This window comes from Ricinus communis, chromosome 5 (assembly GCF_019578655.1).
Source record: "Ricinus communis isolate WT05 ecotype wild-type chromosome 5, ASM1957865v1, whole genome shotgun sequence".
Classification (NCBI taxonomy): Eukaryota; Viridiplantae; Streptophyta; class Magnoliopsida; order Malpighiales; family Euphorbiaceae; genus Ricinus; species Ricinus communis.
Window position 1 is genome coordinate 9,469,728 of NC_063260.1, and position 60,948 is coordinate 9,530,675.

The 60,948-nt window shown below is 29.2% G+C and overlaps 5 protein-coding genes and 1 long non-coding RNA gene across 9 annotated transcripts; 3 read left to right on the forward strand and 3 right to left on the reverse strand.

Moving 5' to 3' along the window:
• Window positions 1-19,366: 19,366 nt before the first annotated feature.
• On the reverse strand, window positions 19,367-19,774 carry LOC125370180. The gene is made up of 2 exons (XR_007216094.1): window positions 19,633-19,774; window positions 19,367-19,419 (listed from the first exon to the last, which is right to left on the reverse strand). It is a non-coding gene; the product is annotated as an uncharacterized LOC125370180 (long non-coding RNA).
• LOC8273727 (putative methylesterase 11, chloroplastic) lies at window positions 19,414-25,130 on the forward strand. Its single transcript, XM_002533497.4, has 5 exons — window positions 19,414-19,904; window positions 21,811-22,047; window positions 22,709-22,852; window positions 23,568-23,699; window positions 24,555-25,130. The coding sequence occupies exons 1-5, from the start codon at window positions 19,533-19,535 to the stop codon at window positions 24,834-24,836; spliced, it is 1,167 nt and encodes a 388-aa protein (XP_002533543.1). The 5' UTR covers window positions 19,414-19,532; the 3' UTR covers window positions 24,837-25,130.
• A 13,043-nt stretch (window positions 25,131-38,173) lies between these two features.
• LOC8273724 (protein SPIRAL1-like 1) lies at window positions 38,174-40,463 on the forward strand. 3 transcript variants are annotated; one of them, XM_002533494.3, is made up of 3 exons: window positions 38,174-38,326; window positions 39,500-39,771; window positions 40,161-40,463. In XM_002533494.3, exons 2-3 carry the CDS (start codon window positions 39,529-39,531, stop codon window positions 40,239-40,241), a joined length of 324 nt encoding a protein of 107 aa, XP_002533540.1. In that variant the 5' UTR covers window positions 38,174-38,326; window positions 39,500-39,528; the 3' UTR covers window positions 40,242-40,463. The 3 variants fall into 3 exon arrangements, with proteins under 3 accessions (XP_002533540.1, XP_015583469.1, XP_048231051.1); XM_015727983.3 differs by having other exon boundaries at window positions 38,265-38,326; window positions 39,485-39,771; XM_048375094.1 differs by lacking the exon at window positions 38,174-38,326 and adding an exon at window positions 38,453-38,688.
• A 536-nt stretch (window positions 40,464-40,999) lies between these two features.
• LOC107262409 (60S ribosomal protein L39) lies at window positions 41,000-41,614 on the reverse strand. The gene is made up of 2 exons (XM_015727984.3): window positions 41,454-41,614; window positions 41,000-41,338 (listed from the first exon to the last, which is right to left on the reverse strand). The coding sequence occupies exons 1-2, from the start codon at window positions 41,454-41,456 to the stop codon at window positions 41,186-41,188; spliced, it is 156 nt and encodes a 51-aa protein (XP_015583470.1). The 5' UTR covers window positions 41,457-41,614; the 3' UTR covers window positions 41,000-41,185.
• Window positions 41,615-46,794: 5,180 nt separating this feature from the next.
• LOC8273723 (eukaryotic translation initiation factor 3 subunit M) lies at window positions 46,795-50,908 on the forward strand. Its single transcript, XM_002533493.4, has 10 exons — window positions 46,795-47,031; window positions 47,265-47,400; window positions 48,446-48,584; window positions 48,658-48,870; window positions 48,998-49,136; window positions 49,655-49,805; window positions 49,903-50,012; window positions 50,111-50,208; window positions 50,309-50,378; window positions 50,591-50,908. The coding sequence occupies exons 1-10, from the start codon at window positions 46,939-46,941 to the stop codon at window positions 50,678-50,680; spliced, it is 1,239 nt and encodes a 412-aa protein (XP_002533539.1). The 5' UTR covers window positions 46,795-46,938; the 3' UTR covers window positions 50,681-50,908.
• Window positions 50,909-51,936: 1,028 nt separating this feature from the next.
• Window positions 51,937-60,060, reverse strand: LOC8273728 (ABC transporter B family member 27). Of its 2 annotated transcripts, XM_002533492.4 has the most exons (17): window positions 59,731-60,059; window positions 59,066-59,140; window positions 58,934-58,969; window positions 58,765-58,839; window positions 58,193-58,317; window positions 57,606-57,705; window positions 57,152-57,323; window positions 56,943-57,061; window positions 56,092-56,202; window positions 55,855-55,999; window positions 55,477-55,609; window positions 54,914-54,989; window positions 54,033-54,098; window positions 53,758-53,865; window positions 52,945-53,052; window positions 52,640-52,837; window positions 51,937-52,383 (listed from the first exon to the last, which is right to left on the reverse strand). In XM_002533492.4, the coding sequence occupies exons 1-17, from the start codon at window positions 59,812-59,814 to the stop codon at window positions 52,180-52,182; spliced, it is 1,935 nt and encodes a 644-aa protein (XP_002533538.1). In that variant the 5' UTR covers window positions 59,815-60,059; the 3' UTR covers window positions 51,937-52,179. The 2 variants fall into 2 exon arrangements, with proteins under 2 accessions (XP_002533538.1, XP_048229822.1); XM_048373865.1 differs by lacking the exon at window positions 54,033-54,098 and having other exon boundaries at window positions 59,731-60,060.
• Between the last annotated feature and the right edge of the window lie 888 nt (window positions 60,061-60,948).

Consider the following 60,948-nt stretch of genomic DNA (forward strand, 5'->3'; position numbering starts at 1 on the left):
CTCTTTCCCATACAGCAGGTCTCTCCTCTGAACTTACTTTCAAAGCATGTTCTCCCCCATCTTTCTTTCGAAACTTCTGTTCATGCACAATCAACGAGCTTTGCAACTCATCAATAGTGAGAGAATCGATATCCTTTGACTCTTCAATAGAACAAACAATATAGTTAAATTGTTCTATTAAAGAGCGTAAAATTTTTCCACTACTTTAACATCAGGCATGTCTTCTCCATAATTTCATATATTATTAGCAACTGTCATTACTTGTGAAAAATACTTAGAAACAGACTCTCCAACCTTCATTTCTAAAACTTCAAACTCTCGACGAAGTGCCTGAAGTTGAGCACGTTTAACTCTTGCATTCCCCTGAAACTTTATCTTCATTGATTCCTATATTTGTTTAGATGTGTCCTTTCAAAGCATGGTCTTCAAAGTTAATTTGTCAATGGATTGAAAGAGATAATTTTTTACCTTCAAATCCTTCAGCTTCAGCTCTTCTAATGTCTTTTTCTGTGCAGGAGTTGTCACCTCTCCATCATCAGGCTCACAGTACCCAGTTTCAATGAGATTCCAGTACTCCTTTGACCTCAGAAAGTTTTCCATCAGCATGCTCCAGTGATCATAATCTCCATCAAACTTAGGAAAGTTTGCCTAAATAAAGCTAGCGTTTGCTTCTGCTGCCATCTCTTAATTTCTCTGTGTTTCACTCAGGTGTTTCACTCTCTTGCTTATGCTAGGATACTGCAGTTCCTAACCTCACACTCAAGTTTTCACTCTCAAAGGCTCTGATACCAATTTGTTGAGATAATAATGAATAACTTGCATCTAATCTTATTGATAATCAGATAAGGTTATATAACCGTACAAAAACAGAAAAGAGAAAAGATAGCCAACAAAATACTATACGTATTTTGTGGTAACAGCTACTGAACTAGTCAAAACAAAAACAGTCCTAAATATTAGGATTTTATTCTAAAAACTCCTAAAGCAAAGCAAAGTACTTTCAACACATCCTTCATTGTCCAAGACCGCTACTACCAGAGTTGCTTTGACTTAATTATTTTTGTTCATCATTGTTGCAATTCTTATCCAATCTCTCTCTTTTAGTTCTTCTATTTGTATCTTTCTATGGTTATACCATGATAAAAGTAGGTTGTTAAAATCTATTACTATAGATAAGATATGGGTTTTTGAAATTGATTCTTATTCTTATTGGAGATGGTGTTTTACAGGTTGTTGGATTTTTTATAACGTTCTTTGATGGAGACAAATTGCTTCTATGAGGAAATAAATTTTTCTTTTCTTATACAAATGGGTTTCTATATGTTATTGGTTCTCTGTGTGCTTGCCTGACTATACCAGTATGTGGCTCAGTTTGTGGTAGTGAGATTGGGTGATCAGTAATTATGGTGAAAGATTAATGGGTATTAAGAGTTTTAATTTTTATGGATTTTAGATTAATTTCTTTCTTTATAATGTTTTTAGATTAAGTTCTTAAGAAAGAGATATAAAGATAGAAAAGAGAAAAATATGAGAAAGAGAAGAGAGTTGGAAGAGAAAGGATAAGTGGAATGCATATCCTTCTTAAATCATATGAATTCTTTTAATAAAACCAAAATTGAGTCATGAGTTGTTAGTTACATCGAATTTCTGCTAGTGTGTGTAACAGATGCTCCAGTAAGGAGTTTTTAAATTGAATTTTAGTGAGTTTAATATTTTTCAATTAAAATTTAGAGATTTTGGTGATAATAATCTCTAAGTCCAAGGGCTACGACGATATTTTAACTCAAATCTTTTCTCCCCACCTATCATAGATTTTCATTTTTATCTAAGTATAGAAAACAATTATTTTCTTGTGTGTGTAATCACAACGATTTAGGTTTACTATAAATTAAAAAAAGAAAGTACTAGTTCTTTATCGATAAATTGAACATGTTATATCCTGTATATAGACGATTGACATCTAACTTAATATTTTATATTTGATAATTCTATGCGGACGTAAAGATCGCAACGGAGAGTCAGAATAATGAAAAAGAAAAAATACAATTTTATTTCTAAACAATAAAAAAAGAAAATATGAAGTTATATTATAATAAGAATTATGATGCAGATATTTATGGAAAAATGGTTTTTTTTTATACAATATAAAGGGTTAATTGGGTTTCTCAGCATGTGCAAGGACTCAAATAAATCAGAGTTCAACTTTCTAGTAAATAAGTCTAAAATTTTATATTTTCAAGCCAAATTGATCCAATTTTAAAAGTCTATAGTGCATGTAGTACAAACTCCCTTTTAAATTAATTCAATGACTTAAAATTCAAATATGTTAGTTTTATCTCTTAATCTTATTTGTACTACTATTGCCACCACATTTCACTCCATTCTTTTCTCACCATCGCCATCATATTTGAGGTATCTATCAGATTATATCGAAAATTAAAATGTTAAAATGATCAAATAGTCCAAAGTTAAATGTCTAAATATGCATTTAGCCATTAATAAATTCATTCCGGATGAAAAATAAAAGTTGCTATAACATTTTTGAGATAGATATTAAAATTAAGTAAAATTATTTTAAAATATCTAATGAGATTCATTCATCATAAACCACTATCTGATAAAGAGTAATAAAAACAAAAATTCAAGTTTCATTATTTATGAGCTTGCATATCAGTATGTTTCTTTAATTTAGGTTGGATGTGGATACAGGTGATTAAATTCCAAGCTCACCTAGTCTAATTTTATTTTTATATTTCTTGAATATAAAATATATTTTTATATAAAAAAAACATTTCTTAAGAATATAATACATATTTTATTCATAAAAAATTTTGTATGTAAAAAGCAATGAATTTTTAAATAGTTAAGTTATTATATGATCCTATTAAGGATGACCTCAAAGGCTCAACTATGACCAAATTGACATTTAGATCTATCTAACCCATTTTCTTGGTAAAAATCCACATGTGCAAGACTTCCCATATACATGATTAATGAGGTGATTGGAATCGTTCTCATTATTATTGCTTAATTCCTATCAAATATATATATATATATATACATTGAGCACACTAGTGCTAGTCCACTTCTTGAAAACCATAATAATTATCATGACTGCTTGATGTCCTTGTGGTCCAACATTTTCATGGACCACTCACACAAATGCTGTAAGAATGTAAGATGAGTTGGTGAGTCACATTGTCTTAAGGACAAATGGTATACTGCAAAAAAAGCAACATCCAGTACTGATGCAGATGAAAGATACCAATTAAGCCAGTCATCATCATCCAAAATTAGTTCAAAGTGACGATACGTACCATTTGCTTAGCTTCCCTTTTTCCCTCTCTATATCTTCATAAATCAAATGAGAATCAAGCACACTCGAATTCCGTCTCTCGTTCGGTTGATTCATCTATAAAATTGTATCTATTTTCAAATAAAGTTTTTAAAGATACATATAATCTTAATGACGGAATGTATTTTAGTTTTATTTTTGGAGTGCTAATCACATCTTTATAAGTATTATTTAACTATGATTGAAGAAAATAGAGCTATCATTTTCCCTTAGGGAGTCGATTAGGTGAGCCTTTTGATGCTGCATGTGGAGGCTATCTTCAAAGTAGGGCATGCCATGCCAAAGTTACATTGCATGGTGGTGACTTTAGAAAGGGGTCACTAGGATATCATGTGTATATGATGATGATGTATGGGTATGATTACGAATTCAGCTGCTCTGTGTTCTTTTATAGATAACAGTAGTAATATGATATGATTTTGCAATCTAAACATGCTTCTATAGAGTGGTGATGCAAAGAGGAGGAGAACACATGATTTCTTATGATGCCCTAGTGCCAATCTGACCTCTGCAGGTTCAATGTATGACGCAGGAAGACAGTGGTCCTGAGATTAAATCTATGAACCATTTATGATGATCGACAGACGAAAAGATACATGAATAATACATACTTGGAAAAAGAATTTATTCTTATTAAATTAAATTAATTAATTAATTAGTATCTTCAGGTATTCATCTATATCTTCCCCATGTTAACCTAGAAATTTTTGCTCCAGAATTTTTAAAAAGATAATTAAAAAATAAATAAATAAGTAAATAATAAAACCAAACTGGGAATGAATGAATGTTCCAGGTGAAGATTGATTTTACATGCAAAGATTAACGCCCAATAAATGTCCAAAGTGACACATTTGGTGGATATAGTTTAGTATCATTTTTTATTCAAATGCAAAACCCAAAACCCAATTTAGGCCATTAGCTATATTGGATTAAAAAGATGGTAAACAGCGGTAGTAGTAACATCCCCTCCCATATTAATTATAAATTTAATGCAATTATAAGAGTCCAATTAAATTATTACTAATAGATAGATCTAATTTCAACTTTAGTTATTGGCTCTATGATTCATAGAGCTTCAAGTTTTATAAATAGTATCTGTCGATTTGGATATATCAAGAAAAATCAGTGAGAGTCACCTCTAAAATATGTACAAGCCACTGTTAAAATTTATGATTCGTTTGGGCATTATAATCTTGAGCTATTGGGGTATGTTCCAATTTTAATGAGGACGTTAAAATTTTGAGTGGGGCAAATTGTAGCACCTTGTCCCACTTTCGAAAGTGATTATAAGTTTGATATAGTTATAAGAGTTTAAAAAAATTATTATTAACACTTAAGAGTTAACTTCTGAACCACGTGGACAAATTGAATCTTGTTATGTTTGGTAGGGTTTTTACATTCTTTTTAGTAGAAGTTTATGTATATTAGATTGCGTAGTTGTGATAATATAATTGTTTTTTATGATTTATTTTGTGTTGTCTAATTACAGAAGCAAATAAATATTAATTTGGTGGCTTAAGCAATTAAAAGAGTTAAGAATGCATGTTGGAATTTCAACTTTGGCCATAATCGGTGGTTGAACCGGTGATACACCTTTGGAAGACAACTGGTATGAAATGCCGGTTAAGAGTATGAAAATACAAAAAGAACAATACCTAACCGGTGGTTTGGGCAAGAATAGAGACAACTGGTTAGACCTCGGATAACCATTTAATAAGATGTTTTAAGGCTATTAAAAGACCAAAAAGAGCTAGGGTTTGGACCATATATAAGAAAAAGAATTCTATCAAGGGAGAACTCCTTTTGCTGGAAAAATAAACTCAAGAAGATTAGAGGTAAGGATTGAAGAGATTTTCAAGGATCAAGATTGAAGAGATCTCATCAAGATTCAAAAGTTCTGTTTTTTCTTCTTGTTTTCTATTTCTTATTTAAGATTCAGTGAATTCTTTTTATTTTGTTAATTACTATTACATCATGAGTAGCTAAGTTATTTTCTAAAATTGGATAGAAATCCATTAACTTACTCTGTGTTTTGATGTAATAATATTCCTAATATTTAGTTAAGTTGATTTGACTTATTATTTTTATGTTTATTATATAGTAAATATTGAAGTCTAATGTTTATAATAAATCTAGGTGTTAAGTGAAATAATGAAAATTGGAGCTTAACATTACTTTAAGGAATAATAAATCAGGGTAATTAATACTTAGAAATAAAGCTTAGATCCTTGAGACTTGTTTTAGTTTACCATAGAATTTGATGAACTCAGATTAGTAGAATTGACTATTAAAGTAAGCAAGGAACTAACTTAAGTATGGTGGATATAATCTGGAAGAATATATTTACTTATAAATGGGTAAATCATCTTCAGAATCAATTAGACTATATTAAAAAGAATAGTTTATCAATTTATAAAAAAGTTAGTGTGGTGGAAGTTAGTTCTAAGTTTTCTTTATTAACCTATCTTAATTACATTTTGTCTTTGTTTTAAATTGTTTCACTTTCAATCTAAACTATTTTAATTTAGTTAGGAAAAAGCTATAATATATTTTGGTGTTGAGTACTACAAATCCTTGTAGAACAATATCAGAATTCATTTCTATATTACTATTGTGGCAACTGTATACTTGCGGAAATTAAAACAACAATATTCGATCAGTAATTCATAGGCTCTATTACGGTAGTAATATAAAAGTTGAATTGGGTAATGTTCTCTCACATAGATATTCCTTAAACCCTCAAAAGTAAAGGAAAAAAAAAATGCTTTCATAGCTTTTGAACGAGAGGCCATCCAAAAGTTACTTCCAAATTTTAGATTGTGTATATTTTGAATATGATCGCTAAAATTTGAAGTTCTTAGTACCCATATTTTAAGGCAGATGCCTATTTTTATTGAATTATATTGGTTTATTAACTTGTGCTAATTATACTAATTACTTCCATTCAATTAATAAATTTTGATCCAATGATAATAAAGTCACCTTTAGAGGAAAAAAGAAAACTTAGATTTTGAATGTCAAGTCAAGTTCAATTCATATATTCATAATCTATAATCATAAATATATAAAAGTGTAAAATAAGGAAGGACATACAGATTTATTAAAAAGGCTTTATTGATTGTTTAATTAATTAGATTATTTATTAATTAACTAGTTTTTATGCTCGCCCATAGGACGGATTATTATATAACAACTTATATAAGAATTAATTATTATGTTTTGCACTTAATTAAATTTGTTATTATAATTAGAGATGATTGTCAATTAAGGGAATAAAAAAATATAAAAATATAGTAGAATAGAGGATTGAGAAATGGTAGGATTGCAAAACATACAAAATGACAGCCATTTTTATCTTACTTTGGTGCATATGAACTATTACTAATTTTAATCGTAAACATTACATATATAAAGCATTAAATTTAAAATAACATAAAAAAATCAATCTTAAAATAACATTAAAAAAAAATCGATCTTAAAATAACATTAAAAAATAAGAAATCAATCTTAAAATAACTAAATATTTTACAATGAGATTGGTTAACCATATAACTAATGAATTTCTATGATACACAAAAAAATACTCATATTGATATATGAATTTATAGACTAAACTACTAAATTAAACTTTTAATATAATCAAGCAAAAAATAAAAAATACTAACCTGAAATAGTACGTAATCATGAAACTTCTTAATGAATTAAAATAATTTCCTTAAGTATCATACCTTTTAAGAGTTTTTGAAATAAGGTTACAAATTATTATAATGTTATTCCAAAAGTTATATTTTTTGTATTCCCGTTAATCTTATTTGAAGATGGAGAGATAAAATTGGAAATAAAGATGGATATGGAATATATAGAATATATAAATAAAAAAATGGTGATGTATATTAGAATTGTTGTAGTAATAAATAATGACTTTTCAATTATCAAAAGGGAGATCATGAGACACAAAATTAGCATGATATGACAATTAATGGTTGTTAGTAACATATATAATTAATAGAGGAGATGAATATAGTTATATTAATGTTAACTGACAATTAATTTGGTTTTAAAGATGAAAGAAAAAAATAAAAGTAGTTCTTTCATATAAGTTAAAATTAAAAAACTCACTTCAATCTAAAGAAATGTCTTAAAAATCATAAAAGATCTCAAGTGAGGAGAGAGAAAGCCTTGCTTTCATATATATAGATATAGAATTCTTGCATTTTTCTCTATCACTTGCTCTTTAATTTTATTTGAAGATGGAGATAAAACTAAAATTGGAAATGAAGATGGAGAAGGAGATGAAAAATATAAAATTTATATTAGAATGGTTGTGGTGATAAATGATGACTTTTCAATTATCAAAACGGAGATCATTAGACACAAAATTAGCCCAAGGAAGATCATGAGACACAAAATTAGCACAATATGAAAATTAAGGATTGTTAATGACATATATAATTAATAGAGGAGATGAATATAGTTATATTAATATTAATTAACAATTAGAATTTTTCTTTCATAAAAGTTAAAACTAAGAATTTACTACAATCCAAAACAATGTCTTAAAATTCATAAAAGATTTAAGCAAGGAGACAGAAAGTAAAAGATAAAATATTACTTTCACATATACATAGATATAAAAGAAGAATAAGAAATGATTGAGAATGAAATAAAAAGATTGTCTCTTCTACAAAAGAAAAAAGCTCAGGGCCCGTATGTTATCTTCACGTTGCATTACTCCGTTTAGAAAATAAAATGTTGCATTATTATCATATATCAGTATTTGAAAATAGAAGATTGAAACTAAGTATAAAAAAGATAAATTTTTAAACTAACCTTCACGTATGTTTATTACACTAGTAATTGAATTAGTTTAAGTTGTTATCCAATGATTTCATTTCTAAAGTGAGAATAGATAGTCTTTTACTAATAACTTAGAAAAAAGAAGAAAGAAAATAATCAAGACGAAATGAGAACAAGTTGTATATAATGTATAAAAATTTAAGAGGAGAGAGCAATCATATGAAAATTTTTTGAAAGGAAAAAAAACTTCCACTCATATAAAAGTTTTATTTATTTAAAAAGCAGCACTTGAGATGAGTTGTTCTTTTTTTTGCCAAAACTATTGCACATTATGATATGAATAAAAATTCGTTAAAATTATAATTGATTGTTTGTATACTGAAAGATATTGTAACTGACTTCTAAGGAAGAGCTAAGGGCTATATTATATCAATATTTTATCAAGCAATATATATGTGTCAAATGAGACATCTACAACAATGAACATATAATATAATACTTTCTTAAAGATAGATAGATATACTATTTAAGAATTAAGAATATATATTTAAAAATTATATAACTTGCTCTATGGATTATAAAAAGTAATGTTAGAGAATATCGCTTATGAGAATTAATGGTAAACATTACCATAATTTAGATAAAATCTCTTATAATAAATAAGAGGTTATACTTTAAATATAATTTAATAATTTAACAAACTTATTAATGCATGCAATTTCCTTTTATATTCTAAAACAACTAAAATTCTTACAATTTAGAGCATTAGTGTTAAGATTCACATAAATTACCAAATAAGAAAGAAAAAATTTGTGTATATATATATATATATAGAGAGAGAGAGAGAGAGATTTTGTTAATAAAATTATTAACAATTTATTAAATATAAGTCTAATTCTAGAAATCTAACTTTATTAAAATAAATAAATTAAAAAACTAAATGTATTTTCTACTAATAATATATTGTATATGTACTTAAATATTAAAGTATTTGTTAATTAGTTATAATTTAATTTATTAAAATATGTTAATTTTAGATAAAAAATAGTTTTAGACAAGATTAAAAAGAAAATTAACAATAGTGAGATAAAACACAATAAAGAAATTTCATTCTTAACAAAATATTTTGTAAATAATAAAACTCAACTATTTTTATACGAAATCAATATTAAGTTAGATAATTCTATAATTATAATCCCATATAAATTAACAATTCCTTAAAGATAAATATTAAACAGTACACGTATTAAGCACTAAACATCATTTAAACTTTAAAAAATATGATAAATTTTTTTATTATTAGCTTTAAAAAGAGAAAATATATTTTATTAATAATAAATAGGTTTTTATATTTAAAAAAGACAATATAAAATTTAAATAAATGAGTATAAATTGAAAAAAATTTCACTTATTGAAAGTGCTTATGATTATAAATTTTATAAGTTTTCATCTTATTCAAATTAATAACTTAGTTAACGAATTATAATAAATCAATCTCTTTAAAAAGAAAAAGTGGAATTTAGATCAACATTATAGTCTAAAAACTATGCTAATTTTTTTTATGATTTTAAATTTTAACAAAAATAATATTTTATATTATTAGCTATAACGAATTTGAGTTGCTAAATATATATATATAATAATTATTATTATTTATTATTATTATTACTATTATTATTATTATATGGACAAATAAATATACTAAAGAATTCTTGCATATTATTTTATTATGACTGATTAAATTATAATTTATTATTTATGTTAATTAATAATTAAAATTGATCATTATTTATTATTTATTAATCTATATTAATTAAACTATTTATAGGATAATGAGCTTTTACATTAAAATTTTAACTCATTGGGAATTTTAATAAATTAATTAATAAAATAAAGAATAATAAGCAATTAAAATTTTGTAAAACATATGCATTTTTTCTCTAAAAAATTATATAAAAAATCCTATTAAATATTTTTATAAGATTAATAATTTATATTTAAATATAATGTATAATTAACAAATAGTTAGAGGTATTATAAATATCTAGTATACGAATTTTTATTTCTTAGTTATTTTATTTTTTATTAAATAAATAATATTGAGTTCAAATATTAATTTACGTGCAACACACGTGGAGAAAATATTAGTATATATATAAAAGAAAAATTTAAACTGGCTAAAATAACTTTACGAATCTTGTCATAATTCTACACATAATTAATTTAATTTTTTAATTCTAATAGAACTAATTAGTGACTAATCTTTTTTTAATTTTAAAATAATTAATTAGTAATTAATCTAATCATGTCATAATTTTATATATATTATAATCCTATAAGAAATTAATGAATTACTCCCACTCTATATATATATACCTAATGATGGAGTTCAAATAAAAGTCAAAAAATAAAAAAGTATGATACGTTTAATTTTATTTTATTGATATATCATTTTATGTGTTTATTGTTATTATAATATTTTATTAGTTTATTTGAAGTCTAAATATCTATTAAGATTTTAATATATATAATAACACATGAATTTCAATTATATAACAAAAAAGAAATACTCAATCCAAAATGTATAGATGAGACGGTAAGAATTTCTTCTAACTTATTAAATTTGAATATACAAATGTGATTAAACTTATGAGAAAATATTTTGGCATTCGTAAGAGATGATTAATAAAATATAATATATTATTAATTTTATAATTTAAGTGGTGATATTGGGTCATACCGCAGTCTGGCGTTTATTGGATCAACCCAATTAATTGAAGAATACACAAAATGCATAGTTAGGGGAAGTCAATAACTCAGAATTGAAGGCAGGGCTGGCTGGCCGGCCTTTTAAAGTAGAAACTTCTGTAGACCACTACTTTCCACCGCCCTCATACATTTGCTTAAATACACCAAAAGTCGTCCGCCCATTAAAAGATAACTTCCAAATTTCAATCCCAGTAGCCAGCTTTTAGAGCAACTCCCACAGCACCACCACTTAGCTAAGGACCATACGGCATATACATTTTGGAAAACGACCTGGGATGGGTGGTGTCGTGTCCCTGTTTCTTATCCGCTCCTCCTATTTCTTTTTTTAAAATTTTTGTGAACATTGCAATTACTCCTTCATCCAACTAAAAGGAAAATAAATAAATGGAAGGTTGAAAAAGCCAAAGAGCTAAGCTTTTCCTTTTCCCACTTTCATCTTCTTTTTCACTCAAAAGGAAATCTGGGTATGGGTACAAAAGGAAAGAAATTTGAAGTTTGATTCGTGAATCATGTGCGAACAACATGTACCTGGGATTTCCTTTATCGTACGGAAACATGTCAAATCTATGACATCTTTTATCAATGGGTTTTACTTTTAGAACAGCTCAACTAATTCTTATTCATCATTTCCTCTTTTCCATATTGGCTGATAAATAGACAAAAGGAATATGCTTTTTATGTTAGTTCGTTAAAAGATGAAAATTAAACTCTATTATCGATGAACTGTTCCTATTTGTCAATTTTATGTTGTAATTTATCATTTTAAAGTTTAATTTACATACTACCAAATGAATCATGGTTGTAATGTATTATTATTAGTTTATTATAAATTTAATAATTTAAAAATTGAGAATTGTGTTATAAAATTTAATTATTAACAAAATAAATATAAAAAATTTAAAATGAATATATTAAAAAAATTATAACTAGAACCTATAGAGAACTCCTTTTGGTTCTTTCTTTCGCCGGCTTTTCTTTACTATTACCATTTTACAACTCTATCTTTTCTCTTTTTGTATTCTTTTGATTACAATAAATAATCAAATTGTATTTCTATCTTATTTATAAAAACTTATATATTTTGATAATAAAATCCGTTAATAGTAAATTTATAAAACATATGATAAATCAAAAATGAAAAAATATCTTATAACTGCTACAATTTTAATATCAAAAAATAAATTGTAACTTCCAATATTAGAAGTAAATTTTTTTAGTTAAATTTTCTTTTTAGGATCTTATATTAGACTTTTTTCTTAGTTATGTATTAATTTTATTAATGAATAGTGTTGATCTTTTATCTTATCATTTAATAAGAATTTGTTTCTTTTTTAAGAAAACTATGATTGTTTAGGAGTTAAAAAAGTTTAAGTTTGATATTCAAAAAGTTAGATTTATTTAAATACCAATTATGTACATTTGTGCCAATAAATGGATTTTTTTTGTTGCTGATGTACTAAATGTAGCAAAAGTGCTATATATAATTTGCTCTAGTTAACACAATTAGTGAAGTTCAAAGAAAAAACTCTCTTTTTGACAAGGTTTCTATATATTTCTTAAATGCAATTAAATTACTTATACATTACAAATCATATTTATTAGTTATTGATGAAAGTAAATAAATAAATTAAAAAAATTATGTCTAAATTTATTAATTATATATAATTAATATGCTACATTTAATATTTTAAATTATTGTATAATTATAAACTAACTTATTAACTAGTATAATTTAAGGTTTTAATTAAAATACTATTTTCTAAGATTAAAATTATTATTTAATTATAAAAATAATTTATTAATTAATAAACTGAATTTAACTTGAATGTTATGTGTAAAAAAATAATTCTAATTATTAGCTCACTTATATTTTGAAGTAATATAAAATAACCAAACTTCAAAAATTAATTGATTTAGCATGAGTTAAATATGGTGCACATGTAATATGAAGAATAAAGAGAGAAATGAAGATTGAAGAATTTATTTATTTATTTTAAAAAAAAGAGAGTTATTAGGTTTGAACCTGACGTCCATTAATATAGCAATATTTGTTAAAGAAATTGCATAATAATAATAATAATAATAATAGTAGCGACCTTCAAAATATAATTAAATTTTACCAATTCAAAGGTTAAAGGTCATTCTAAATCAATTTTTGAGTTGATGCATAACAGTTATAATCAATTGCTTTTGAGAACAATGATGCTTTTTCATGCCTATATAGGAAACAATCCGCAATAAATATCTTTTAGAAAGAAAAGCTCTTTCATACGTAATAATTGTTTTTATTTATTTGGCGATCGTAAATCAATATTAATTATTTGATTTGCTATTATTTAAGAAATAAAATAATAAATATTTTTAAATTTATTATTATAATTAGATATATTATTTCTATTTATTATTACTATTATTTTGGTTTGTTATTTTATTCTTACTTATATATTGAATATTAAATTAAAATATAATTAATATATTATTTTTAAAATTATATATTATTATATAATTAGAAAGTTAATTTATTAATTACAATATTAGATATATAATCAAAATGCTAAATTTAGAATTATAATCACTGTTAATTTTAAAATTGAATAGAGTTAAATTTTTAGAATTAAATAAATAGAAGACCAAATTAAACTAATTAAATAATGAATTAAAAAGACTATTGTTAAATTTATGGTAATGATGTATTAAAGATAATTATAAAATCTGATCATATGAATTTATTTTTTGATATAAAGGATCATGTGATTTTTTTATTATATTTTTATTTTAAAATTAAGATGTTAATAATTTTACATCCAAATTCATTAATATTGTTATAGCTCATTCATCCAGCATAAATGAATTATGATTTTATCACAATTTCACTAATTACCAACTTAGCTTAGCTTTTATCTATTGCTAGCTATATTAATTTTTATAAAATTAAAAAAAATATATATAAAAAATTTAGACTCAAAATTCAATTTTTTTAATTTAAAAATTTATCTACGGTACTAGAGAGTTTTACATAAAATTCTATCATATATAAAACCAGTTTATGTACAACACTTAGGTGAAGGAACAACTTAAAGGCACTGTACCAATTCTAACTTTGATTAAAATCTTCTCCTAAAAAGTTCTGAAAAGAAGATTTGACAAGACGATGGGTACCATATGCACATAAATTTAAAATAGCATTCAAAAAGCTTATTACCCACTTCAAACAATACACAGATGCCTGATCTCTTATACTCTTTTATTTTTATATTTATTTTCCTTTATTCTGTAAGGATTAGAAGAAATATGGTCCACTAGACCAAAAAATAAATATAATTTATCTGTTAGACCAGTGGACCACAAATTTGTTAACCACAAAAGTAAAGTAAAAAATGTTGATGTTCACTGCAATTGCTGAGAAGTTTCTCTTTTTTCTTTTTTTCTTTTTTTTTTTTTAAAAAAAAAAATTCTATATACATACCCAATGTTTTATTAGACATGAAAAACTTTGTACTAAAATGTTTTGATATAGATGAAGAAATTTAGAGGGGAAATTCTGAGGAAGGATCTTGATGAATTAATTAAGTACATTGTGCCATAGGCTGCATGGTTTTGATTGTTGACAAATTACTTGCATTAATTAGTTATAATGACATTTGCTTTTAGTCCTTTTAGAGATTTGGACCACAGTGGTACTTAAGAATTTACTCCAACAACATAATAAGTTAATAACCACTCAAAAGTTTAGCCACTATTTCATTCCATTTTTTTTTTTCTTTAAATGAGTGGCATTTAGATGATAGAGTAATGATGTTTATTTTTAATTTTATAGATATTATCATCTTAAAGTACATTTCAAGTGTTTTTATTCATATGTACATGAATTAGTAAAAATTCATTAAATTACTAGTTGAAAAAGATCCATTTTTAAGATTTTATATATGATTTCTTGAGCATTATTATTGAAGTGTTGACAAGAATTCAAAAAGTTTCTTGAAAAAGATACAAATGTTAATTTAATGATACAGCTTGTCACGCATGCAATTTCTAAGTACCAATTAATTATGTTCATAACTATTAATATACAAACTTTAATTAATATGCATCTCAACAAGTGACATCCCCTCAATAATTAAACATTTATTATTAATACGGACCATATTCTTAGTAATTATGTAACCATTTGTTTTAAAAAAGGCAAGAAAATAAATATGCAGGAATTTATTTTTCTTTTATTTATGTTGCCTCGCTAAGGTATGATTATGGGGGACTCTTTTTGTTAGGTTGGTAAAAAGGTTAACAAAAAGTTAGTGGTGGATTATGAAGGTCATCTTTTAATTTTATAGTAAACTAGTTATAATATCTGTGTTGACGACTAATTTTTTTATAAATAATATAAATTTATTGGTTAAATTAATTAAAATAATAATAATAATAATAATAATATAGTTTTATAAATTTTGATATAGTTCTTATTTAAATAAGTATTTCAATTAAAAATTTGTTGATAATAATCCCGCATATATGCCATACGGTTATATATTACTACTATCAATTTTATTATAATTATCCATTTTTTAAGGTAATTAACTTTTCTCTATATTTTAATATTTTATAAAAATTTAAAAGTTATATATATATACCAACACTGAGAATATATATATATATATATATATATATATATATATATATATATATATATATATATATGTATATAAGCTTTTAACAAAATCTTTTTATTAAGGAAAGAAGATTTTAAATATTAATATATAGAAATATTACAGCTTTTTTAGGGTTTAAGATTAAATTATATTACTAGTATTATTACTTATTATAAGCTTAAAAATTAAATTAAATTATTAAATTTTATAATTATTCATATTGTTACAGTAGATAACCTTTATTAATATCATAAAATCGTAAAGTTTATAAATCTAAGCTTAAAATTAATTTAAATTGTCATTCTTTTTATAATTATTTATATTGTTAAGGTAAATAATTTTTTGATATTATAAAAATCTAAAGTTTATAAATCTAAAATTCCTAGAAGAGTATCTTTTTGGTGACAAATTATTGATTTTTTTTTTCTGTTTCTACTTTATTATATATAGATTCGAAAATATAATTTTATTCTATTCAATAGGGGATGATGGATTTAATCTCAATAGATAGACTTAAAAAAAAGGAAGAAATTGAGTATTAATATCACGACTAATCTATGGGTCTATCATCGACGTTAGAGAATAGATAGACCTAAGGCTACCGAAACTCGTAACAAGTTTAACTAGCCAAAAATTCAAATAAACACATACATAATTATATACTATTAAAACAACTCAATATTTCACTCATAAATCTATGCATAATTAAATTAATTTTCCGACTAGATTACTAACAAATATCTCATAATTTTTTTTACAGACCAAATTCAAATATAAGATACCAGGTAAATTACTGCGGAGAGTTTAGAATTTAAAATAATTTAAAATATAAAAATAAGATTTAATTACAATAAGCTCGAAGACAGAAGAGAAGTCAGGCTGCAAAAGATGTCGACGGAGAACCTAGCTATCATCTGAAAAATTTAGAATTGAGAATATCAGTCTTGGGAGTGAGTTAAAATTATATACTAAAAGTAAAACAGCCATAAATATCTATGTGTCATGGTTGATGAATTAATGCGGTGCATTACAAACTAATAAGTAAGTGTCATAATATAATTAAAAATAATTGATTTTTAACTCTTAAGGAACGAGCACTTCAGCAGAATCCTAACCCCAATACTAGCAGCCTTTCGGCTCTCTTATTCAAGTAGGATTGGCGCCTAGAGAGCGAGACTCAACCAAGGTCTTTAAATTCAGCTTAGTCACTTGATTCTCAATAAAACCGGCGCCTAGAGAGCAACGCTCAACCATGAGCCTTTTCTCCGGTAATCAAATTCCCACAGCCCAGAGAGTTGTACTCGATGAAGGTAAATCCTAAAAAAAAAAATATTCCTTTACTACCTATCTCTAATCAATATTGGTGCGCACTCAGTTCTAATGCAACCCATCAGGTGGCATGTTCAACTGCCGCCTCATTCCGAAGTTACAATTATAGCATCAATAATAATTATAAATAGCATAAATCACAAGTAAATATAATTATTCAATAATATCTTAAGAATTAAAGTTGAATAGCCTTAAGTATAGCAAACATGAAAATTATGTGTAACTATAATAATAATAATAATAATAATAATAATAATAAAATAACAATAAATATAATAATAATAATAATAATAATAATAATAATAATAATAATAATAATATCGATAATAACGAAAATAAAATTAATAATAATGATGCTAATGATATTTATAATAATTATTAATCAAATAAAATTACTAATAATAATCATAATAATTATTAATCAATTAACATTGCATTTAATTTAGACATTACATAAGAGCAGTTGGTTATATAACATTAACTCATAGTCCTGCTGTGCTTCGCAATCTGCTCCTACACCTTGGATGGAGCTAGCTGGACGGACAAATTATCTATTCACGAAAATAAGTCAATTAATAAGATATTCTTAATTTTTCCTAGACCTATACTCCTAGATTAAACTACTTAAAAAAATTTTGATTTAAAAATTCTACCGAAAATTTGGTTGAACCTCTCCTAAAATATAGATGTTTAACCCCGTATAACGGGTCCAAAACCTGTTAGAAACACTTCAAATATTTCACATTTATTTAAAGGGAGTTAGGTCATCAAAATTGTATTATTTTCCCGACTCCACAATACAACTCAATTCATATAATACAAAAATTAACAGTCCGACAAAATAATATTATTCATGATATAACACATAAATATTTTTCCTCGTATTTAATTCAATTAATCGCAGCTTCAATTTATATGACAGAATATTAACTCCTTCTATAATTAATCTGCAGTAATTCTAAAATCAGACGACTAATTAATTAATTGTAACTAACAATTTATACACCAATTATTTCTTAATAATTTTAAATAATTTGTAAAGTCTGGATAAAATTATACCGAGCCGAAATTCGAACTTCTACGCATCCGGAAAATACCAGGGTTCGAAAGTCAGATCGCCAACCAATTTGGTCGAAAGTTTCGGGGTTCGAAAGTCATGTGATCAATTTGGTCGAAGCGCGCTATCTGTGGAGTCATGAGTCCGAATATAGAGATGTTTCTGCTGGAAACTCGCCGAAAGGCATCAGATCGAGGCCAAAAAGTTTCGATTTCGGCGAGGTTATACAGAGGCTACTGGTGGAGGAAAACGGCGGGGGAGGTTGGCTTGGGGGCTTTCGATGGTGGGGAGCTCATTTCCAGCGTCGGATTCACGAGGTAAGGGCAACAAAAGGCTACACTTGGAGTGGCAGCAAGGAGGAGGGTTTCCTTGCTCTAAAACGACGTCAATAGTAAAAAGGAAGAAGAAGGAGGCGACACCAGTAAAGGAAGGAAAAGAAGGAGTTTGCGGCAGAGGTAGGGAGAGGTGGCAGGCAGCGAAAATGGGAAGGAGAAGAAAGAAGAAGGTGACGGGGAGGGAGGAGAAAAAGAAAGAGAAAAAAAATTATTATGCGTTATTTATTTATTTATAAATATAAAATACTGACTCATTAATATTTAATATAATATAAATTTAGAAAATTTATTAAATTTATCTCTAATGAAAATTAGAATAATTAAAATTTAAATCCACAAATATTACAATTAAAAGATAAAATTTTGACTCAAATTAGACAAGCCACAGTTCTTAAAGTATTGGAAAATATAAATGGTTTGATGCTTGATATGTTTTGCTATCATAAATTTTGGACCCATAAAGAAAGTAATATGACCTCAAACTTGATGAAATTAATTTTCTTATAATTATAAGCTGAAGAAGTGTATGAGAAGAACATGTTTGACTAAACAAGATTTCAAATGTGGACAAAACAAAACTACAAGTTTTGATTCTACATTATAAATTATCAATTTCCTAACATCTTCAATAAACATTAAGAAAAATAATTTAAAAATAAAAAACACAAAACTACAACTCCATACAAAAAAAAAAAAACAAGAAGTTATTTTTGGTACCCAACTCTCCCCAAATCCCAATACCTAATAGAATCATCCAAGTTCCTTCAAATAATTTTGTTTGACCCCATAAACAAAAGAAATTCAACTCATAATTAATTAATTAATTTTTTATTAAAAGAATAAAAGAAAAACCTAAAAGCTTTAATTAAATAATAAAAAATGTCTACTAATTAAGAAAATATAACACGAATAAAGCACACACCATGCTCAACAACTACAAAAGTCCCTTCTTTGTCATCAAAACAAACATGACAGTTCCTATAAAACCCCTTAAAACTCTCATCACTAACAAACCAGCCGCCGCGGCCTCCGCCTCCGCCTCCGCCTCCACCATCACTGGCGCCGCCACCTGAATTAGTCTTTTACCCTTTTCTTATCTCCCTCCATTTCACTTCTTTCAGAACCAAAATCCTTGTTAACAAGAGAAATATAAATAAGAATCACATGTATATATATACACATATAAAAATAGTTTCTTTGTAAGTTTTTCTCTTTTGTAACTGCTACATGAACAAAAACAAACAATGGGCAATCTTTGCACTTGTTTCGCCCCCAAAACAGTAAAAAAGAAGAAACCCACAAAACGTTTACCGGGAAATAATAATCATAACTCACAATCCTTACCCAATTCAAGTAATCGGTGGACCCGGATCCGATCACAGCGTAAAGATAGTACTGATTCTTTGATTCAAGAACAGGCTTTAGCTGCTGCTATTCTTTTCAGGCAACACCAGAGTCAAAACGGGTCCGGTTCATTGCCTTTTGATCGTTCAGCTTCTCTTCGGTACCCAAATAATAGTTCCGGGTCGAAGAAAGCCCAGTTGCCTCGGAGCTCCAGTTCTAGAGCGCGGTCTCTTACTGATCCTCTGTTACAGCCTCATCAGCTTGTTAACCAGGTTCAGTTTGGTTTTGGGCTTATAGAGTTTTCTTTATTATTATTATATATAATCATGCATGTCTTCGATAGCTTCTATAAAAGGATTAAATTTCTATTTTATTTTTAAAAATTAATGTTTTTGGAAATGACGGTTCTTAAGGCTTTATGGTCTTAAATTCTGAAATGGTAGAATTGTGTGCATTGATGGATTATGGGTATAATTATTTCTTTCACAAGGTTTACTTTTTTTCGAGCTTATGCATGTTTTATGTAATCAAGCATGCATTTGTGTTTTCCGTTTAATCATTGAAATGATGGCTTACGAAAAAGAAAAAGATAAAATTTGCAATGACAGGTTTTATTTTATTGGTTTTTGATGTTAATTGATGAAACGGTACATCTGTATGTGGGGTTAATGGATTTTGTGATATGTTTTGTTATGGGAATTGGAAGATTGTGTATTTTGGTGTTCTATTGGTTTGTAGTGGTAATTTTGACTTTTTTTTTATGAATAGGTGTTTTGACTTAATTTGCTAAATTTTCTATTTTGTTAGAGATAGAGGGAAAGATAATAATTTTTTCTTTTTGGAGGCGTAAATTGGTTTATGAGTTTGATCTATACGTCCGTTAATCGTCTGGGTCCGCTTGGACTGATAGCGATGGTCTGATACGTCATGATATTATTTTCTTTACTTTTGAGTAGCTATCAGCACCAACTGTATGGAGGGCTAAATTGGTTTATGAGTTGGATTAATAATGTGTTTACTTGCCTTAAATTTGGCTTCTAAATTTTGGATTATAAGTTCTGATCTTTAGTGGTGATCTATTCTTTTTTCTTAGTTATCTAATGATTTTAATAATACTCTTTTTTCTTTCAATTAAAGAAAGAAGTTCCTGTATTTGATTTTCCTCTGATTTCCTTTTTAATTTTTTTTTAATAGCTATCATAATGATTTAGGAAAATTAAATTCGAGTATATGTTAATCATGCTTTACCTAATTGTAAGCTTCCCATGTACATGGACTAGCTCATTTCAGTAATGTGTTTCTTTCTTTTCTTTTTTGCTTTTAAATGCTGGAGCAATGGATCCTAGTGTAAGCAATTGAAGTAGATTTATTCATAAATAGATCCACAAGTTTATGTTTCCCTTATTTTTAGGCACTTTACAATGTCTTAGTTCCTTCAATTAATTAATTATTGGGGTTTATGCACACTTTTAGATGCATATGTTGTTTCTTTCATGCTCATGTGACCTAGTCATTCAAAAGCGATGCTATTCTAACTTCTAATAGAGTAACGATTGAAACTGTATAAGTAATTCATCATATTTCTTATTGTGGGATGGATAAGAAAAAGTAAGATATGATAAAACAATGGGTAAACAAACAGGAATCAACTTCCTTTTTTTTTTTTTTTTTTTTTTTTAATTCTAATGTTTTAGGAAAATCGAAGAAGATGATTATTTAGTTTTATAATGAACATTGTACTCATTATGAAACTTAAACTGGACTTCATGTGATGTCAAGGATGATTGTTTAAGGTATTCTCGACTCTTGTTAGTCATCCTTGACAGTAGTACATTGGCAGCTGATACTATTTTATTTTTCTTGTCTTGTATCATTTATAATCTATTTATTGTATTTGCAGTTTGTATTAGTGTGTATGCATATCTATTCATATAAAATTCTACTATAAGATGTGACTTAGTTTTCTTCTCCGCCATTACCTGCTACTGTCTGTATCTTTGGCATATTGTTAAGTTTCTTGCATAAATTTTCAATAAAAAGGTCTTGCCTTGTAATTTGATTGCATAAACAGTTGGGAAGTGTATGAGGAATTAAAAAGTTGGCTTTTCTCCTTCAAGTTTTGTTGCTCTTGCTGACAAATTTAATTTCTTTGATTCTTACTACTTTACTTTTCATCAGGATATCAAGCTCGATGATCTTGAGACTAACCATTTCGTCCTTGTCCATGGGGGAGGCTTTGGTGCCTGGTGTTGGTACAAAACAATAGCACTTCTAGAAGAGGCTGGTTTCAGAGTTACTGCCATAGACTTAACTGGCTCGGGGATTCATTCTTTTGATACAAATGGAATTATCAGTCTTTCTCAATATGTGAAACCCCTTTCTGATTTTCTTGAGAAACTTGCGGATGGAGAGAAGGTTCTTCTCGATTCCTTTATTGATCCTTTTATTTTTTTTGAAAAAAAAAAAAAGTGTGCTACTTGTATGCTTGCGCTGGATTCAAAAAATTTACCATCAAAATTATTACAAATATCATCACCATATATGTGATTTATTTATTTATTCTTTTTGGAGTCTTCATTTAATTGAGCAGTCTGAAGTAGGGCATTCTTCACTTGCCTGAAATTTGACAATTTGTTGATATAAAAAAAATTGATGCTTGTGCACCCATACTAAGGTTATGCATTGTTTTTCTTCACTCAAACACTTTAAGTTTGCGAACAGAAACTTTTTTCGGCGCTCTGTTGTGTGTCGATACTTAAATTGAACTAATAAGAAACTGTTCAAGATGCCGATTATAGATCTCATCTCATTAATTGGTTTAAAAAATTAGAAACACATAACTTGCTTTTACTAATTTGAAATGGAAGACCTACATCACAATAGCACACTGTTTTCTTTTTTTCTTGAAAATCAAAGGAAAGATTGCTTTTGCTTCTCCTTAGCCTTTGGATCTAAAGTCTATTGCATTTTCGGCAAGATATTTTCAGAGTTTAGTTTTGAGTTGTGTTTCTGTGTGCTTTTGAAAACAAATAAGCTAGCAATACAATTTTCTTGAGTCATTGTGTTCATTATGCAGGTGATTTTGGTGGGGCATGATTTTGGTGGTGCTTGTATATCGTATGCAATGGAGATGTTTCCTTATAAAACTTCAAAGGCTATTTATATTGCTGCAGCAATGCTGACTAACGGACAGAGCACACTGGATATGTTTTCACAGCAGGTTTAGCCTTTCGTTTATGATGAACTCATTGCAATCATTCATTTGAAAACATTATTATGTTATTCTGAGAATTTCATAAATTGTATTAACTTATAGCAAAATAAGATTGACATAATTTGAAATGCTTACTTTAATTTATATTCTGAACTTAACTACCTGCTGATTTATGTTATCATGTGATCTCATTGCAATCCCTAGAAAGCTGCTGATTTAAAACTTGGCTCAGTTTAATTTTCCTATAAATCTAAAATAGTAGCAATCAGCTATAGTAGTCTCTTAACCCCATTGGCATACTTGCACAAGCACATATGGACATACAGACCTCTGGGGCGGGGGAGGGGTTGTTTTCAAAGTTTTTCACTTAGAAGAATCGGTCCATCATACTCAATATTAATGTTCTGTATTTTTCAGAGGGTGGCATGCATATTTTGAAATAAGATCCTTTTTTTTGTTTTAATTGTAAAAGTTATTTGTCCATGTTAGGATGATGCTATGCAACCCTGTTAGGTATGCCCTGGTCTCAGGATTATTTTGTGCCTGGGTATCTCAAGGTGCAAATAATAGGTCTTTAGTTCACTAGTCACATTCAGATGTACCTCTACTCATCTCAGCTTTCCAGAATATATTTGTTCATTTTATTGCTGGGCAAGTTCCGGTCTGCAAGATTTTTCTGTTTGTAACCCTTTTCCCCTTATTGTTTTAATTTTGATTGCAGGGGAATTCAAATGATTTGATGAAACAGGCACAGATATTTGTGTATGCAAATGGAAATGGTCATCCTCCAACTGCTATTGAGCTGGATAAGTCATTATTAAGAGAATTGCTGTTTAACCAGAGTCCTACCAAGGTACGCTTGAATTCACATGTATTATTATTAGAACCTCGTTCTTTTTATTATGTGTGGTCAACCAGCCTTTTAAAATCTTTTTAAATTAACCTGGTTGCGGCCTAGTTTTCATGATCTGCAACACCTTAGTGCTTGAGACTGCTGAAGTCCCTGGATTGGATTTCCAGTCTATTAACCAATTTAGTGTTCTCTGTTATGGTACTGGGAGTATCAATGAAAGATCTGGTAATGGGTTCCATGACGGTCTGGATGTAAATTAATGAGATGTTTAATAGTCATTTTAATTGCACTGAGATACATCAACTACCATCTTGAAGTGCCTCGACTTGTGACTGCATTTATGTGTGTGAACTACATCTTTGACAGACTGTACTCAGGTATCTTGTGCAGCTAAGCTTATTGATTGTTAGGATTTCCAAATCTTTTGTAGTGGAGAAAGAGAACCCATATAGCTGACCCCAATTAATTTGAAATTAAGGCTCAGCGAGTTCAGTTGAGTTTTTGAAGCGATTCTACTTTTAAAAGCTGGTATAGCCTCTTTGGTTATTTGGTTTGGCATCAACGTGGAAAGAACCCAACTAATGAGAGAAACTTCACCGCTGTTTTAGGTGCATTATGGGCTGAATTCTTCTTGTAGCCTTTTCTGCTCTGGAGAGATGTTAGAATGTCAGACAAAAGCAATAGTAGTGTGCTTGCGTTAATATGTTTCTCAAGCACCTAGAAAATTGTCAAAAAATTAATCAGAATATTCCTTCATTTTTCTTCATAATTTTGATAAACATCTGTGAGTGCATACTTTTTTTTGTGATTATTTTTCTCACTTTTGCTGATTCTTTTCTGCATCTTTCCATTCAGGATGTTGCATTAGCTTCTGTTTCAATGAGGCCGATTCCCTTTGCACCAGTTCTGGAAAAGCTTTGTCTTTCAGACACGAAATATGGAACAGTTAGAAGATTTTACATAGAAACTCCAGAAGATAATGCAATTCCAATATTAGCACAGGAAAGCATGATCAACTCAAGTCCACCGGAAAAGGTTTTCCGTTTAAAAGGTGCCGATCATTCACCATTTTTCTCAAAGCCTCAAGCACTTCACAAGATGTTGGTAGAAATTTCAAAGTTGCCTCCAACTTGCTAGTTTGCAAATTACACAATTTCTTGCTGCACCCACTGAGAGCTCCACTGACATGGTATAGAAATGTTGCTTCCACCGGTCCTCTTCTCTCTTAACTGATTAGAAGAGAGCATTTTGGATGGTTGTGTAAATGCAAATACTATTGAAAAAGAGCTGTCTTCTTGTTAGAGCACAAAAGAAGATGTTTATATCCTTCCTTTTTTCTTACTTTTCTTTTTTCCTGGTTTTCTTGTCATTTTTCACTCGATAAGAGAATATTGAATTTTTTTTTTCTTTATAGCATCAGAGTTTCAGTCTCATAATTTACTACAAGGACAGGGAAGCAAAAAAAAAAAAAAAAAAAAATATAGAAAAAACAAAGAAACTAGAGGTCAAGTGTAACTGCGGCCATATTGATATATTATTGTCGGCAGCAGGCCATTTTTGAATGTCGGTTGTGATGTGAATACAGCAGCAGGAGGCTATGTGGTTGCAGCTTGTTCTATGCTTTTATATTATTACAGAGAATCATTATGCAGGACCCATCATTGATACATATATATCAGTACCATCTAATAATACTTCTACTAGTATCATATAATTATCATTTTTTACCAAAGGCAAAATCTCATTTTCAGTATCATTTTGTGTGGCTAAGATTCATTTTTCCTTTTAGTTAGAGTTTTGTTTTCATTTTCGTTACCAAACAGATACAGTTAGGTATTCCATTAGGACCAGGGTGCATGATACCATCTGCTTTCTTCATACCAAACCTTTTTTCCTTTTTTATTTTTTTATTTTACAATGTGTTGAGAGAGAGTGCAGGTTGTTTCTCTGAGTTGTGACTTTTTAACAATTGAATATGCAACTCTCTTATTCTCAGCTCTCCATCCATACATTTGCTTAAAAATTAACATATTATTTGGCTACCATTCTCAATATCTTTGACTCGAAGTATTTCTGATTTCTTAATATAGCATGCAAGTATATCTCTTTTATGTTATCATGTCAATATTAAACTGTCTCTTAGGGTATTTCTAATGGTACAGTGCTTTTTATTTTAAAGAGTCATTTTTTTATTATAATAAAAATATTTTAAGAAATATTAAAAAAATTTATTCGAGTCCAATAGACATTTTATTTTTTGCATTTTAGTCTTACTTCTATTTTTATAAGTATTAAAAATTTCAATTTTCTATTTCCTTTTCTTTATTACTTTTATTGATAAAAATGAAAAAATAAAAATAGATAAAGTACAAGTAAATTTATAATCCGTCGTTAAACTCAAAATATAGTGAAATTTGACTTTCTAAAAGTAAAAAGTCAAACTAACTCTTTGTTTTATATTTAAATAATAATGAGTTCCTTAAAGTTTTATTTTTTAAGATGATTCTTCAAAAAAAAATGATAATATATGAAGAATGTATTGAAAATACTCGTGGTGAACACAATCTCTCACTTATTTTATTACATTTAAATCTTTTTTTTTGATTTATTTATGTTAAAAAAATTCACGTGCAATTTGATCTCTTTAAATTATTTAAAGAAATAATTAATAACTTATGATATTTAATAAAATTTTATGAAAGTATAATTTAATATTTCTAATACTATTTAAAGAAAAGTTAATTTTAAAAAAGTTATATTCCTTATAAAACAATCTATTTAGAATAGTTTGATCTTTTTCAATTATTCTAACTCCGAATATTTTATAAGTTGCAACATGGAGAAAATTTGAAAATATTAAGAAAAGAAAAGGCAAAAACATAATTGGACTTCTGAATTTGCATTTTTTCTTGATTAAGTCCCTCAAGTTCAAATCGATGTAAATAGGCCGTTTTAGTATTACACTTGGCCATTCAGTTAACATTCAGCCTAAAGTGATATATTTTATAATAAAAAATGATTTGCATAAATGATTTAGTATTACACAAAATATATTTTATAAAATAATAATTTCATTTTTGAGTTAGAATTATATCAATACAAGAAGCATTTTTTCGTATATCTCCTATTACTCAAACGCAAGCACTTTACTTAAGCAATTATATTATGTCAAAAACCAAGCAGGTTGAGACCAAGTGTATGCAGCTATTCTGTATCAAGACTTCATCGATGCAAAATATACAGTGAACCCAAAAAAATTTATGTTCAGTGATATTTTTCGTATCAAAGAAGTAATATGTGTCTCATTTCTTTAACATTTTTTAGGTACATTCAATGTTTTTTTCTTTTTTCAATTTTTAGATTATAAGTGTTAATAGAAATATAAATAACTAATAAAATAAGTATTTTTAATTAATTTAGCATCTAATTAGATATTTTGAGATTATAAAATATTATTAAAACATATATTTTTAATTTTAATAAATTTTAAGAAATATTTTTTTAAATAAAGTTTTATATATTTATAAATTCTTTGATGCATCGTTACATGCTGCTTTGCTTTTAAAATCATAACTTAGTACTAGTTCATATTAAATACATACAAAATTATGTAAAATAATAATAAAAATATAAATATGTACCTAAAAAATGCTAAGAAAATAAAACGTGCAGTACTCTTTTGATACAAAAACTTACTCTTTTGATACAAAAATTATCTTCGTCCCTCAAGTGAAAAAGCGTCAAGTCACATGGTAATATTTTTAGACTTTACCCTAAACATTAATACCGGCTGCTTTAGTCATTAATATAAAAAGAAGATTACAGTAGCATTATAGTTAGAGCCTTACATAATCCCTAGTAGGGAACTATAGTACATGTATAGTAAAAACTTGGCATATGTAGCAATTATTAAACCAATAAAGAATAAAACCCTATACAAATTCCTACTTCTCTTTACGGCTTGCATATTTTTCAATAAGGCTAGCCCTGAATAGCATAATCTCCTACTTGACAACCTCAATTGCATTTGAAGTGACCATTTTTATTTTTTTCTTAGCAGCTTCAGTTTTTCTCCTTAACTTAGAATGGAACCCCCCCTAAACGAAGCATTAAATCATCCTTCACAACTTGCATTTCATTCTTCACATTTTCAGGATTAAGCATTTGAGACCATTCCAACCTTGCAACCAATTCATTTCCCTTACTTCTTCTAACAGCATCACGTTGCACTCACTAATCTAGTCATTATACCATTGAAAATGACCATAATGGGATTGCATAACAAAAATAAGAAAAATGTCACCTTTCACCTTAGACTAAAAATTGCAAAATAAAGCTTAACTAACTTACATTTTCATAAGGATATTTCCAAAATTTTCTCAACCTATTATTTTATGTCCTTATTATAATCAACTTTAATCTCTAGCCACACAAACATTTCAAGCTTAAAAGATCCCTAGGACTATTGTCGATGATGTATGTGCTTTGACTTTGGTTTTGAAATATTGTTGTGCTTTCTAGTTGAGAAGTCCTTACTCAAATTCTTTATAGAAAGAGTTTCAATTTCAAAGTAAAATTATTTTTCTTCAAATTCGAGCGAGTTGATAACTCTAAAAAAATGCTTTAAAAAGCTCTTAAGGTCTTAAGTACGCAAAGTAGAAATTGAAGCTGCTCAACTTGCATCATGACACCCTCTAGCACAAAAGCACAAAATACAACTTTGTTATAAAATGGCCAAAATACAAAAACTAAAATTATAAGAAAGCTTAAACTTAGGAAACATTAAGGTCTTCTCTTTACTATATTTGCCTCTCACTAATCTTTATGCTTTTGCTACTCTTTGTGTTTGCATTAGGTGGTTGAGGACATTGTTGTAACTTGTTTTTGCCTTTGCCACCATAAACCTAGATGATAAGGTCCTCACTGTTAAAAACAAGATAAACATCATTTTTTTGGAAAGCACATATTTGCAAAGACAACAGGTACAATAAATAAATAATAATGAAAAGCACTTACATTCAAGATGCCTACACCTGTTTCTATGTTAACATAGCAACCAACTCCTGACATTTTAGGTTTTTTCTTGTTAACCTTGAAGCATACACTTTGACTTTAATATTTTCATATTTAAAAGAGTTAGTTTATCTGATACAACATTGATTTTATTTTTTTCAATTCAAGCTTTATTATAGTATGGAATTTAGTTCTAACATTTCAACAACTTGTCTTCTTAGGTTCTTTACTAATGGTTGAGTTGCCTTTGTTTTATGATTGCTTTCTTTGCTTTTAGTTGAACCCTAAGTAATAAATGTGAAAGATTTAAAAATAGACAATATAACAATTAAAATACTAATGTTTAGAAAATTACACGGTTGTTTTTAGGCTTTGTAGGACACCCTCTATTATTATGCCCTTTACTACCACAGTGTTTGCATGTCATCATCCTCCATTTCTGGTCAGTTTTTCTATCTTCTTAGTTTCATCTTTATCCTTTCTTCTTGATTTCTTAAGCCTCCCAAGCAATTTTCTCACTTCAAGTGGCTTAAGTGAAGACAAAGTTGTCTCTTTCCATAATATCATTTCCTTAACAGGTTGCATTGTGTGCTTTTATGCCTTAAGGTACGTATATTTTATATACCAATGTATTATGTAATTTTCAAGTTCTCCATGTTGATTGTAGATAACACATATACAATGTTGGTAGGGAATACCAATTAAATCTCATTTCCTGCAGGTGCAAGTTGCTTTCTCTAAATGCACCTTATACTTGTTAGCTGCATTTGCTATATGAGTCACCCCAAAGTCCTCATTCCCATTGAATTCTATAAACCAATTAAAATTGAGGTCCTTATTTTTTTCTAGCTTCTTTATTGCCCTTGGAGGTATGTCATTATTCTAGGTTTTAACAAGCCTTCTCTTCTCTATTATCCTTTTTATTATTGAAACTTTTATTTCATCCAATATTAAAATGATTGGTTTACACCTTGCTTCATGTATCCAACCATTAAGTTTTTCCGACAAGTTATTGTCAACAATATCATATTTAATGGCGGTATTGAAGAAGGCCTTACACCATGCCTCCATTGGTGTCAGTCCCTAACTCTTTAAGTTTTGCAATATTAGTCTTTAGTTTCTATTCAAAAGTAGCTTTTTTCATATGCCAAAAAGTAATTTTTCTCTCCTCCCCTCTGTATTTCTTTTACCCATTGAGCATCGATGTGTCTGGTACACATCTTATGCTCAATCTTTGGCAATTCAACCTGAATGGCTGCATCAAGTCCCTACATAATAAAAGACAATTAACTTTCAAATTAATATACAAAATATAAATCAGCATACAACAAAAAACAGTTAACTTTCATGTACCTTTTGTATATCACTTATAATATAATATACATCTCCATCAGTTAATTAAAGGTTAAGCTTTAAATACCTGAGAAACCATGCCCAATTGTTCCTGTTCTCGAACTCCATAACACCCCATATGCAACAAGAAAAATCTAATATTTTTCATCCCTGCCCACTATACACAAAAGCTGTTCTTTGATAATCCCTTTAAAAAAATAACTATCCATTCCAAGTATTGATCTATACCCATATAACCAACATCTCTTTGTTATATAAGAAAAACATAGAATTTTCTAAATTTCTTACTGTCACACTCATCAAAGCTATCAGGTTTCACAATACAAGAAGTCCCTAAGTTGCTGGTTTTAATTTCCTGCACATACTTATACAACTTTGCATATTCTACCTTGTAATAACCAACCAATACATCCAACACTTTCTTCTTTATTCCTTAGCAACTGTAAAACTAATAACCAAATCCAATTCTATTCTACACTTTAATCTTTCAATTTATTCTAGGTTGTAACATTAGCCTTGTTTTGAGGTGCCTAGCTATAATCGAACTTGTTTCCATTTTATTTATTGAGACCCTATAACACTTATGAGAAGGATGATAGGTCTTGAGAGTTAGGTTGTTATCTTTTTTTCTTAAACACAAATAATATACAGGGACAGTTAGGTGTCTCTTCACATTTTGCCCTAAGTCTATCTGGCTCATTCTTTTTTATAATCACCCTGAAACCCTTTAAATTGCATACCTAGCAATTGCATCTTTCACGCGCTGAGTATTTAGAAAACTATTCCTAAGCAAAATACAAAATTTGTGCTATTATAATCAAATACAATCAAAGTACCTTTCCTTCTTAAAGCAATATATCCACATTACTCTTATAGTAATATTCCCCTTAATCACTAATATTAAAGTATTGGAAACAATTCCTATCACTTTCATCAAATGGACCCCCAACTTCATCATCCTCAGCTTGCTTAGGTTCTTCTACTTCATTAATTGGAAAATCAACACCCATCATCTCCTCCACTTTCTTATCTTTTGTTCCTATTTTTTTTCTTCCTATGAAACTCTGCCTTAGTAGCTTGCAAATCCTCATCTTCATCATCAGTTAACTTATTACCTAGAATAACAAACCATTAATCATGTCTTATGAGGTTTGCAATCTAAGTCAATTTCTTCTTCTTTATCATAAAAAAATAAACCGTTGACTTTATCAATAGTGTCATTAAGTAATACTTCACTCTAGGTCCTTCATCGCCACCACAATTAGTTACATTCTCTGTCCTATTACTACTTCCTATAACTTAAAGAAATGGTTGAACAATATGGTCATCATTTATATTGCAATTAGATACTGAATGATCTATATATACATCAAGGTCAAACCTGTTATGCATATGTTTAGTCAATTCTATAAGGCACTTATTACAATGTATGGTAACTAACTCTCTAATCAATCACATTTATAATAAATTCTATGTAGGGTAAGATATATCATCTAAGGCTAAGTTTTTCATCTACATAACTTACTACCTCACCGTATACTCACTCTTCCTACTGTTCCTACTTATACGACCCTTATGGTGGATCTCTAGAACAATGAACACCTCTTTAGTTATGCCTTTTAATAAATAATATAACAAATTACAATAAATACACAACATTCTAGAAATTTTAGACATTAAAAACTTATACAGTACTAAACAAGTTTTGAATAGACTATACACAAACCCTAACAAATATAGTAAAAGATACAAAGTTAGGACAACATGCATAAAAAATCCCAACATTTACAGTAGAAAAAAGAGCAAGTTGTGACCATTGCAACACAAAAGAAAAATACATATTGAAGAAGACAAAATCAATTCATACCTTTTGTCGCTCCCCAAACAATAATGAATTGATTTACTTAAGTGTTTAAGGATAACAAACCAAATTCGGGATTGAAAATGAGATTAGGAGTTTTAAGGTTTATTTCCTATTTCAATCAGTTAATATATTTCAATTAGGGATTTAGCTGGTCTTAAAGTTTCTTTACAATATAAAATATAAGCATTGCATTTTGCTTCAAATAAAATATTGTGTTTTATGGAAAGAGAAACAATTAGGGATTTAGTTAAATATTAAATCTAAAAATAATATTATATACTTTAATAATTTCATTCATACTCTAATATGTAGAGATTATTGTTTACGTGTTAATAACAATTTAACTAAGAGTCTCGTGACAACGTAGTAATTAGTTAAAGAGCTTACTTACACCATTGAAACTTGAAATATTTAATTACCGAAAAATGTACAAATTTAGGAGTTCAGTTTTGGTTTTTGCCAAAAGAAAACCATAAGCCAAAGGCATTTAAATTACCATTTTTTATTTATTTTTTATTTAAAAAAATATTAATATCATTAATATCTTATATAGACTAAATTTATTAATAACTTATATATAAAAACTAAATTTACATGATAGATTCTTTCTAACTGCCTAATGGAATTAACATATATTTTAAATAAATATTTTACAAATTAATAATTTTTGTTAATTAATAAATTATTATGTAATGGATCGTATTATTTTAAAGAGATCCACTAAACTTCATCTATTCATCAAACGGTGAATAGCTATGTTTGAATCCAATTCACTTTGAAAGGGAGAAAGTATATGTGAAAACGAGTCGAGTCGAGCCGAGCTTTTCAATATTCAGGCTTGGCTCGTAAAAGTTTGACTAAGCTTAAGCTCGATACTGTTTTATATTTTAGAGCTCGAGCTCGGCTTGTTATAATTTCTATATGTTCGAGCTTGGTTCTAGCTCGATACTACATATAAATGAGCTGAACTCGAGCTCGGCTCGTTATTAGCTCGATACTTATATAGACTAGCTAAGCTCGAGTTTGACTCGATTTTAAGCTCGATTTTAAGCTCGTGAAGCAAGCTCGATTATACCAAAAATATAGGTGTAAATTTTATAATTATAAATTAATTATACACAAAAGCAAAATATAAGTATAAATTCAAAAACAAAATAAATAACTAATAACATTAAAATCACATTTATGATTTTCTTAAATAATTTAGTAACTTAAAAATCAAAAGAATTATCACTATTTTATCCTTTTTATTTATTTTTTATATTTTTATTTTAATTAAATGCATAACTTCTTTATTGTAATTAATTACATAATCAAATACTAAAATTTTAATTCTAATATTTTTTCTTATTGTAATTAAATTTGTTATTTACTAATTTTAATTGAAATGAATATTCATGTATCGGTTTTTCAAAATTTAAAAGTCATGATAAGATTATAAAAAAAGTAAAATTTGTGATTATTTTTACAATTAAGCAAGTGTGAAATTCTTGCTTGGCATTTATGTAGAGTAATTCAGCTAATTTCGACGATACGTTAATAAAATTATGCTAGACTTTTCAACCGATACTTTGAATTGTAAAAAAAGTTATAGAGTTTGTGTTGGAATTGTCAAAATTAAAAAGTTATATTAAATTTGTAAAAAGCTTTAAAGATAATGATAATTTGTGCAATTAGCCCTATATTATTTTTGCAAAAAGCGCTAAAGATAATGGAATTTGCAAAAGACGCTAAAGATAATGATAATTTATAATAGATTTTACTCTATCTATAAGCTTCACATTAAGCATATTGTAAAAATATTTACTCATGCTTCGTTAATTTATAAATGTATGGACTATAATTTTTTAAATGTCTTTAAGCATTTAAATAATTTATGTTTGTTCATTCAATATTAAAACTACGTAGTTTTATAGTAAGACAACATAGTCTAAATTGATTTAAGTTAACTATATCAGACACCAAAATTATATTATTTTTATACATAGTTTTTATTTTATTATTTTACTTCAATGGACAAAAAATAAATTGGTAAGATATTAATAATAATTAAATATCCATAATTAAATGCCAACTTAAATAATAATGTTATTAAATTAACACCTGATTAAGTAACACTAGAATTATTAATTAGAGAATTTACAATTAAAACCTAATTTGTTAGTATATATTATTACTTTAATGTAATGAAAGTTGAATTTTTATGGTTTATTTAATTATTTTATTTCTTTCTTTCAATTAGAATATATTACCTTTTTAATCAATTATTTATTTATTGAGCTCCTTAACGAGCTAGCTCGCGAGCTTTCACGATCTCAGACGAGCTGAACATTACTTAACTTGAGCTTGGCTCGCTTAATAAACGAGCTTGAAAATGAAGCTCGAGCTCTACTCAATTATTCTAACGAACGAACTTGAACGAGTTTTTATTGGACCGAACTTCGAGTGACTCATGAGCGATCTCGGTTTATTTGTAGCACTAGGAGGAAGGAACCATCTTCAATCACTAACATGAATCACTAAACTCATACCGTAAACTAGAAGTGTTCAACCAAATTAATAACTTGACTAATATGAAAAAATCGATAAAAATTAAAACTAATTTGTTGAGTTTGAACTGTTTTAGATTGAAAATGGTTTATAAATATATAAAATTAAGTAAAAATAGATTGAGTTCAAATTTAAATTTAAAAATTATAATAAAATTCTACCCAACTTGATATAAAGCTAAAAGTTAAAATCCATATATAATACATGATTTTTGTAGCCGAGCTAGTCCTTTTGAATTATAGAAAAACAGATCGTGCAAACTAAAGACTCATAGCCAAAGGATCAAGAGGAAGAGATAGAGAGTTAGAAAGCCATAAAAGAAAACCTTTTATTTTTTTGATTAATGAAAGAAGGCAACTTGCCCATACATTACTGAGGACTTCTCTTTTTGTAAAGGAGCCTTACATAAAGATAGTGAGAATCTTATCCTTTTACATATTAGATACATGTTTTACATAAAGACAGTAAAGATAAAATAAGGAATTTTATCTTCTTACACATGCATAAGGGTTACACACATAGGACAGAAAAGATAATATTACACACTTTACATAAAGATATTAAAGATAAGATAAAAAAATCTTATCTTCTTACACTCTTTCAATTATTTCAAGAATTATGGAGGAGAGAGATTGGGTGTTGTGTTGTCTTTATTGCTTGGATTGTCATTGAAAAAGGTTGGATATCATGGACCACTGTCATTGTCTAGTGGCTGGGAATCTTGCATAATGGCATCTTGTTGTTCTGTGGTCAGACTTGGATCATCTAGAGGTGATGGCAGCAAAGGTAAAATGGACTATTCAGTGGTGGAGTGTTCAATCCATTGATTATCAGGTCCATTGTAAGTGCAGACAAGTGGTGTAGAGACATTGGTCCTTCCTAGATCATTTCTTAATTGCAGAGTAAGCTTTAATTCCTTTGTTATTGATGGAGGAGCAAGATGTAAGGGCATTTCAATTGTCCTCCAGTATTGACAGATGTTTTGGGTGGCATATGTATCTTCTAAGAGCTTAAAGTAAGGCCTGTGAAGAATATAGATTGCATGATATCCTGGAGCCTTGAAGTCATTGTCTGGGAACAGTTTATTTTCATGAATGATTTTGAGGAGATCCTTTTTCCATTGATATGGGGTTTTGAACCAAGTGAGATATTTCCATTGATATATCCCTGCATTTGTATCAATATTGAAGAAGTATAGAAGGTCTATGACTGAAACTTCTATACTATGATAACAAACTGTGGAAAGACACTATAGAAACCATAATTCACTTTCAATTTGTGGATGGATAGGAGAAAGGTGGTAGATTAAGCAAACAAGGGTAATATGGATAAAAGAAATTGGGTTGGATAGGTAGTGAGAAAGTCTGCTGGATGATTGCCAGATAATGGAACGTCATATTTTTGGCAAAACTGTTGACCTGTTTTGTTGTAAGATCTGTAGGAAGGTCTGGTAAAGAGGGAGGTTGTAGAGGTTTTTTTGAGGATGTAGAGGCCATGAAGATTATCAGAAGTTTAGTTATTGAGGTGAGGAGGACAATAGGTTGGGGTTTTGGTTGTGGCTTTGATAGTCTAGATAAGAAATCTGGGATGAGATTTTTTGTTCCTTTTATATGTTGGACTTCAAAATCATACCTGCTGAAGCATGACTTTAACCTTAATAATTGTGGTTCTGGTAAAGTTTTCTGGTTGGATTCAAGAATTTTTGAAAATGAAGAGTTATCCATTCGTACTAAGAAGTGTTGACTGATAAGAAAGAACTCAAACTTTTTTATTCCATATTTGACTGCCCAAATTTCTTTATATGTTGAATGGAAATGCTTTTCTGCTGGATAAAATTGTCCTGATGCATGCCCATATAGTTTTTCCTTGTCATTAAGATTTTCAAGAAGAATTTCTCCCCATGCGTGATCTGATGCATCTGTCTGTAGGATAAGATGTCCTATAGACGGGATGGTAAGTGGTGGAGGATGTGGTATGGCTTCCTTGACATAGTTGAGTATTCTAAGAAATTGCTGGATTTGTTTTACAGAGAGATTCTCATCTGAAAAACTATCAAGCTCTTTTGTCAAGTGTGGATCATATGTATATTTGCCGTTCTTAAAATGCATTCCAAGGAATTCTGTTTCTTGCTGGCCAATAATACTCTTCTTTTCTGAAAGTATTATTCTGTACTTCTGGATGATAGCAAGGAATTATTTCAGAAGCTGACGATGATCTTCAGCCGTTTTTGAGAATAAGAGAATATTATCAATGTAGATTATGGAGGATTAGAGGATGGCTTCAAAGTTTATTATCATTGTCTTTTAGAACTGGGAAGGGGTTGTTTTGAGTCCAAAATGCATGACTGTCCATTGGTATTAGGCGTTTGGTATACAAAAGGTTGTTTTGTACCTTTCTGAAGGATGGATACCCAATTGCAAAAATCCAGCTTTAAGATCAATTTTTTTGAATAGTATTGGACCTTCTGGATGTGGACTTTTAGGTTCGAGATGCGAGGAAGAGGGAACTTGTTGTCTTGCAGGAGGTGATTCAGAGGCTTGTAATCAATAACAAATCTATTTTTTCCTCTTAGTTTTTCAGATCTTTTTTCTACATAAAAGGCTTGACAGGCCCATTGTGAGGTTATGGGCTCGATGAGACCTTATTGTAGAAGAATCATGCACTCGGATCTGGCAAGAGCCAGGTCTGTAGGAGACATTCCTAGATGAGTGGCCTTAGTAGGATTGACATCCTTGTTAAGCTTGAAAGGGAGCTTGATATAAAACTGAGGATTTTTCCACAAAGGTAGTGGATGTTGGACATGTGAATGGGATTCCAGATAAAAATGGAGGAATTTCTTCTTGTATTGCAGAAATGGTGGTTTTGTGCCTGCTATGGCGAACAGATTAGAAGTATCTATGTATGGACGAAATTATCTCTTGAACTTTATTCCTGTAGAAAGAATTTGAAGCCTTTGAGCTTGGTGATAAACATCAGAACCTATCAAGAGGTTTTTATTTGAGAGGTCTGAGCTAATGATGTGTATTCATACCACACAGTTAGGAAAGAACTGTATCTCTATTTTTTGTTTCGTGACCAAGATAGTCTTGAAAGTCTGACCATTTGCTGCTCTGAAAAATTGAATGTGAGATTTCTAGTGCTCAGATGGGAGAACATCAAGATTCATCATGCTTTTTTGAGCTCCGGTGTTAAAGAAGTCTATGACTGATTTTGAATACTTTGAAGATAATACTTGTATAGAAACATAAGGTACTGGAGGTACCTTAGTAGCAAGTTGAGACAATTGGGGAATTAGTGATGGAGAGAAAATATATTGCATCACATTTGTTAGGATGTTCTTTTCACCTTTTGTAGGGTGACCAATCATTAAGATTGGAATCATATCAGCATCATAGTTTGAAGATGATTCTTCCGAGGAATCAGTAAAATTTTGAATGCTTTCTTCTATTCCAAATAGGCTTTTTGGAGTGAATTTCATTTATTATTATTTTTAAAAGAAAAAGAAAGGCACACGTGAGCAACTTTTTCCTAACAAGCAATTGCCGACCGCTCAGATGTTTTGAAGAAACCAAACAAAAGCCAGCTCACTTCCATTTCATTTTCTTTTTCTGTTTCTTTTTTAACATGACATAATCTTGCAGATTTAGATTTACTGCTCTAATCTCTATTTTTATTAGTTATTATTATCTTCTTTTTCTCTTTTTGTTTTTTTTTTTTCCAAAAAATGTTTTAATATATATTCATTTTCTTTTTCCATATAAATACTCTTCTTACCTTTATTAGCTTCTCATTCTCTTTCTTTTGCATTTGCTTCAAGTTTTTATCTTTCAAGAGAGAGAATAACAAGGTAATCAAATCCCAACCTGATAATATTTGATATTGATCCAACTCTGCGCTAATATTTGATTTTGATCCATAGATTTGCTTGTTCTTGTTTGCTTTATATTAAAATATAAATCTTTGAGGCGTTTCTTTTTACAAAGTTCATGTTTTATGTTTCTTGCTTCAATTCTGTGTTGCAATCTGCATTTTGTGTTGTTTGAGCATGTTAGCATTTTGTATCTGCGTTGTGGGCAGGAATCTACAGGTAGAAAGGAATGCCATTTTAATGAACTCCTTTGTTCCTTAAATTTCTTGTTGTCGGCTACATGGGATCTTGTTCTTTCTCTCATGGAGAATCTGAGCTAGTTTTTGGACAATTTGTTGTATGTAAGTAATGAGTTTATGGATACTTTAGAAGGTCGTCCAGAATCTGAAGTGGGATTGATGGATTCTCCTGGATTGTATTTGGCTTATTCGAAAACAACAAAACGACATATTTGATTTCTTTAGTTTTTGGTTGAATGATAAATGAACAAATGTATTACTGGTATCTTGCTTGCTGATGCATTTCCAAATGCAAATAGCTAATTGAATATAGTGAATGTAGCCAGAAAGCATTATGTTCCTGTCATCTCTTGGTATAAGATTATGGATTTGATGTAGATATTCAAAGAGAAACTAATAAGAAAACAAACAACACCCTTTAGGTATATGCAATTCAAGTGCTGCTATAGGCTCTGCTGCTAAGGGACCATCACAAAGTTAAGCTACTTAGGTGAATAAACCTCTAGTGCATGTTTTCTTTTTGATGTTCCTGATATAAAGAGGTGTGCAAGCAATTAGGTAAAAGTTTATCAGATATGCAATGAATTTAGATTTATACCATTGGCGTCCAGCTCAAAGGACATCCTAGTATGCAAGGCTTCTTGCTTTGTATCCTTGTTGCAAATGCAAAATGTTTGTCGATTTTCAATTTGTAAAATATTTCTTTTAAGACTAGACAAGGATAACCTTTTCTGTTTTTCCCAGAATTAACCTGGTTCATAGGAGTGATCACAGATGCCTTCTCTTTCTTGTGTTTGCATTTCCCCTTGTTCATTTCTAGAATCAAGAGTCAAGAATCTGGCTGTGTGTGAAATTACACATTTCTTTTTTCTTTTTTCTCCTTCAATTTCTCCACCAGATTAGTTATGTACAGGTACCTGTATTGAAAAACAACAATACAATATGGGCCGTGGAGTTAGTGCTGGTGGGGGACAAAGTTCTTTGGGATACCTATTTGGTAATGGTGAGACTGCTAACAATTCTCCAGCTGCTAAAAGTGTGGGACAAGCTGCAAACAATAGCCCTTCTCCAAAACCTGTTGTTGCTTCACCACCAATAAATAAGGAAATTCCTGCTGGCATCCATGGAAATCTTACAAACAATTACTATAGGGCAGATGGGCAGAACTGTGGGAATTTTATCACGGTATGACCTAAAATTCAATTATTACATAAACGTGATTTCAAGTTTCAAAATAGAATCATATTTGACCAGACCTGTTTTTTACTATTCTAAGCTTCTTTATTCCCGCCAGGAGACAGGAAAAGGAATTGGCATTACTGCATGCTAATCTCAAAGTTATATACAATTGCAATATTCTATCCACACTCTTGCACATGATGATTTTAAGTCTAGTTAGAATTTAAGCAGGCTAGTGGTATCTGCTATACAAAAACTGTTCAGGAGAGAGAGATGGCAAAGTTATCTGTCCTTGATTTATTCAACCTGATAGCTGGTTATCATTCTCACAGAGTGGTGTTCAGTCATTGATTGACTGTGATATTGATTAAATTGTGTTGTTTACAATGGTGCAGGATCGGCCATCCACCAAAGTTCATGCTGCACCTGGTGGTGGATCTTCCCTTGGTTACCTTTTTGGAGGGACTGGGAACTAATTTGTGTATTCCCTGAGAATGTCTTATTTGTTTAGTGCTAGCACATATAATTCTAGGAGAAGTATATATATATGTATGTATCTTGGAAATTCTGGACAAATCCTTGTGCAATGTGAAGTATTGATGTGAAATGTTGTCCTGAGGAACAGCTATGTCACCGAGACTTCTGGCGAGTGGATGTTATTGACAAAGAAAGTGCATAATGCACAATCCATTCTACAATCTGTTTTCTTTCTTGCAAAAACAATTCAGGTTAACTACTAATTACTGTTGGTGCTGAGCCATCCTGACAAATGAATCAAATTAAGAAGAAATTAATGAAGAATAAATAACTTTCCTTGCAAAGAAACATGATTATTCATGTTGGAAAACAGCAAAGGTTTGGAAGTTCTATAGCTAAAAAAGAGGAGAAACAAGTCGAATGTATTGCTCAGATCCTGAGCAATCTACTTGGTAATCGTATATCTGATAAAAGCTGCTGGGTTAAAATAACTCTAACAAGCTCTTACTTCATGCCATTTTTTGAAATTCATGTTGATTAATATTTTTAAAAAATTAAAACTCAAATAAGTTCTTAAATCATACTGCTGCTATATTAAAAACTCCAAAATCATGCTGATTAGTATATCCAAAAATTAGAACTCGAATAGACAATCTAATTCATCATTCTATTAGATCCGATTTTATTATCAACAGTGGTTGGATCTGGATCCAAATTCTCATTGCTCTGCCTTTCACAAAATTTAATAAAAGCTAGATTAAAAATATAAAATTTGTTTCTATATTAATATAATTAATTTCCATTAAGTTAAAACAAAATAGCAAAAAGAAAACAATTACTGAGCTGCATTTCAGAATCTTAGCAAACGAAATTCAAAAATCCAAAAATCCAAAACAAACTAAAACCCTAATAAAAAGGGAAAACTGAAGAAGCAGAGAAATCCTCAAAACCCAAGCTTGGTACGGCGCCAGTGCCTGCGTTTAGCGTTGTAGCGAATGGTATTATCAGTACGCATACGAATCCAATGAGGAATCGGCCTATTCTGTCTCATCTTCTTCGCTAGCTTCTTCTTTATTATAAATGTCTTGTGCGACGGCTGCATTTCACCATTTTTTTCACCATTACAAACATCAAAAACAAGCATTTAACGGAAACAATTAAAAAAAAAAACAACCTTAAAATCGAAATATAGAGAGAGACAAAGAATGTACCATTTTCTTCAAATGTTGCAGGCTTGCAGCTGATAGTTTGTCTGCGAAAACGGAAGCTGAACGGTGTCTATCAGAATAAAACCCTAGTAGTTGAACTGGGTATGTGATGTTTTTAGGAATAATATTCAATCTGCCCCTTGAAGTTCTCAGAAAAGATCAATTTACCTTTTTGTTTTTTTTTTTCAAATCAACTCAGAATTTTACTTTTTTAGCTTAGTTTTTCTATTAATTGAGAGAGGAAAAGTCAATCTCTTTTGAAAAATAAAAAATAATTTAAAAATTCTTGAAAAGTTATCTTATAATCTAAACACAACCTAAATATTAGTTATATTTCAATATATAATGGTTCTAAATTAAAAGTTTAATTTAATTTAAAAATTAATATTTTTTATTTTTTATGGTATTACTTTCTTATTAGAGAGGGTGAAATTTATTTTCTAAAAATGGATTAAATCAAGTTAAGAAAATAAATTTTAGATTAAATTATCTTGAAAAATTTAAGGGTTAAATGCTATTTATTCTATGTGATTTGGTTTAATATATGAGTCAGTTTTTGTATTTTTTGCTATTACATTAAAATCTCATTGAGTTTTAATAAGACTAACTACTACCTTCTTTTATGGTAAACTGATAATTTAATATTCCAATTTGATTCTTAAACTTATTATTAAATATCAAACTCATCCAAAGTTAATTTCATTATCAAATTATAGTAAAATTTTATTTTTAGCACAAGCTAGTTTTAATGTCTAATAAAAAATTAAATTTAATATTCTTTTTCTTGCTCTAATTTTTTATTTTTAATACAATTTAATTTAAGTAATTTAAATATTTTAAAACTAATTATATTTAAAATAATATTATTAAATTACTATATAATTTAATTTTAATTATTAATATAAAATAAATATTTCTATTTTAAAAATATCATTTTATTGTTATTTTTATTATATATTATATTTAAACTATATAAAAAATAATAATTAAATTAAACAATCATGTCTTAATCTAGATACACCAAGTTGACAAATTCACTATCAATAAAGAGATTATGTTAATTTTGTATATTAAAAATGAATTATTTTATCAACTATTCAAATGAGATTGATACGAGTAAAATTTTTTATTTTTAATATAGTTTTATTTTAGTGCCTAGTAAAAATAATAACTTATAGCTATTTATTTTTTAAAAATTTAAATTTAAACTACATAGTAATTTAATAATATTAAATAAAAATAAATATTTTTAATATGTTTAACTTTTTTATAATTAGATTATACTAAAAGAAATAAAATATATAAACAAGTAAAATTTATTATTTTAATTAGTCATTAAAATTAACTTGTGTTAAAAATAAGAATTTACTCTAATTTTGGACGAATTTGATATTTGATAATAAGTTCAATGATCAAATTATAATATTAAATTATAAGTTTAGTTCTTTGACCAATACGGAAGGCGGTAGTAGTTAAGTTTTATTAGAACTCAAAGGGTTTTTAATATAATAGAAAAAATACAAGGACTAAGTCATATATTAAGCCAAATAACTAGGGATGAAAACATAGTATTTAACCCTTGACTAATAAGTTCAAAAGGCAAATTCAATTTTATTTTTTTATTAGTTTCAATTGTTACGGTTAGTTAACTATCATATCAGATTAATAATAGTAGTTGTTATGAAAATATTTAGGTTGAGTATATTTAGAACACAATCTTTATTTTAATCTATACTAGTAAAGAAAACTTTAATTGCATCATTAGTTTGAGTAATAAATAAAAAGAAACGTCATCATTTTATTCATTAGATTTATGTTTAAAATAAAACAAAGAGATTATTAAAAGTATCCCCAGTAGTGCTCTTTATTTTAATAAGTATAATTTCTATAATAAATAACATTTTAAGGAATATTCACATATAAAGATTAAAATATTTTATTTACCTCTAATAGACTCTTTATATTTTATTCTATATCTGGTTTTTATTTTTACAAATATTAATAGTTTTAATTCTCTTTCTTTTTCTTTTTAATTGTTATTAATAAAAAAATAATTATAAATATCAATTAAATCAAATGTATAGAAACATATAGTGCATTTATTAGATATAGAGTGCAGAGTGAAGTTTGACTCTCCATATATAAAAAGATAAATTAATTTTTTGTTTTATATTTAAAAAATAAAGAGTGCATTGGAGTGCCAGTTTATTACATGATTCTTTAAAATAAAAAATTTGACATATATAAAGAGTGCATTGGAGATGCTCTAAGTAAGTAGTTAGATTAAATACTATTTTTATGATATAGTTTTTATAATCATTATCATTACAATTTTATTTTATAATTATTTATATTTATTTTATGGATATTCTACTTCCTCAAAATACTAACTCAAAGTGTTTAAATTTATTTTTAGTATTTTTATATAATATTTAGTTTTTATAATAATAGCTTAACAGTTTTTAAAGAGATTGACCTCAAAGTGAATTTACTTTTACTGCAGGAACAGTTTGTATGCTTTTGAGTACATATTATTAGACGTTATATATATTTTAAATATGAGCTTATATTTTAATTAGTATTAAATAGGATATAAATAATTTCATTTTAATTTAAATTTAGCAATTTATACTCTAAAATCAGGTGTATTTATTTTTCAAAGCAATGAATTTTAATAGGTTGGTGACTTAATAATTTGATATTGTTTTGCCTTCTCACAAATGACATTTTTCCTCTTCGTCATTGTATTTGTCCTTTCTCTGTCCACATAAAATAAAAACTGAAATTCATCACCGTCGAAACCACCGCCATTATATCATGTTCAAAAAGTGAGCGCAGTCAATCTCTACCACCTCCTATTTACTTGCCTACATGTTTACTCTTCATCTCCTCCACTGGTTTATTTACCAGCAGCACCGCCCTCTCCATCTCCTTAATAGAACCACCTCCACTGCCATCACAATGTGAAAAATGTACCAGAAAATAATAAAATAAGTTTTTATTATCTTGATTAAGCTGTAACGTTGGCATCTAAGCTTAGACAATAACAAATTAGTGGGAGCATTGGTGATTGTAGGAATGGTAATAGGGTGAGTTGGATCTTTCCCATTCCCGCCCCGTTAAAGACCATGCGGGTACGAGATAGAAATTTTCTTTTAAAGTGAAGTCGGATCGAGTTCTGTTAATACCTATTATACTAATCTTCTATATTGTTTATGCTAAAAGTATATTTTTTATTAATTTTTTTATATAAGTTATTTAATATTTTAACTATTGTTAAATATAATTGAAGAAATAAAGTATAAATTTAAAAAATATTTAATATATTTTTAAGAAATTATATTTATTTATTTAGATTTTATAGATAAAAATATAAAATATATATAAAAATATTTTGAGTATAGTTTAGAGTGGATTACAGGTGGAGTGGCTTAAACCCGTTCTCGCCCTATCACTAATAGCAGGGTGGATATTCTCTTCCTCGTTTAGATCGAGTTACGCATGCATTACAAATTGCCTATAAGTGATTGCTAGAAATAGGTTAGCTCAAATTATTGATGGGTATTCTCATTTAATCAATTCAGAGATTTTTAATTCGGAGGCCTGATCTTTTCCAAATATAATTTGAAAGTCTAAGATTTTGAGTTAAGATATCGCTTTATCTATAATACCTTCCTCGCTTAGCAAGTAAATAATAAATTCTAACTAATATTTTTATCTTCGATAAAGGTTTTTATTTTTTTTATGCTATACTTAATTAAAATTTATAAAATTTATAAAATTATTACATATTTAAAATTTATGTGGTTTGAATGAAGTGAAAGTTAATTTTGAATTCTATATATTTAAATTTATATAAAATTAGTTACAACAAAAATAAATTCTAATAAAATAGGTAGAATTTTCAAATAAATTTCACATTTGGTTTTCAATATATTCTATAACATCAAAACATTTTCTTTAATTTTATTATTTTATTTTACTTTTTCTCTTATATATTTTTCTCAAATGAAATGAGTTTATTGATGAATTTTCAACTAAATATAGCATTAAATTTTTTTATTTTCTTTATTTTATATATACTATTTACTGGATAGAAGCTAAGTTATTTATATTATTAATTTTTTTCAATATATATTGAAAAAGATAAATATGAAACTTTTTTCAAAAAAATTGAGGAATGACAACTTCGTAAGAGAAAAGTTTTGGAAAAAAGATTGCCTTCACAGTGAAAAATTATATTTGAGGTAGAAGACATTTTTTATTCATATAAAACTTATGTTTAACAAGTCAAGAGAAATATATATATAATATTAATTTTTTTGATATGTGTGCTTAAATTTTAACACATAAAATTTTTAGTTTGATATGTATATTTATTTATTTTAATATGTATATTTAGTTTTGATATGTGAAATCCAAACTGATGTATAATTTTATAGTTTTTTTATTAAGTTATTGATTAATAAGTTAAATTTCTAATTAAATATTAACCCTATTCATAAGAAATAGGATATATTTAATTATATTTTAATATTACATTAACTAATAAATTATTTTCTAATCAGATAACAATACTAATTCTATCATAAAAAATAGCATGTTAATTATATTTTAATATTATATTAACTAATAAATTAATATTTTAATTGAATAATAATTTTAATTCTAAAATAATCTTAACTCTAAAAATAACATATTAAATAATATTTTTAATATATTCAAATAATAAATTAAATTTAAATTGTATAATAATTTTTTTTTATTTTTAAACAAAAACAATATTAATTATATTGATAGTATCAATTTATATAAAATTAATTAATAAATATTTTTAGAATAATTTTATATTATTATACTAATAAAAGTTTAAGCTTTTAAAAGAATTAAGGACATTCAAAAAATAGTTAGTTTGTTATTATTTTTAAAACGTTATTAATTAATATTATATATTAAATCTTTTTATTAATGATTTTACAATTAAAACAATAATGGCGGCGGTGCAATGCATAGATAAGCAATTAATACGTTCTAAATACCATATTTAGGCAAAATGAATGATTCGATAAAACTAGCTCATGAAACTATTTATGAAATTACATTGTAAATAAAATGAAAATAGATTTTTTATAAAAATATTAACAAAATATAATAAAATTATCAAAATGTCTAGATTAGGCAATGTTTTAGTTATTTAAATTTGATTATATAAAATATATATTTTCAAACACACATACATGCACATAAAATTATAATTACTAGAGTTAAAATAAATTTTTATATTTATGGATCACTCAACATATAATATTCATTTTTATTTTTTTAGTTGTAAACATATAGACGATAATTTCCGTCCATAAATCACATAAAACCTCGAAGAAAAGACACTACAGCGCCCATCTCACTAAAAGAATAACACCTGAGCTAGGGTTTTCCGCTCTCTTTCTATCTGCAGCTAGGAGAAAAAACTTCAAACAGCCGCTGCAGAATGACGACCGTCGTCCCTACCTCCGAGGAAGATCCAGCGCTCGCCGTCGTCCGCTTCACCTCCGAACTTGCCTGGGCCGACGCCGGTCCCGAGGTTATTAAGTGAAATTCCATTAATTTTTTTAAAAAATTAATTCTGTGCTTGCTGATTGACCAATCTCAGGTTTATTTGGATAAGTAGTTATATTTGGCTTATTTGGCACGATTAACTGCATGCATAGTTAAAAAGAATTGGAGAAAAATAAGTGAAAGGGAAAGAATTTATGGATAGTGAAATTTGGAAATGTTAAAGTGGTGAGTTTGATTGTAATTTGTGAATATGCGCAGGTTGCCGAGCAACAAGTTAGTAGGCTATGTGTGGAAGCACAAGAATGCATGGTGATAGGCAGATGGTTGGATTTGGCTTCTTTAATACTCACTTCTGCTGATGTTATATTCTCCAATTCCAAGGTCTCAGAGAAAGGTATTGTAGTTTTTCCTTATTTTTTATGATGAATTAAATTTAGTATCATACATTTCTTGTTGCATGTTTAAGGAAGGGGTTAATTAGTATTGTAATGTGTAGTAAGAGAGAGAGAGAGAGAGAGAGAGAGAGAGAGAGAGTGGTGGCATAGGGCAGATATGTTTGATCTTTTAGTCGGTTGTCTTCTTCTCATTTGATTGTATGGTTATATATAGGAGCAAGAGTAGGAGGGTTTTTTATTTTGCCTATATTAGATAAAACAACAGTTGGTAGTTATTATTGATTAAATATCGGAAGAGTTGGGGAGGAAGGCTTCTATTGGATTTTAGATTTTGCTTGATCTAGTGTTGGAGATACTGGCCGCTCACTTGTGAAAATGTTAGTTAGTTGTGCCTGAACTGAAAATGAAAAAAAAAAAAAAATAATAAAAAAAAGAACATGTGCGAAAGATTAAGTGCATAGCTTGTTCTTCTGCCACTTTTCAGTTGTAACTACTTAACTGCAAGTGTTTTTTGTTGTTCTTCATACTTGTGCTATTTTGAGGAAAATGTCTTTGGTGTACTACAGTAGTTCCTAGCCTTTTTGCTTTTTCTCTCCATTGCTGCTACTAATCCTGGGAACAGAAAATTGAATATTGTGATTCGAGTAAGCACATTTTTTGAAAAAGAATAAATGGCAGCCCATTGTTCAAGGCTCCTACCAATGCTGCATGTAGGCAGGGCTATGCAAGCAGTGTTTATCATCATGATATGAGTTTTGCTCCAGTAACAAAGATTTATTTTTAAAGTTTTAATAACTCTTTTAGCTTTAATAAAAACTACATAAAGTAAAAACATAGGGGATAGATTTATTTGAATACAGAAATTGCTTGTGTTAACAGAGTGCAGCAAATTTCTATATTTGATTTGGAAACTGGTTAATTAATACCAATGGTGTTAAGAGATAGTACAAGGGCAATCTAGGTTTTGATTTGTAACTTTTAGTCAAGTGCTTATCTCAGCTCTTCCTTGCCTATGCATATTATGTCTGTTATTTCTTATGCCAGATCTTGAGTGCATCTTCACTGTTATCTGCAATCTTGTTACCAAGCCTGACAGTCCGGATGAAGCACTTGAGATGGCAAAACTTATATGTGGAAAAATTATTCAGCAGCCAGCTGACAAGCCTGCATTGCGATTAAAGATGTAATCTGAAATTATGAATTCAGTTTAGATTTGAATTTTTGAAGCACAATCTTATGCTTGTCCTTTCTTCCAGCTTGTTCAATCTATACAATCTACTGGAGAGCCCATACAGCCGATTCTATGTATACTTGAAGGCGCTAGATTTGGCATTAAATGGAAAAGTCACGGAACATATGGTACCTTCTTTTAAAACTATCGAGAGCTTCTTGAAAGAATGGAATCTGGAGGTGAAGGATCAGAGAGAGCTTTTCCTCAGCATTTCTAATGTCCTGAGAGAGAGTAAGAGGTACTTTAGAGGAAAACAGCATGAAAGTGAATTACTTTCTTAATCTATACTAGGGCAGCCATTTTGATTTACTTGTTTTATAACATTCTTCAAATTTTGTTACGTTTGTTATATTTTGTACTTCCAGCTCAGGGAAAGATTCTTTTAAATTCTTGACCAAGTATTTAGCAACCTTTGCTGGTGAGGATGCATATGCAATGGGTGAAGCCAAGGAAGAAGCTGTACGAACAATTATCGAATTTGTAAAGTCACCTGATATGTTTCAGGTATGCCCCTCTGTTTTTTGAAGACTTAGGATGGTGTATTCTTCTTACAACTCATATTATACATGTTTATTAGGTTGTTCTGATGGATAATTACTTATAACAGAAATAGGGGAAAACATTTAAAGTAGTTTAGACTCTCACAAGTCCTAGTTAGATTAGATCTCTGCTTAATCATGTCTGGCAATTTAGGCGTATCTCAGTTGTAATTTTTGGGGTTATGTGAATATGAAAAGAGTAAATCATGTTTTATCTGAAGTGAAAACATGGTTACCATTCTGCTTTCCTGGTTATTTTTTGTTCTGCTCTTTAACTATCGTGATAGCTCTACAGAGTGTATTCTTGATACTGGCTTTTTTTTGGCCTTTTCTGTTTTCCCTCCTTTTGATATGGTTCTTTGCTTTTATATCAATTTATTTTTGCAGTGTGTATGGATATATGATTTTTCTTTTGATCTTTGTGGTACTGGTTTAGTAGCTAGTTTTGGTGCTTAGATATTGATTTGTTTAGCTTTATTGCAGTGTGACCTGCTAGATATGCCTGCTGTGGGACAATTGGAAAAGGACGGCAAATACGCGTTGGTGTACCAGCTTTTGAAGATATTTCTAACTCAGAGGCTAGATGCCTACTTAGAGTTCCAGACTGCAAATTCTGCATTGCTGAAGAGCTATGGTAAATGTCTCTTTCAACAATTATGGACTGCTACATGACTATTATGTTTCTTCATTGTGATTTTTATTTTAATTCTTTTAACTTTTTTATGGTATAGATCTTGTCCATGAAGATTGTATAGCAAAGATGAGATTGATGTCATTGCTGGATCTTTCCTTGGATGAATCTGGTCGAATTCCTTATACCCTTATTAAGGATACTCTTCGGGTGAAGTGGCTTAACATTCTGCATTCACAAGCTCGCTGGCTTTCTTAAATTATACTATTATGTCAATTGTAATTGTATTGATGCAACTGCTTTTGCAGATTAACGATGATGAGGTGGAATTATGGGTGGTGAAGGCAATAACTGCCAAGTTAATCAACTGTAAAATGGATCAGATGAATGAAGTTGTAATTGTGAGGTAGCATATGTCAGACTTGCTCCAGACTATAACAACATTTATTTCAGTGGTTAAGATTGTACATTAATTAGTCATTATCTATCTATTTTCTGATATGCAGTAGCTGTACCGAGCGTGTATTTGGGCAGCATCAGTGGCAGAAACTTAGATCGAAGCTGGCTACTTGGAGGGTAATATTTCTGGACCTAAATATCTTGCGGGAAGTCTCTATCAGTATCATGGACCATATGCATTTTGCTTTGAACTGTAACATCTGCATTGGAACCGGGTTATATGATGCTAAGCTTGGACAAGATACTGACAATTTGTTAAGCACGTCTGTGCAAGTCCCAACCCTTTTTTTTCCTTTGACTGAGATGGATGTATTTTCATACTTTTCCAGGATAATGTTACAAATGTGATAAACACCATCCAAGCCAACAAGGTAACTGAAGATGGATCACAGGCAATGCAAGGATTAATGATTCGTTAGGGTTCTTTTTCCGGTGGCCCTAATTTTCAAGGACCATTTTTATCCTGAGTTTTTTGGGTTTCAATTCATTTTACTTAGAGCAGAATCAAGTGTATTGGGAAAAGAAATTTTGACAGTCATGTAGTTCAACATTCGACCATGCTGAATGATTTTACAGACAGATTGTATGTATCGTCTCCAACTTCTTCCATTTAATTTTAATGTTGAACTCTGCTCTGCTTCCTTCAATTGCGATCATGAATCAAATGAATGTTACAAAAATTTGTTGTGTATTGCTCTCAGGGATGTTAGACCCTTTCTCATGTACTTGATCAATATTCTATAGGCGTCACATTTGGTGGGATGATTTGCTGGCTTTTTAGTTGGTCTATTCGGGCACTTTTTGATGCTGACATGACATGGGAGGCAGAAGTTTATACCATGACCCAGCAAAATTCTGGTCTTAAAACAGTTTCGTAATGTTGATCCTCGTGACCATTCTAATTCATTTAACAATGGCCGATCACCACAAAATTGAACGGAAATTTCCTGCATTTCCTTGGGGTGGGTAGGGCTAAGGCCACACGATTATTCTTAGTTAAGGATAATTTGACTAATTTAATATTTATATCGTTATGAATTTTTTATTTTCATCCTCCAATATATTATTTGTTTCACTTTTTTTTTTTTTTGATAATTTGATGATTACTTCTTAGAGGAATAAAGTAACATAAAAAGACTAAAACCATCGTAACTTTGAAAAAGAGATTTGGTTTTTCCATAATCTATTCCTTAATTAAGGAAAGCAATCTATACTAAAGTATTTTAACACCATGTAAAGGAAAAAAAATAATAATATCATTATTTACCATAAATTCTTAGATAGGTGATATAATTCATTTTTATTAGATAAATGATATAATTCATTTTTATTGGATGTATAACTCCAGTTACTATGCAGATCTAGTTTTTTTTTTTTTTTATTAATGTCACTCTGAAAAGTTTCTCAAACAAATTACTATATAATAAATAGTGAATTACTTTTTAAAAATAAATTGAATAAAAGCAACTAAATTATTTATATTTAATTATAATAATTTCGTCATTTTTACTTTATTTTTCTTAATACAAACCGTGAGAAGAAAATTTGAACATGAAATCTTCCTTAAGTTAAAATATACACAACATTAAATTAAATCTTTAATTTTTTTTTAAAGTCAATTTACTAATCTTACTAAAAATTAATAATCATAAGTAAGCATCAAGGGACTAAAATATAGCATTTTAAGAGTATAAATACTCAATAAATAATTGTCCATCTTGACCTTAACAATTTATGATGTGCCCTTATAACATCACTAATTCATTTGGGATTCAAAATTACAAGGATCCACATTGATTGAGAACTATTTGCACAATGACAAGCTTCATAAGTACAACATTTAGGCAATCATGCCATTGTTTCTGTTTCTTTCTCTCTATTTTCTTTTTTCTGAAAGGAGTTGGTTGCCTTTCCAAAACTAGAGTGCACTGTTGGGTTCTTGTAGCTGTCTCCTAACTAGTGCAGTGTAAATGCCATCCTTCCTGAGAAGCTCTTCATGGGTGCCGCTTTCAGTTATCTGCCCATCTGATATGACAGCAACTATGTCTGCACTTTTGACAGTTGACAGCCTGTGTGCTATAACAAGAACAGTCCTACCCTTCATCAGAGAATCCATGGCATCCTATTAATCCAGTCATAAAAAGCCCGATGAGTGAAACTATTAGAAAACCAAAGGGAAACAAATGGAATTCTCAAAAAGGATCAAATTTATCCTAATTGTCTCTTTCAAATGGTTTTTGTGAAACAACAATGTCTTTTCCAATAATTAAAAAGATCAGATAATATTCAGTTAGCCCATTATTTGCTTTAGTCTGTTGGCAATTGACTACGCGAGCACGAAGAGAAATCATTAGGCGATGTATCAACCAATAACTTACCTGAACAAGGTATTCACTCTCTGCATCCAGAGCACTTGTGGCTTCATCTAATAGCAAAAGTTTTGGATTCATCAATAGTGCTCTTGCAATTGCCACTCTTTGTTTTTGGCCTCCTGACAGCCTTAAGCCACGTTCACCAACCACTGTTTGATACTTTTCAGGAAACTTGTCTATGAATTCGTGGGCGTTAGCCATTTTCTGCAATGTCATCATTTCATGAGTACATCTATGTATGTGGAATATGACATTAAATAGATGAATTTCTGTTAAAGTGAAAAAACATGAAGGGTGGTGACAATACTTACTGCTACAGCTTCTACGTCTGAAGAACTAGCTTTACCATTGAATCCGTAGGCAATGTTCTCTTCAATAGAACAATTGAAGAGAACTGGCTCCTGGCTAACTATACTGACCTGCACTCCCAAAAACAACTTGTGCATCTAAGAAACCACTAGGTATTGAAGTCATCATATTTTGTAGAATCTAGAATTCTGTATGAAAGCCTAGCAGAGCACAAACGTACATGTGTGCACATGCACTAGAGAAATAGAGAGCAAGCAAGAAATGAAGGATATTAATGGGAGATGGCTTAGTGTTTAGCCTTCTGAGGATATTGAACAAACTTTTAAAACTCACGTGTAAAGATGGAAAAAGACACTTTACATGATTTACGTGATTTACTTACTTTTAATGGCAGATGGAAATTGATAAAAGATACTTTACGTAATTTTCAAAAAAATTCTTATGACTGAGGAGCTTCATTTTGTTCCCATTTCTATTATCCACCACATAGTTTGCACGAGTACAAATCCAGATTATAAAAGTAAAGCAGCCATATGCCACAAACTGCTATTGTTGGTATTAATTAAGGAGATGTTGCTCAGCATTAAGGAAGACATAACAGGAACAAAATGATGATAACAATATAGAATTTTAATTGAGAATAATAAATGAATTTGTTTAGATCTTGTTTCCTGCACCTAGTGAAATTTCTTTTCCATATGAAGTATCATAAGATCTATAATTGAGGCCATTCCAGCATGGTTGACTATTAGATTCTGCCAAATATATGATCACGCACTGCGAAGAATTATGTGTGTTATATCAGAAATGGATACCTTGCTATGAAGATACTCATGTGATATTTCCACTAGGGGAACCCCATTTAGCAAAATCTTTCCCTTGAGAGGATCGTAGAACCTTTCAATTAAATTTGCTATTGTTGTCTGCAGAATATAGACAAACAAATAACAGATTAGACACTTGATGAGATTCAGTCTCCCTTGTTTGTCTACAATGGCAAAAATGATATTTAAGTTATGTGCATGCAGTGAAAAGGAAATCGAAATGGGGGAGGAAATGAAAACTAGAAAGTAAATATTAGCAATGTTACCTTGCCACCACCACTTGGACCAACAAGAGCAACCTTTGAGCCTGGGTTTAGTTTCAATGTTATACCCTGTAGTTCAAACCCAACTATCAGAAAAGCGACTTTAAGTTAAAGAATGTATCTATGTTCAATTAAAAGTACAACATAACGCTCTCTCAGCACCCCCTTAAGCTTATACATAGATATATATCATGCTCAGCTTGGATGCAATGTGATGTATATCCTAAGAGCTTTAGTAAAGATGTCAATCAACTGGTCCTTAGACTTCGCATATGGAGTAATTTTCTTTCATGGCTATTGTTTCAAACATAAAGTAAGGCTACTTTGTTTGCTTATGGAAAAGTGCAATAGAGGCAACTTGAGTTGCTGCTTGATTATCACAGAACATTATCATAGGATGAGACACCTCAACTCCAACCTCACTCAGTAAGATTTTCAGCCAAATACGCAGTTAGAGCAATGTGCATTCTTTTATCCTAATGTTGAAACTATGAGAATTTTCAAGCTCTTCTAATGCACTGAATTTATTCTTGAAGTAAGCGTGTATGCTAGTTTTACATCTATCCATCTAAATACCTGTTAGATTCTGGTTCTTTACTAGTTGTTAGGACCTTTAGCAATGAACGCGGAGCTAACTGAACTTTTATTTCTTTTGTTGCATATGCTGCTTGTATTGAGTAACCTCTTATGCTCTTTCAGCGAAAGAACTAATGTCCTCAAGACTCCATGGGCACAACAAAAATGCCAATGAATGTAGACTGGTACTTCGAAAATTATTTAAGAAAGAAGATGAGCAATTTATAACAAGGGCAGTTCATTCATTGCCAAAGGCTTATCATAGTTAAACACATGTTTTTTTCTTTGGTAATTGAAAAAAATATTACCTTGAGCACCATGTGACTTGGGCGGGAAGGATAAGCAAACCAGACATCATCCAACTCTACATCACCATCTGGATCACTGCCAATGAAAGCAATATGATTCCAATTATGATTTCGAAAAAAAAAAAGAAGGAAAGTTTTAGGGCATCTATTTTATTCTAAACATATAAATTATGTTCTGTATCTCTTGCAGAGACATGCTTATTACTGGGTAATTGTATCTATTCTCAAAGTACAGTCAATCAATTGAAGTTAAATACTACCTCCCTCCCAAATGAATAGTCCCCTTTTCTTTTTTCGTCTGTCTTAAAATTAAGTCCATTTTCCTTTTTTAATGGTTAGTTTAGTAAGTTAGTTTATAAAAATGTAGCTATTATAAAAAGTTTAACAAGGGAATTGTAGAGAGAGCCACAAAAACTAAAGAAATTAATTAGGAAAAACTACATCTCTTATTCTGCGTGTAAATTGATAGTGGACTATCAAATTTGGATGGAGGGACTACTGATAAAACAGATATCTAGCACGAGGTTATTGCAAGAAAGGCAGAGAGATGTGAACTAACTAACATTATTGGGCACTTGTCTCCAGATTTTGGCATGCTTGAGATGCGATCCAAAAGCTGAAAAACTCTCCTACTTGCCCCAGCAGCTTTCATTGCAGTTGTATATAATCCTGACAGAGAAGATACTGAAGAACCAACTGCAGGGCAGAAGATTGGCCAAAATAAATTAAAATTAAAATTTGAACCTTCCCGAGCACTATGTATGTGCTGTCTACTAAAAAGTACTATAAAATACACACTAGCTTAGGCATGCAACATTCGAACAAAGTATATCATGGTGTGATTCAACACGAGCAAAATAAAGATGAACAGTTGCACTAAATGACTAAAACCGTCAATTGCTATTGCAGTACATTTTGCAAGCAATTCAAACAATGACTACCTGTGAGACTATAAAGAATGAAGGAAGTAAGAGAGCCTGCAGTCATGGAGCCTATTATCGTAAGGTATGCACCATAAACTACCACAATGATGACAGATAAAGTGGATGCTGCATTTAGTCCTCCAAAGAATAGACCAACCACTCTCTGTTGTGAAAGAAAGAAAAACAAACTTCATTAGCTCAAGAAACCTTCTAATTGCGGCATTCCTAGCTTCCACAAGAGAGATGGATACTCACTGCTTGTCTGAGTCCCAGCTTCAGTGTCTCATCAACTTTTTCTGAATATCTTGAAATTGTATAACTTTCTTGAGCAAAAGATCTAACCGTTCGGATGGCCCCAAAGGATTCCTAAACATCAATTTTACTTGAGAAAATTATACCAAAAACAGAGCTTGATTGATTGCCATACTAGTCTAATTGCATTTCATTAACTAGAATACACAAGAAGATATAAAAGAATAAGGAAAAATAAGTTCCAGGAATGTATGTGGCAACAGTTAAAAATTAATTTTGGTTTCCAGAATCGAGTTAGTGATCAGACCTCCTATGAAAACATGAGTTGAAGATTAGCTCACTGCAAGAAAGGACGTTAAATAGAAAAGAATTTTCTCAATACACCAGCAAGTACCTTGAGCACATTTCCAATTGTCTTCTCACAGAAAATCATCGATTTTAAGATTGGTACATTGACTCAAGTTATAATTATTATTTGGAAAATTAACTGGTTAAATGTCCTAAGAAAAGGGGCATTTTATTTATTTGAACTTGAAAGTTGAACACTATGAGCAACTGCAACAACCCTAAGAAGAGCAACTACTATAGCGGCTTTTGGGCTCCAGCTATTGTGAAGGCATCTAATCTAAAATATATGAAATACTTTCTTACTGCAGAAGGTAAAGAAAATGAAATATGTAGCCTCCCTAGTTTCATCAAATCTATGTTGTCTACAAAAACAGTCCTATTGCGAATTCTTACCCAGTTATAAAGTTAATGATTCTTCTGACATCTATGTAATAGAGATAACAAATACAATAGTTTATTTTATTTTTTCTTTCTGAAGAAAAGAGAGGCTAATTCTGCTCACAAACCTCAGCTATTGAAGCAGCTACTGCAGCTGCAGCTTGAGTTGCATGTGAAAGATCACGAACATAGCGCCCAAATTTTCTTACAGCAATTGAAATGAGTGGTACAACAGCCAAAGCCAGCACTGAGCAGGTAAAAGAAATAAGGAAACAATGAGCAGAATTTACTGTGATAAAAGGGCATTACTCATTGAAATTCAGCTCAATTTACCTACATGTTAATTTCCATGATGACGTAAACATGAAGGCAACACCAATTAATGCAGTGGTTACATTACGGAGAGCCTCAGAAAGATTGGTTGTTGCAGCATTTTTTATGACCTGGGTGTCTTCTGACAGCCGGCTGAGAAGTTCCCCTGTTCGAGTAACATCAAAGAAGGCTATTTCCTGTTGAATCATTTAAGTAACACCATGCTAAAATGGCAGATCTCCAGAAAATTTGAAAACAAGAAAAGAAAACAAGCACTTGCAAACCAGCATCTTAAAATGACTCCTATATGCTTTTTTAAATAACGCCATTTGGATAGTTACGCCTGAACTTTCCACTAAATGAAAAATTTGTGATCTTCAGAAATAAGTAGAATGTTCGATAAACTAATCAATATAGTGTGTAAAGAATGAAGGAAATTACATAACTGCTTCAAATTTTCAATAACTATAGGATCTCACCTGATTGATTAGGTGGCTAAATAAGTTCTTCCGCAAACGAGCCACAACTCTTTCACTAGCAGAAGCAAAAAGCCATGCTCGAAGTGCAGTGCACACAGAACTAAAACAAGTGAAAAAGGAGCTATATTTACTACACTCTTCAAGAAATCTAAATAGATAACAAGAAAGAAACTAAAGCTTTCTGGAATATCTTGCATTCTGAAAGTGTCAATATCAAGTGAAGATATATGTTCCCAGAGTCTAACAATTAGAAATTAAGATGCTAATTTAATAGAGCAAAAAAAAAATAAAATAAAATCAAATGTACAACCACAAGGAGTAACGGTATGAGGACTTCTGTATAGGGAGTTGACTTAGGGAAAAAGTTAACATGAATAGAGGGTAAGAAAACAAAAGAAAAAAGATCTTGAACTTATGATGAGATCAGGATTATTGTTGCAGTAACTGCATACTAAATTTTGCCAAGAACTCTTGACATAAGATTGGATGGCAAGAGATACAATGTTATACTGCACATAGTTGAGAAAGAAACAACTATAATGAATATATTTCATACTAATGCATATCAGTGTGGTAATACATCATACCCGATTACAACTATCAACACTATATCCAGTATGGTATTCTTGACTGCGTCCAAAGCTTCTGACTGCTCTTCAGGAGACTTTATATCTCTTGATACAATGTCTATGATCATTCCTCCATACTTAGGCTGCAATTTACAAAATTATAACACATTATGGAGAGAAATACCTCCATTAGGACAGGAGCCTAGTTAACTTTTCATAATTAAGTTTCTAACTTTTGGTTGGTTAAACTTATCGTACCAGAACATTAGTCTTTCAGCTTGTATGTACATATGAATGGAAAAATAATAAGTGTTAACAGGTAATATTACTGGATCAAGGAAGAGTTTAGAATGCCTGATTAAGATAGACAAATGAGTTTTGAATATGAAGCCTCCTCTATGAGGAGTAGGAATATGAACAAGACAGTCAACAATAGAGGATGAAGTAAAGCATAAATACTCTAGTACACCATTGGTAAAGGATATCTGATAGTTTTATGAGGTGTAACTTCAGTTATTGTGAAATAAACAAAACTAAAATGAGAGTCAAGAAGAGAATGAACATGTAAACTAGGAGAGAAAGTAACTTACAATTAGAAGACTTGATGTGGATGCTATCAGCAGCGCAATAGTGCCAACTGCTAGCTTCCCAGCATCAGGTTTCGCCTTTAAAACAAGAAAGTCGTTAAACATGAAAGTCATTACCATTTATTTCATTCTGATTCCATCCTCAAATGCAATAAACAAAATCAGTTCTTACCAGTGAAAAAACTCTACCAAATCCAACATTTGCTGCCTGAATTTTCAAAAACAATGTCAACTAGAATTTGAAAAGAGCTTCAAATTGCAAGGAAATATAAATATAGCATGAAATAGCAAGAACAGCTGTCACCTCCACTCCATCCCCAAGTTCAAGGTCGTTTGGAGAACCATCTGGTGATTGATCTTCATTTGCTTTCCTTCGTGCCTACACAACAGTAAAGAAATCAACTACATTTTGTTTTAGGAAGAATTAGCTAAGCACCTCTTACTTGATAAAATTGTGATGGTTACTTAAATCCACTTGGTTAAAAAATATGTCGCTATGTTCCATTACTTTTGAAATAATAAACCTATAACTTCTATCATTCGAGACTAGAACAGCTAGGAGGTCTAGTCAAACAATTAACATATTGGATACCGCAAACAACAGAAATCTTAAATCCCAATAACATTCTGTTTTCTTAGTTGTTTTTTCTAAATTCGCAATTCAAGATTTGAGAAAAGACCTGCAGAGAAACAGTCAAAATGAAATATAAATACAAAATTTAAAGAAGTGATATTTTACAAAGGATATGGAAATATCCCACAAGAGAATAAACAATAATCTTGTTACCGAAGAACCCAAACCAAACAGAACTTATATAATAATAAATTCTATAAGCAATTCAAGTGATTCAACCAATAACCAGAAAAGATAATCCAAGATTTTAAACACAATCGTGCACGTTGTTTCTAGCAAAAAGAAAAACAGCAAGAATTATAAAAGAAAGAAGAAACAAGAAAAAGAAATAAAACCTCTTTTGACAAGAGAGAAACTCTTTCACTTCCTGAAGATGAAATGGACCTTGATGTCCAATCCAAGTTCTGTTTCTTGCCCATTAAAGGACCTGTTTAATAACTGTATTTCGCGGGAAGTGTTCGAGTTTCTCTGTTGTGGTGAAAGAAAGGATTATAACTATAATGGAGTGTTACTTACTATTATTAACAAGTCCCACTTATGAACACAAGAAAGGAAAAACAAAAAGAATTAAAAAGAAAAAAGAAGCTGTCAGCGGTAAGTGTCACTGGTCTCCACAGGCCAATGACCGACCTCCACATAGATGGGCAACCGCTACCCAACAGACGTCGCGCCTCACCCTTCATTTCTTTTTTTTTTTTTTTTTTTACTCTCAAATAATTTTAAAGTCTTCGCAAATTTTAATTTATTTCTAAAAGATTTGGTATTTGATTAGCTTATTTTCTAGCAGTATCAAACAGGACCCAATCAACTATAAATCAACAAGATATTTTTATACGTATAAGTAAAAAGAATGTTGGGTTCGAATTTCTTTAATCACAGCCAATCGGATCAAATAGTCTGTGCATCATTTGAATACAAGTAAAAATTGAATTCAAAAGATTCAGCCACGAGTTGCGAAAGTAAGGCTATGTTTTATGCAGAATGGTAGTTGAAGGGTGGCTGTCAATTGACTTGGAAAACAGAGAAACTTTAAATGCCTGGTCATTGTTTTTTCAGATAATCAAAATGCTTTTCCGTCGACTGTACAAAGATATGATTAAATTCACAATTAGTGCAAGGAATTTCTTTTCTAGTGTCCTATTTCCTGTCTTAAAAGAGTTTCAACAGAGCTGCGGTGGGTCAGAGCGTTCGAATAGTATTCTTTATTTTTAAAATATAATCTTTATAATAAAAAATATTTAAATATAAAAATTAAATTTTTAAAAATTATATTAGATTTTTTATAATTTACTATTTATTTTATTTTTATTTCTATGAATATAAAAAGTTTTATTCTCTTTGTTTTTCCTTTTAATTTTAACTAATAGTCAAATAGAATAAAAAGTCAATTAATAAAATATATAAAAATATATAATACATTTATTAAATTTAGAATAAAAAATAGAATTTCACTTTCCACCTCAATAGAAAATCCATTAAAGTTTAATTTTATAATATAACTAGTATTTTATTTATTTTATATTTAAGAAATTTCTCTTAGACATTGTATATAA

Bases quoted from the DNA above. Each gene is read 5' to 3' on its own strand.
- LOC8273727 (XM_002533497.4), top strand. From the start codon at position 19,533: ATGGGCAATCTTTGCACTTGTTTCGCCCCCAAAACAGTAAAAAAGAAG. The intron at 19,905-21,810 runs GTTCAGTTTGGT...ACTTTTCATCAG, and splicing joins CTCATCAGCTTGTTAACCAG to GATATCAAGCTCGATGATCT. The intron at 22,048-22,708 runs GTTCTTCTCGAT...TTCATTATGCAG, and splicing joins AACTTGCGGATGGAGAGAAG to GTGATTTTGGTGGGGCATGA.
- LOC8273724 (XM_048375094.1), top strand. From the start codon at position 38,628: ATGGGATCTTGTTCTTTCTCTCATGGAGAATCTGAGCTAGTTTTTGGA. The intron at 38,689-39,499 runs GTAAGTAATGAG...AGTTATGTACAG, and splicing joins TTTTGGACAATTTGTTGTAT to GTACCTGTATTGAAAAACAA. The intron at 39,772-40,160 runs GTATGACCTAAA...ACAATGGTGCAG, and splicing joins ACTGTGGGAATTTTATCACG to GATCGGCCATCCACCAAAGT.
- LOC8273723 (XM_002533493.4), top strand. From the start codon at position 46,939: ATGACGACCGTCGTCCCTACCTCCGAGGAAGATCCAGCGCTCGCCGTC. The intron at 49,137-49,654 runs GTATGCCCCTCT...GCTTTATTGCAG, and splicing joins AGTCACCTGATATGTTTCAG to TGTGACCTGCTAGATATGCC. The intron at 50,379-50,590 runs GTAATATTTCTG...ATACTTTTCCAG, and splicing joins CGAAGCTGGCTACTTGGAGG to GATAATGTTACAAATGTGAT.
- LOC8273728 (XM_002533492.4), bottom strand. From the start codon at position 59,814: ATGGGCAAGAAACAGAACTTGGATTGGACATCAAGGTCCATTTCATCT. The intron at 58,970-59,065 runs GTGACAGCTGTT...TTGAAAATTCAG, and splicing joins AACTTGGGGATGGAGTGGAG to GCAGCAAATGTTGGATTTGG. The intron at 57,706-58,192 runs GTATGATGTATT...CACTTGTTTTAG, and splicing joins GTGTTGATAGTTGTAATCGG to TTCTGTGTGCACTGCACTTC.